General features: G+C 35.3%; 2 protein-coding genes and 1 long non-coding RNA gene across 6 annotated transcripts; 1 reads left to right on the forward strand and 2 right to left on the reverse strand.

The window, feature by feature from the left end:
- Nucleotides 1–6,437: 6,437 nt before the first annotated feature.
- Nucleotides 6,438–24,496, reverse strand: LOC125650619 (forkhead box protein N3-like). 3 transcript variants are annotated; one of them, XM_048879065.2, is made up of 8 exons: nt 24,426–24,496; nt 17,939–18,567; nt 14,460–14,608; nt 12,973–13,037; nt 12,689–12,742; nt 11,682–11,741; nt 9,650–9,698; nt 6,438–9,435 (listed from the first exon to the last, which is right to left on the reverse strand). In XM_048879065.2, the coding sequence occupies exons 2-8, from the start codon at nt 18,533–18,535 to the stop codon at nt 8,946–8,948; spliced, it is 1,464 nt and encodes a 487-aa protein (XP_048735022.1). In that variant the 5' UTR covers nt 18,536–18,567; nt 24,426–24,496; the 3' UTR covers nt 6,438–8,945. The 3 variants fall into 3 exon arrangements, with proteins under 3 accessions (XP_048735022.1, XP_048735021.1, XP_048735020.1); XM_048879064.2 differs by lacking the exon at nt 24,426–24,496 and adding an exon at nt 20,883–21,506; XM_048879063.2 differs by lacking the exon at nt 24,426–24,496 and adding an exon at nt 20,211–20,350.
- Nucleotides 18,582–21,329, forward strand: LOC125650620 (uncharacterized). Its single transcript, XR_007361048.2, has 3 exons — nt 18,582–19,397; nt 19,874–19,923; nt 20,254–21,329. It is a non-coding gene; the product is annotated as an uncharacterized LOC125650620 (long non-coding RNA).
- Nucleotides 24,497–32,788: 8,292 nt separating the features above from the next.
- Nucleotides 32,789–50,394, reverse strand: LOC125652210 (uncharacterized). 2 transcript variants are annotated; one of them, XM_048881236.2, is made up of 4 exons: nt 49,994–50,394; nt 47,535–47,720; nt 37,985–38,152; nt 32,789–33,787 (listed from the first exon to the last, which is right to left on the reverse strand). In XM_048881236.2, the coding sequence occupies exons 1-4, from the start codon at nt 50,313–50,315 to the stop codon at nt 33,297–33,299; spliced, it is 1,167 nt and encodes a 388-aa protein (XP_048737193.2). In that variant the 5' UTR covers nt 50,316–50,394; the 3' UTR covers nt 32,789–33,296. The 2 variants fall into 2 exon arrangements, with proteins under 2 accessions (XP_048737193.2, XP_048737191.2); XM_048881234.2 differs by having other exon boundaries at nt 37,931–38,152.
- Between the last annotated feature and the right edge of the window lie 5,783 nt (nt 50,395–56,177).

A 56,177-nucleotide genomic window follows, 5' to 3' on the forward strand; every position in this document is an offset into this window, starting at 1 on the left:
GGAGTCATCATCAGGTAGTACAGATGAGTAGTTATAAGGAGTCATCATCAGGTTGTGCAGATGAGTAGTTATAAGGAGTCATCATCAGGTTGTGCAGATGAGTAGTTATAAGGAGTCATCATCAGGTAATACAGATGAGTAGTTATAAGGAGTCATCATCAGGTTGTGCAGATGAGTAGTTATAAGGAGTCATCATCAGGTAATACAGATGAGTAGTTATAAGGAGTCATCATCAGGTTGTGCAGATGAGTAGTTATAAGGAGTCATCATCAGGTAATACAGATGAGTAGTTATAAGGAGTCATCATCAGGTAGTGTAGATGAGTAGTTATAAGGAGTCATCATCAGGTTGTGCAGATGAGTAGTTATAAGGAGTCATCATCAGGTTGTGCAGATGAATAGTTATAAGGAGTCATCATCAGGTAATACAGATGAGTAGTTATAAGGAGTCATCATCAGGTTGTGTAGATGAGTAGTTATAAGGAGTCATCATCAGGTAATACAGATGAGTAGTTATAAGGAGTCATCATCAGGTAATACAGATGAGTAGTTATAAGGAGTCATCATCAGGTAATACAGATGAGTAGTTATAAGGAGTCATCATCAGGTTGTGCAGATGAGTAGTTATAAGGAGTCATCATCAGGTTGTGCAGATGAGTAGTTATAAGGAGTCATCATCAGGTTGTGCAGATGAGTAGTTGTAAGGAGTCATCATCAGGTTGTGCAGATGAGTAGTTATAAGGAGTCATCATCAGGTAGTACAGGTGAGTAGTTATAAGGAGTCATCATCAGGTAGTGTAGATGAGTAGTTATAAGGAGTCATCATCAGGTAGTGTAGATGAGTAGTTATAAGGAGTCATCATCAGGTAGTGTAGATGAGTAGTTATAAGGAGTCATCATCAGGCTGTGCAGATGAGTAGTTATAAGGAGTCATCATCAGGTAGTACAGATGAGTAGTTATAAGGAGTCATCATCAGGTTGTGTAGATGAGTAGTTATAAGGAGTCATCATCAGGTTGTGCAGATGAGTAGTTATAAGGAGTCATCATCAGGTAATACAGATGAGTAGTTATAAGGAGTCATCATCAGGTTGTGCAGATGAGTAGTTATAAGGAGTCATCATCAGGTAGTGTAGATGAGTAGTTATAAGGAGTCATCATCAGGTAGTGTAGATGAGTAGTTATAAGGAGTCATCATCAGGTAGTGTAGATGAGTAGTTATAAGGAGTCATCATCAGGTAATACAGATGAGTAGTTATAAGGAGTCATCATCAGGTTGTGCAGATGAGTAGTTATAAGGAGTCATCATCAGGTAGTGTAGATGAGTAGTTATAAGGAGTCATCATAAGGTAATACAGATGAGTAGTTATAAGGAGTCATCATCAGGTAGTGTAGATGAGTAGTTATAAGGAGTCATCATCAGGTAGTGTAGATGAGTAGTTATAAGGAGTCATCATCAGGTAGTGTAGATGAGTAGTTATAAGGAGTCATCATCAGGTAGTGTAGATGAGTAGTTATAATGAGTCATCATCAGGTAGTGTAGATGAGTAGTTATAAGGAGTCATCATCAGGTAATACAGATGAGTAGTTATAAGGAGTCATCATCAGGTTGTGCAGATGAGTAGTTATAAGGAGTCATCATCAGGTAGTGTAGATGAGTAGTTATAAGGAGTCATCATCAGGTAGTGTAGATGAGTAGTTATAAGGAGTCATCATCAGGTTGTGCAGATGAGTAGTTATAAGGAGTCATCATCAGGTAGTGTAGATGAGTAGTTATAAGGAGTCATCATCAGGTAGTGTAGATGAGTAGTTATAAGGAGTCATCATCAGGTAGTGTAGATGAGTAGTTATAAGGAGTCATCATCAGGTAATACAGATGAGTAGTTATAAGGAGTCATCATCAGGTTGTCCAGATGAGTAGTTATAAGGAGTCATCATCAGGTAATACAGATGAGTAGTTATAAGGAGTCATCATCAGGTAATACAGATGAGTAGTTATAAGGAGTCATCATCAGGTTGTGCAGATGAGTAGTTATAAGGAGTCATCATCAGGTAGTGTAGATGAGTAGTTATAAGGAGTCATCATCAGGTTGTGCAGATGAGTAGTTATAAGGAGTCATCATCAGGTTGTGTAGATGAGTAGTTATAAGGAGTCATCATCAGGTTGTGCAGATGAGTAGTTGTAAGGAGTCATCATCAGGTTGTGCAGATGAGTAGTTATAAGGAGTCATCATCAGGTAGTACAGGTGAGTAGTTATAAGGAGTCATCATCAGGTAGTGTAGATGAGTAGTTATAAGGAGTCATCATCAGGTAGTGTAGATGAGTAGTTATAAGGAGTCATCATCAGGTAGTGTAGATGAGTAGTTATAAGGAGTCATCATCAGGTTGTGCAGATGAGTAGTTATAAGGAGTCATCATCAGGTAGTACAGATGAGTAGTTATAAGGAGTCATCATCAGGTTGTGCAGATGAGTAGTTATAAGGAGTCATCATCAGGTTGTGCAGATGAGTAGTTATAAGGAGTCATCATCAGGTAATACAGATGAGTAGTTATAAGGAGTCATCATCAGGTTGTGCAGATGAGTAGTTATAAGGAGTCATCATCAGGTAATACAGATGAGTAGTTATAAGGAGTCATCATCAGGTTGTGCAGATGAGTAGTTATAAGGAGTCATCATCAGGTAATACAGATGAGTAGTTATAAGGAGTCATCATCAGGTAGTGTAGATGAGTAGTTATAAGGAGTCATCATCAGGTTGTGCAGATGAGTAGTTATAAGGAGTCATCATCAGGTTGTGCAGATGAATAGTTATAAGGAGTCATCATCAGGTAATACAGATGAGTAGTTATAAGGAGTCATCATCAGGTTGTGCAGATGAGTAGTTATAAGGAGTCATCATCAGGTAATACAGATGAGTAGTTATAAGGAGTCATCATCAGGTAATACAGATGAGTAGTTATAAGGAGTCATCATCAGGTAGTGCAGATGAGTAGTTATAAGGAGTCATCATCAGGTTGTGCAGATGAGTAGTTATAAGGAGTCATCATCAGGTTGTGCAGATGAGTAGTTGTAAGGAGTCATCATCAGGTTGTGCAGATGAGTAGTTATAAGGAGTCATCATCAGGTAGTACAGGTGAGTAGTTATAAGGAGTCATCATCAGGTAGTGTAGATGAGTAGTTATAAGGAGTCATCATCAGGTAGTGTAGATGAGTAGTTATAAGGAGTCATCATCAGGTAGTGTAGATGAGTAGTTATAAGGAGTCATCATCAGGCTGTGCAGATGAGTAGTTATAAGGAGTCATCATCAGGTAGTACAGATGAGTAGTTATAAGGAGTCATCATCAGGTTGTGCAGATGAGTAGTTATAAGGAGTCATCATCAGGTTGTGCAGATGAGTAGTTATAAGGAGTCATCATCAGGTAATACAGATGAGTAGTTATAAGGAGTCATCATCAGGTTGTGCAGATGAGTAGTTATAAGGAGTCATCATCAGGTAGTGTAGATGAGTAGTTATAAGGAGTCATCATCAGGTAGTGTAGATGAGTAGTTATAAGGAGTCATCATCAGGTAGTGTAGATGAGTAGTTATAAGGAGTCATCATCAGGTAATACAGATGAGTAGTTATAAGGAGTCATCATCAGGTTGTGCAGATGAGTAGTTATAAGGAGTCATCATCAGGTAGTGTAGATGAGTAGTTATAAGGAGTCATCATCAGGTAGTGTAGATGAGTAGTTATAAGGAGTCATCATCAGGTTGTGCAGATGAGTAGTTATAAGGAGTCATCATCAGGTAGTGTAGATGAGTAGTTATAAGGAGTCATCATCAGGTAGTGTAGATGAGTAGTTATAAGGAGACATCATCAGGTAGTGTAGATGAGTAGTTATAAGGAGTCATCATCAGGTAATACAGATGAGTAGTTATAAGGAGTCATCATCAGGTTGTGCAGATGAGTAGTTATAAGGAGTCATCATCAGGTAATACAGATGAGTAGTTATAAGGAGTCATCATCAGGTTGTGCAGATGAGTAGTTATAAGGAGTCATCATCAGGTTGTGCAGATGAATAGTTATAAGGAGTCATCATCAGGTAATACAGATGAGTAGTTATAAGGAGTCATCATCAGGTTGTGCAGGTGAACCATGGTCCTGGGAGGTAGGTTGAGGCCACAATATATATGGAATATACATTTAAAAAATCTTCTCAAGAACTATGATTTAATAGTCATATTAATATGAAAGTATTCCTTTGTACTGCCGATTCATATTTGATCAAATGGCCCCTGAGATCTAAAATATAGATTCAAAAGTTTTGCATGCGAACAAATAAAAGAAATTTTTATGCCCCCAGAATCACGGGGGCATTAAATTTTTGGCCTAGCTGTTGTCTGTCTCGCAAAAAACTAACCTTGGTCATATCTTTTACACCACAAGAGGTAGACCTTTCATATTTGAAATGTGTATTAAACTCCTTGTGGCAAGACCTTTCCATTGACACCCACATATTTGACATGGTGACCTTAATGCTGACCTTTGATTTACTTTTAGAAAATTTGAATATAAACCATATCTTTCAAATCGTAAGAGGTACTGTTTTTATATTAAGCATGTCCATTTGTACCAGACTTGTTGACATTGACCAGACATAGTTTTTGGAAATTTTCAAAAAAACGTTAACCTTGGTCAAATCTTTTACACCAAAAGAGGTAAACCTTTCACATTTGGTGTGTGTATTCCTTGTGGCAAGACCTTTCCATTGGTACCAAAATCTTTGAGCTGATGACCTATTCATTGACATTTAATATACTTTTAGAAAATTCTAATGTAAGCCATATCTTTTCACCTAAAGGCACTGCTTTCATATTTAGCATGTGCATTTCTTGTGAGAAGACCTTTTCATTGGTAACAAATTTGGTGACCTTGAAATTGACTTCTGACCTACTTTGAAAATTATTCACTAAAATGAGATCCACAATGTGATCCTGGGGAATCAAACTGTTTCACAAACACATCTTGTTCAAACATTCTTTTTAAATGTTGTGTGGACTTATGTTTGTTTTTTATTCTGTCAATACTGTTTTGACTATCTATTGATATTTACAAATAAAATAATTATATGATTTCAGATTAAAAAATTAATAGATACTTTGGCTACAGTCCAGTAATTGAGAAATATTTAAAGCTCATACTTAGTACAAAGGATGCCCAATACCATAATCAGAATACACATCCTTTTTACCATAAGGTCACCCAATTCTTAAAGTTTTAAAGAATTTACACACAATACTTCTAAAGTATGCTCTACAGTGTGTGATGCTCAGGTTATAGTCCATGGGCCTCTTGTTTATTTCCTTAATTCAGTCCTTTCCAATTTGAAATATTTGGGTTCTAGCGTAGAAAATTGGATCAATAGTTGTTTGTTGGATTGGGTATTGTGCTTTGATAGAATGCTGGCTATAGTGCTGGCATTTGCAGAATTTATATAATATTGAATTACCAGAACACTTTCCATTCTCGATGGAATAGTCAAAATAAATCACCTAATGGCTAGTCAAAATTGAAAACATCATTAATGCAGTAGTGGAGAAGTCCAAGAAGAGCTTCAATGTCTGTCTGGTTCTTTACTATGTCTGGTGGTATTCCGTAGCCAGTGCAATGTCAAGAAGTACACTAGCAAGTGCCCCCCAAAATTATTTATGGAGATGAGATGGGAGTTATGTCCCCTCCTCAAGAATGACATTTGGTACAAAGCTGCTATGATCAGTGTCACAACCCTTGTCCATGGCCAGTCTGAAAAGCAAATGTCACAAGAGTTGCTATCAAAATACTTGACCATAATTTTTAATGCACCAATGGTAAAAGTTAAGATTTACAAATTGAATGATACTATGTGTGCAATGCAAGCTTGCATGGTTTCTCCAAAATGTGAAATAGTTGCAATGAATTCATGATTACATCAAGAACCTTCCCTGCTAAATGCCCTGCAACAGTGGGGGTGAACAGGATGGGAGGGAGGAGAAAGGAAAATAAGGGGAGGACCAAGGAAAGGAGTGAAAGGTTAATCTAACTCTTCTGTGGTCGTTATAATGATCACATTTGCAAATACAACCTGTTGTTGGGTTGAATGCTGTCCAATCTGTTTTACATCTACATACCGACTTACACTACAGATTACTCCATTTACCTGACTGAGAGAGGGCTGATGGCAGGTGTGACTGCTCTTTAATTTTGTATTCTTTATGAGATTACATTGTAATCACTATTCGCTATCCTCACTTTTCATAAACATTTAACACATAACATGTACAGTATTTACAGATCTATGGCAATTAATTCAAAATGGGTGAAGGGACAAAATTCAAACATGCCCATTTTGAGTGGGTCTCACTTGAGAATTATTTAGTCCATTCTGAATAGCATTTTCCTAAAACAAAAACAATAAGAATTTCTTTAGATTTTATTTAGAAACTGTACATTTGTACAATAATAAACAAAACTCCATTGTCCAGCAAACATCACCTGATTTTCATTGCACAATGTCTTTGAACACCCAATCAGGCTACTGTTATGTTTATTATTGCACTGGGGAATAACAAAATGTTCTCGCCCATACCAATTACATTTGATTAATGAGTAAAATACATAACTGCATCGTAAACATATGGAAACAAAAAAGCATCAACAAAAAAATTCTTGCCGTTCTATATAAGTTTCTTTTGAACACATTTTGTACATTTTTCTCTTTTTTTGTGCACTACATTTTAAAAGCATATCTTATTGCTAGGTCATTTCTAGCTCTTTTCATTGATACCAATCAATCTGCAAGGATTTGAATTTTTGAGATACGCGTACAAATTATCTACTAGATTTAATAGACAGTTTTGCTATTTTAAAGAAAATATCACTTGCAAGCAATTCTGATGTATACATCACAATTGAAAAAATATGAGCTAGATTCAGTGCAAATACATCTCATTACATGACTTCTGAATAAATGTAATTATATGTCTATTGCACTATTGTTCTCAAGTGCTGGTTTGCATAGACAGCAGTTCTGTTTGTAGAGAAAAACTTTGGCTTGACTACTCTCGTCTTTCTACTCCAGCACCTCGACTAATGAACACAAGGAAATCAATGGTGACAGCAGCTATCTTCAGAGACCTTGCTACACTAAGTATCCATCTGCCACAATAACAATATACTTTAAAGCCAGTTACACTCGAGCTAACTTTGTTAAGAAAAAACTTCACAAACAATTTTGTTTTCAATTTCATAGCATTTTTCAGTGGTTTTAAGTTCTGAACTTAAAATTCACATAACTCCTAATGAATAAAAATTGAACAGTATACTGTCCCCTAAAAATTGTTTTTGAAATCAAATACGAAAAAAAAAAAAATATAAAACTGATGACTAGTACACCTTGTGAACACGTCAGGCACTTATCTGCCTGTATTCATATATAAACAATGGAAGATTTGAGCATAATGGATACAAAAACCTTTCAACAGTGATTAATTGATGCATGATGTTACAAGAATATGTATAAGAAGACATGTGAAAATGGTAACAAACAAGGATAAAAATAACCAACCTTATTAAAAGGTACCTAAATATACTCGTGCCAAAGTACAACAACACTTGTCACAAAGGATTAGATCTGTAACATAGTATTCTGAATAGATATAATCATGTACATAAATTTTTGCTGAACTGTGTTCCAATTAAAATAACCACCAAAAAAATTTCAAGAAAATTACTTATTATTAAGAATGGTCTACTTTTCATTTGATAAATATGTTGCTAATAAAAATCTGTTAAAGGACATGTCAAAAATTTCACAATTTCCAGATTTAACATCTGAAGTTACTTTCAGACATCTGGGAAAATTTTAGAATGAAACTTATTTTTCAATACATGTGATATAGTTTTTAGTGCCAGTTCCTTTCTGCAATGATACTGATAAAATCATTCTCATAAAAAAAGAAACAATAGGAAGGCCTAAACATCAAAGTGAAACATTAACAAATGTCTGCCCTCTAACAATTGTAAAGCACTAACAAGGGAGTATTACAGAACAAAATATATACACCTATAACAAGTCAACAACTGTACAAACCTACACAGCCAGACCATGAGAAGAAATGTCCTGCGGTACCAGTTCCCTGTAACTAGTGTCACATTATCTTTTTATACTTTGATTGCCAGGTATGTCTTCACAATAACTAACAATTAAACATGATGATATAAAAGAGTTCATAATCATAATATCATTGTAGGTATATTTTGAGCCCCATTTAAAAGGAACCCATCATTTGTCATGTTTAGTATCCAATGACACATTTTTTTGTCATGGATTTTGTTTTGTTTTTTGTTTTTTAAATCTGCCTTTATCTTGAGTTCACTTCTTCTACTGATATTGATGATTTGATGAGAAATTGTTGTTTAATGAAAACATGTTTTATACTAGAACACCAAGTGGAATTTGATTGCACCTTTCTATAAAAATCAAATGAGCAGCTGGAATCTTTGGTAAACATGAACGTTGCACAAAGTAATGGCACAAATGAATATGGATAATAAAATTCAAAACAAACCTGAATTGCTGTTTTCCCCACTGTTTTAACAACTACAGTTTGAATGTTTTTTGTAAATAAAACATTTTTTAACAATAAAGTGCAAAAATGAAGATTTTTATCAATTAGTCAACATAGTATGTATTACCTTCAAGTATGCAACATCTAAATCAATGATAGTAATGTATGAAGCACCAAATTACTCATAACAAAGACAATGAACAAATGGTCAACCTAACATGTATGTGGGTGATATAGTTACTGTCGTAATACAAACAGTCACACATATGGAAGACTTCTGGAATTGTGTAACAAAAAGTGTCCCTGGTCCTCAATGCAAATCTCAAAATGGCAAGATGTCTACTAGCTGTCTAAGCATCATTTGATGTGTCCACGTTTGGCTGGGGGAGATCTCCTCTTCCTGGGGGTAGATCCTCCAGAAGATGCACCAGAGTCATTTACACTGTTAGAGGAACGAGTGGTACGAATTCCTGCCAAATTTAAGAGTGCGTCTGCTCCCTCTTCAATCTTCTTCTGCTCCTCCTCATCCTCTTTAGAAACAACTTTCCTTGTGGGCAGTTTTACAGTCATTCTACGATGTTTGGCCTCGCTGCGATTCTGCCTGACATCACCATCTACTTCATCCATTTCACTGTCCCACTCATCATAACTCATGTCATCATCAGAGAATTCTTCATCCATGTCATATTCATCCTCATCTCCATATTCAAAACCTTCATCCACTGACGATTCTGGAGATCCAGGATCTTTGTGAGAGGTTGCACTGTATGTGTGGTCTTCACTGGGATTGATGGTGAAAACTACATTCTCTAAATGGCGTCTCTTAAACATTGCAGGTCCTAGTTGCCTACAATTTTATAAAAATTTCTTATCAATGTTGAATTGCATTCGAAACTCCAAATACTATTCCCAAAATGCATGCTTAAGTTTTCATTTAACAATGTAATATCACAAGATATCATTACTGTGATTTCAGTAGAATTTCTTTTGATGGAAAAAGCTTTTTATTTGTGTAAAGTGTAGATAAAGTGGCATAAAGGAGAGCTTCATAGAATATATACCTTTGTCTTCTTTTCATACGTATTCTTTGAAGGACAGAGTTATCATGATCTGAAAGGATACATAAAAGACTTAAAATTATTTACTAGACTCTATATATACATGGATATGTATGGATATGTGCACATCATATATACACTAACATTTCATTTAAGGTCATTGGATACACAAGATTTTGGATGCATCAAATGAAGTAAGATTTAGTCTTGTTTACATAGGATTTTCTAGTATTTGATCAAACAACAATGAAAATCAGTCATTAATACATGATATGCACCAAACATGAGGCCCATGGGCCACATTACTCACCTGAATTCATCTTGTCCCATATCTAAAGATTTTCCCTACATATTCACATGTAAAACTTTGATCTCTTTTGTGGCCCCAGGCAACCTACCCCAGGGGTCATGATTTTTACAAAATTGAATCTGCACTATGTCAGGAAGCTTTCGTGTAAATGTAAACTTTCCTGGCCCAGTGGTACTTTTAAAGATTTCCCCTATATATTTGTATGTAAAACTATGATCCCCTATTGTGGTCCCACCCTACACCCTACCCCTGGGGACTGTGATCTGAACACTACGTCGAAACACTTTCATGTAAATGTAAACTTTTCTGGCTCAGTGGTTCTCGAGAAGATTTTTAAAGATTACCCCTATATATTAGTATGTAAAACTTTGATCCCCTATTGTAGTGGTCATCTTACCTCCTGGGACCATGATTTTAACAAACTTGAATCTGCACTATGTCAGGAAGCTTTCATGTAAATTTGTACTTTTCCTGGCCCAGGGGTTCTTGAGAAGAAGATTTTTAAATACTTTCCCTATATATTCCCATGTAAATCTTTTATCCCATAAGTGGCCCCACCCTACCCCTGGGGCCCATGGTTTAAACAAACTTGAATCTGCACTATGTCATGAAGCTTTCAGTTCTTCTGGCCCAGTGGTTCTTGAGAAGAAAATTTTTAAATGATCCCACCCTATTTTTGTGATTATCTCCCCTTTGAAGGGGGCATGGCCCTTCATTTGAACAAACTTGAAAACCCTTCACCCAAAGATGCTTTATGCCAAGTTTGGTTGAAATTGGCCCAGTGGTTCTGGAGAAGAAGCTGAAAATGGGAAAAGTTTACAGACAGATGACGGACAACAGGTCAACAGAAAAGCTCACTTGAGCTTTCAGCTCAGGTGAGGTAATAAAAAGATGTTCTTGTAGGATTTCAATTCTTGACTCATGTTTTTCATTGAATTTTCAAATAAAGATTTGGGAATAATGCAAAAATAAAGATGATTTCATGGTAAAATTTTGTGGTAAAACAATATTAAATATTCACAAATACTTTTCAAAATTTCTACAACAATTTTTTGGGGTATCTTATGTCCTTAATTATCCTCTTTACTATCTGTTGGAAATACTGATGAAATTCTCTCTATGACATGTAGAATTAAGGACTATATAATGAGTCTTCACATGAGTACTGTCTGTAGGAACCAGGCTGAAATCTCATCAATATTGGCAAGGAAAATGCCATTTGTTGAAATAATTTGCTGTTCCTTATTTTTTACTGTCTACTTCAATTTCATCCCCTGCTTTCTACTCTTAATATTTTCAATAACCGAGCGAGTGGTTTGCTCAATATCTCTCCCATTATGTACATTTGTTAATCCACAAGGCAATCAATAAAGGCGAATCTAAAGAAAGATGAACAAAAAAATTCAATTTGAGGATCCTGGACAGTTAAAGAGAATTTGTTGGATCAATAGCTAAACACCACAATCTCAGCCCCTGTATTGAGCCAATGAAGGGGGACATTTGCCATGGCAGAAGATTGAATTGTAACGCACCAAATCTGGAAAATTATGTCAATTGCTCCTAGCAAAAACAAATCTATAACAGGTCCATAGTAATTTTCTGCAAGCGTCACTATTACTCGTCTTTAGAGATCCTCTACTAGGATCTAGCGTTACTAGAGAAAATGCATCAATAAACCACCTCATGTTAAAGTTCATAGTAAAAGTTGATAGAAGAGATAGTTACCCTTTGTACCAAGTCCTTTCAGAGACACCAGTGTCTGTGCAACATCTTGGATATCGGAATCTGAAGGGAAAAAAATAAAACAGAAATAATCATTTTTCATTACTTCATCATTCATTACAAAAAATTGAAATTTCATCCCCTTTATATTTCATTAAATATGCATCAAACTCTCATTACTGAAGGCTGGCAATGTCATTTAATTATAACCATTCCAGCATACATTCAGAATATCAATCCAATACAGGTAGATAGATTGCCCACAGATAACACATATTTACACAGTCAAATTAATTGATCATTGATGTTATGAAATAATTCATGGGTAAAATAAAATCCACAGGGATAAATCTGTCAATTTTCATTAGTCTTTTTTTTTTTTTGTATACTGTTTAGTTTGGCTTTTTTAAAATCATTATTATTTGGGGGGAGGGTGTGTGCATTAATAGTCAATAATGTGAGGGATTTTTAATGAAAAGAATTTGTTCAACATTTCTAAATTTTTTCCATTTTGACATTCTTAAATTTTCACTTATTATCAATATCATTTTATGTATTCTTTAAAATTTCTAATTTGAAAAAAAAATTATAAACTGGTAGCTCATTTAACTATATTTCATTTGTCAAACCTTTAAAAAATTCATTGTATTACAATTCATGCTTCTGTCAATCTAGGTAATTTGAACTGCCTCTGAAGTCAGCTACTTTTTTCACACAAATGCTTTATTGTACATCTCAAATTACAGAAAACAAGACACTCAAGAGACCCTGATGTAAAACAAATCCTTGTGATAGTAACATCTGTGTAATGAATGTTTGTTGGTTGTCATGACAATATTTCCACAGATATCTCTTTTGTCTAACACAGACAAGTGGGATGGCTACAAAAATTGATTAACATGCAGGAGTAAAGTTACACCCCTGCTGCTGACTTGATGTTTGAATGCCACTTCCCCATGTATGACTGTGTGCATAGGGGTCTCCTGTGTCACTTCTACTGTCACACTCACCTATAGCATTGTTATTTGACTGTGCTAATCTTTTACTCAAAAAGGGGAATAAATCTAGAGAAAGAAAAAGAAAATGCAATGAATTCCTTTTACAAGTATGTCTTTCCTTATGAGGAAATACTATAAAGTCTCACATTCTTTTTGATTAACTAGATGTGTGAAGAATAAATTACATGCTTCAGTGATATATTCAGTTTGTTATGGTAAATTATCATAGTCACTTGCTTATATAAATATCTTATCTTGATCTTTTATTAAGAGAGTAATCTCATAAAGAAACTTACGAGGTGACACTGAGTTTGGCCCCAGCCTGGGAGAAAGGGGTAAAGGCCCTGTTATCTGCTTGCCACTGAAATAATGATGTCAAAGGGTTATAAAACAGATGATACAATTATATCCTGCTATTTTATTTAATCTGCTTGCAAACACAGACCCTCTTAAAACAATCAATGCTGGTGAGTTCAAGTCTTCTGTAGTCATGACAATAATTAACTCTTCAGCATGTTTATTGTTGAATTCACAAGTCCAGTGCAAAATCAGTTTGTTCAACAAAAGCAACTGCACACAAATATTATCAGATTTTTTTTTTACCTCACTGGGCAAAGATAGTTAACAACAATTAGATGAAAAAAGTTTACAAAGACTTGAAGTGAAGACACAAACAATAACACAGCAGGTGATGCTAAGCCATGAACAGTAGGTAAATTCACCTGTACAGGTAAGTAAAGAATCTTTCTCACATGTTTAATAACACAAAATTTCACACTTTGTACTAAAACCTTACCACAACTAGACATGCTGCAAAAATAAAAGTTTGAAATATGCCAAGCTTTAGGATTATATAAATTTACATTGCAGAAAATATAATTTTCATTCTTTTTCACTGTGAAATTTTTTTTAATGTCACTGAAATCAGCAAAAACTCTAGTGGCTGGTTGTAGTTGATGAATGATAATTGATGAAAATGAGTGGATTCTAAAAATAAAATTGAACATTTTCCCCCAACAAAAGTGGCTTACATTTTTCAATTCAACTCATTTATTCACCTCTACCAATATATAAAACATTTATTATCAAGTCACCACAAAATATACAAGTTCATGGAAAAAATAAGTAGGCCAAAGTATTGGACAGAACAGATTGCTATTCTGATATGTTTAAAACAGTGCTTGCTTTTTTCTATTAAGTCCATTAATGACATTACATTATTCAATTTCAAAATATTTGGGTGTGTACACATTAAATGTGATATCTTCATGCTTTATATTTCCTGAACTTTAGATGGTCCACCTATGATAGCTTTTGACCACAGAAAGGTTACACCATTACTGATAATTCAGATAAATAATCCTTATGCAGTGGACAAAGAAGTGATAATATTGATAAATAGAATCCTCACATGTATTGCTTTCTTACACATAGTCAGACGAATTCATATTTGACTAAGTCTCTGATGATGAATTAATTGAAATTCAGTCTACACCAAATACTGTATACATGTAATTAGCTCTTAGGGAAAACTGTAACAGCTTGTAACAGAAAGATTTAAGCTCCAAGAAATATACATGCACACCTGAAACTAGCTAAAGTCAACATCCTATTGGCAATGTATTATAAGAGCATTCAGTTTCCTGATATGTCGGTAATCAATATAACAAAGGCAAAGTGCCCTCTATGGGAGTGGGTGGAGTTGAAGTTCGAAATTTGTATCCGACTATTAGAATACAATCGTAATTATGCTATATTTTTCTTGTTATTTAAACATACTCACTTATGGATGTAGGTGTACTGGGGCTGGGGTTGAGGGTTAGCCAGCATCTGTAGTTGGTGGTATGGATGATAGGGTGTTTTTCTGAGTGCCTGAAGCAGGTTGGGTCGATAGTCAGGGTCAATGCACCATAGGGATCCTTTACCAATGGACTGTAATTACAATGGTGTCCTTTATAAGTACAATCAATCATTCCTCTAGTTAATTATCTCATTAATATGATGCATTGGCTCACAGGCGGATTGCCATATACTGGGCAGGAATCAGGCAATGTGAGGATATAATACCATCTTCAGAAATAATAATTCTGTACTTCATGAAGAGTGAAGTGCAAAATGTACATCAAACTGTGTGCTCCGGCTCGGATTTGAAAAGGACAGGATGCCATCCCTGAAAAGGGCACATTTAGTGCACAATGAAGTTTAGCACATTATGACTATACAAACATTGTATACGTTTTCTGTTTCATATATATATAAGCACTAAAAATCCACAACACTGTTGGTTACTTAAACGTCAAATTTTCGATGCACCCCGCATCTTTATCAAGAGACATATATCACATAAACAAATATCATACACCAGTAAAAAACAAACAAAAAATTCTATTAATAATCTACATTGTTAACAACAATGATACATTGATGTACTGAATTGAGAAAAATAGTTTTGTTGTAAGCGTGTCTACAGATGATATACTTTGAAATAGAAATACTATGATATAAATATACTTTCCCTGGTAATTTCTGCATCGTATAATAATGACCATGTTGACATTATCGAGAATAATTTCCCCATAATTTATCTATTGGGTGGGTTGGAGGATTTTGTATTGGTTTAGGAACACCATGCCTCGTGTATACTTAAATACAGAGGTATGAGATGCACCACTCTGAAGGGCTGGAAATTGTAACATGAGAACATTGTCACATGTTCACTCCTTCAATTGGGCAGATGGCATTTTGTTAAGATATTGGCCAATGTTCAGTCAAGCAAGGTAACTACCAAACTATGCAGTCCATAGTCTACACCATTAATTAGGATAAATATTATTTCAACAAAGACCATGGACATTGCACCATTACACCAATTTTAAAATTGAATTGTGGTTTTTCCTCAATATTCAGCGTAGACATGTCTTTATTTGCATCTATATTCTCGATCCCCCAGAGTGTCCAACTTGTCTAATCTTGGTACTGTCATCAATGCAGTGGGGGCTGATAAGCAGCTGTGATAGTGGAGTGTAAGGTGACCTTTGAAGTGTGCCCAGAATACAACATCCAACATACCCCATCTTTCTGGACCCCCTTATCTCTAAACCCAGTCCCTTAGATCTGCAATACTATCTTGATTATGGTGTTCCAACTCTCAAGATGTACTTATCAAGTGCTAAATACCAACAAAACAGGGGTCTTGTCTAAACTTCACATCATTTCACCTGCTTGTGTTTATTAGTGAAGGAATGTACCTGCCATAATGCCAAGGTCACCTGGGGCTCTTTTACCTGTCCTTGCTTAATTATAACTTTGTATATTAAATTATTCATTAAGGATCTGCTCATTAATTTGAAAACAATAATATGAGAATATGATTATCAATTAAATAAAATCATTTCCAAGTTGAACATGCCAAATCTTAAGCAAAATTTTCCAGCAATTACATGGCATTACCAATGACTTGCATACAAAATTTGGGATTTGTCAATCTATTCTGGTAGACCAAACAGGTTGTTATGTGATAAGATTGTGAGCATGGGTGATTAGAGGATCTGATTTTAATTAGATTTGAGAAATTTAGCATATATATATATATGCAATTCAATTTTAGTACATTGTTTTCTCTCTCCATTTTATGTCAGCTTGATCTTTTCTGCCACAAAAACAATAATTTTATATACTTATGATATATATATATATATATATATATATATATATATATATATATATATATATATACACACATACACACACATTCCATATTCTCAATCTAATCAAAAAATAAAGTACGCGTTTTTATAGATGTTGCAGGACCGAGATTTTTTTTTTTGTAATATAAAAGCTGAGATGTTGACCATAGCTTTCATATTTCTGGAACATTTCATGACCAAGAAGTCATTCTGCATCATCAACGAAAACAAGAACTTTATTGCTATTCTACCTGGATTCTAATACGGCTCAAAAATATACAGCCAATCATTTTCCTATACAGCTAATAATTATGTCACTTCGTAACATCATGACAGTTTCCGAAACTGACTAGGCCTTCATATTTTTTGCTGACAAAAATTATAAGATGTTAGGGTATACTAGATCTAGATAAATATTTATTGTATCAGGTTACCAGAATGTGAATGTTAGTGTTGTGAGTATACAAGTGGACCTAACATCTAATTCAAATAAAATTTCCACATCCTAAACATAAAATAGGCTGTCAATTCTTACTAAGTTTCAAACAGATCACAAGGAGACAAATATATATATATACAACTAAATGGACAAAATCAGTTTGTTAAACACAAATCCCTCCACCCACCCAAAATCATGCCCATGATCTAATTTATTTTTGGTAACAAAGATAATGCCCCTTTACCCAATGACCCCACAAGATATCAAAAACAAGATCTTATAAAACCAACAACCATGATGCAAAGAAGAACAGCTTAGTTCAAACCTTCTCATATCATTGCTGAGAAATTAAATATCTATTTTTAGTGACAAAGGCCATGCCCTTTGATATGTGACCCCAAAGGCAATTTCAAATGAAAGAAAGCAGAGGTGAGCAACCCCGCATACCCCATACTCCAACATTGCTTGACAATGCCTCACAAAATGAATGATAATGCTATGCAATATTGCAAGAACAGGACAGATGGGCTCAAAATTTTAAGTTCAATAGTGGCATAACTCCCACAAAAATTATTGAATAAACATTTTCTGGGAATATATGCACATCTACACAGCATGTTCTTATTAACTACAAAGTTTCATGAAATTCTGTTGAGTGGTCTCAGAGGAGTTGAGCTGACAAGAACAGGACAGATGGGTTTGAAATTACCAAATCAGAATTTCCTGGGAATATGCACACATCTACAGTGTGTCCTTATTATAACAACAAAGTTTAACGAAATTCTGTTGAGCAGTCTCAGAGGAGTTGCGCTGACCAAAAAAAAGGGATTGATATACTGTCGGATGGGTCAAAAACATTATACCCCTCACAACTTTTCATGAACAGTCAGGTCCAAACCCATCAAGTTATTGCAGAAAAACAAGGTATATTTTTTTAAGCAACAGAGACCACATCCCTTGACCCCAGATGCAATTAAAACCAAACTATTATAGTGTAAAAATTAAGCCTATTTTATAGTCCCAAAGTTATACCCATGTTTAAAATTGCTGACAGACAGAAAAACAGACCAAAAACATTATCCCCCCCCCCCCACCCTTTTAAAAAAACTATCTTGGTGCAAAATAAATTCAGCTTACCTGGCCTCTGTCCTTGTCCACCTTCTTGAAACACTTGTTGAGTGAAAGGTTATGCCGCACGGAATTCTTCCACCCTGTGGGGGCATGCTGGAAATAGGGAAAGTGGTTCAGGATCCATGAGTAGATATCCTTTACTGGCAGCTTCTTCTGAGGGGAATCTTCAATAGCCATAAAAATGAGGCAGGAGAAGGAGTATGGTGGCTTGCTGTTGATGTGTTTCTGAGGGTTGTAAGGAACATGAGGGGGGTGTGACTGATTGATGTGGTTTCCACTCAGTAGATCACCATTCTCTTTCTGGTCATCTTCGCTGTCATCATCAGCACAGGTGATGTTCTTAAGCAGGTTGCTATCTTGTAGCCAGGACAATGGCTTGAGATCATCATCACTTTCAATGGGTCCCTTTTCTAGACGAAGTTCAGCAAAACAGCTACTACTAAGAAAGTCTCCCTTCATGTCTTCATCTTCACTGTCCGATTCTGGCTGCATACACTGCAGGGCTTTAGACAGGGCACTGCCAGGAAAACTCTGGCTTAAACTGTTCACTAGCCTCTCTCGCATGGAGGCATCACTCTCATCAAGTCGGGTGCCAGGAACCATGATTCTGACTTTGCTATTGCATCAGTTGTTTGCTGAAATACAAAGAAGGTACAATTATGAAATTTGAAAGACACTTGGTGAATCATCTCTGTGAGAAGACCTGCAACCTAATGCCCAGAAAAAATTAGAGATGATCAACAAATGGAATCACCATGGTGATATCTGTTTGATGGCAGACGTACAAGTACTTCAGAAAATTAGTGTGTTGATGACAGACCAATTTTAAATTACAATGTATTTGTTTTCCTAAAAGTTGAGTTTAACATATATACTCAAAAACAGTTCTAATACTTAAGAAATTCTTTTTATTTTATTTTTATGATATAGATCTAAATTTTAAACTTTTCTTGTTTCATCAGTACAGAGCACTATACAAATATTAAAATTACTTTGTCAAGGTTGTGAGTTCAATGCTATCATTTTTGTCCAGATCATTATTTATTCACAGTGATAGTCTGATGTCTGCTAGCAGTAATTTTATTCAAATGACAAAGCCACTTGTTTATAAGTTACCATGGAAACCCTGTACCAGAAGTCACCATTGCAATGCAATTTTCTAAATTATAATTGACTTCAATGACCATGCCCTTACTTTAATCTGTGAATACACGGTCTCCGTAGTCATGCTGATGTAAAATTGATCCATTGAAAAGCATGGCAAGCACTTTTATTCACCTTGACAAAAAATCCATTTAAGACAATGGAAGCTTTTGATATGATAGCATCTGGGAATCACATGGGTGGTTGCCTTGGAAGGATGTAAACAGTTTGTAACCTCACTTTTCATTGGCTGATTATGACTGATGATGCTGCAGACTAAATTACCTGTATTTTCACCTGATGACATTCATCTAACCAACAGGTAAGTGAATCCAATATGCTAAATCATGACTTTTATTATCAGCTGTTCAAATCAAATTTCAAACTGATTTCTTGTCTACTTTATTAAAACAAAACCTAAACGTTTATTTGATTATAATTCTCTTTTAACTGTTCACATAAATTTTGACATACTGGCATTGTTTTGATTCCTGCTGTGATGTCTGGCATGTCAGCCATTTTTGAAAAGGAATTAACCTAGGATTTACAAAGGGTGGAAGTAAAGAGTGTTAGTACTGTGTTTCCAACAGAACAACACAACTGTTAATCATAATTTTAACATCTTAATTTTTTACCAGGCAAATATTCACATTCTAATTTTTATAACCAAATTCCTGAATGTTTATTATTCAACCTTCTTGATATGTGTAACACTGTGATGATTAAGTATATAGCCATCTTCCTGTGGCCATTGAACTCTGTGCAATAATGACTTGCTGATCATTAAATTACTTTCAGGTAGTTACATTGACAAATCAAACATCAATACAGATCAAAGACAGCTATTGGTATGTATATTTAGATTTAAATGGCCATTTAAAGGTCCCAATACCAATACATTCGCACATGGTTGCAGTCTGGAATGATTTTCTCATGTTTACAAAAGAAAAACTATGCACAGCTTGTGAGCTACAATAAAACTTATCAAGGATACTCTCATATTCAGAAACCTCTACTACAAAATATACATACAACCTCCATATTGTTAATTTGTCACATGTTTACTTCATACTGTCCCACATTTCCCTGTCTGATAAGAGATACTATATGCTTAGTTTCTAATAGATATGCCTACCTGATCTTTGTAATCCTCTTTTAATTACTTCCTCTCATTTCAGATAAAGATATATAAAGTTCTGACAACTTTTTCCAGTTTTCTGACAAAGTTTTACAACAAAAATGGCTGTCTCCAAGTTACCAACTCATCACCTAGAGAACTGTATGCTGGGATAGCTCATCACTAAGATCACTGTTTTCATTGGTTGAATGCTCCCAAACCAGTCAAGTGATACAAACTATTTTTATGCACAAGCGACCTCACATTTAACAGGCATCATTGTCATAGCAACCTATTACAGTTGTCTTGGTAACATACATGCCTCAGAATATTCTAATTAGAAGCCCCCAGCCAGAAGTTTTAGCACTGGTTCTGCACAGATTGTTATGTGATAGGTGTACTTCTTAGCCTGGGGCTTTTGTTTTCTTTACTGATATTCACAAGTAAACTAATTATTCTCTCATTACATCATACCCTTTGGCAGTTGAGAAGAGACACAGCAGGAAAGTGTCTTAGATTTTTACACCTGTCATAAATGTAGAGAAGTTTATTTTATAAAAATTAAGTAAATTGTGGTCATTAGAATTGTGTTCATGAAAATGAAACTCAGAAAGAAAAAAAATCTTTGGGGAAATGTGGGGCAAAAAATTTAAATGTCCTAGAAATCTGACACACCTTAGTTAACCTTACCTATTTTCTGATTTCATCCATTTAACACAAGAAATGTTTAAAATCCACAGTGCAGACTGACTGTCCCTCAGTTAATTGACACCTGCATGGTCGACATACACTTATCAGCAGGGAGAGACAGAGATACCTAAATAACTGGGAGGATTTTGCCTGATAATGTCACACATATATGTATATCATATATACACTGCACATTGATAAAAACAAAATCTCCACTGCTTGTCTGACACAGGAGAAATATACACTTACACTGTTGCATTGCTCTGAGTGAAAACATCCTGGAAACTAATTCTTTATTTCCTCAACAACGTAAATCTCCTTCCTGTTTATACAAATTATGCTTACTTGTACTTGTGTATAGCTAGTAAATTTCCCTTGACAGATTTATGTAAATTTTTGTACAAGAAATTTATTTTAGGCAATATATTAAATAATCACTGCATCAGAGTTGTCTGTCTTATCAGTTTATAAAAAAAAAAAAAAACTGCCACTGCTGCATGTAAAATGTGTGTTACTGCTTGACTGAGTAATGAATGGTATATGTGTGTAATGGCTAGAGACATGGAGCTGTCAGCCCAGAGATCGTACTTGGTAGTGTGCATAAAGAAAAGGCCCACAGGAGTTGGACACTTGTTTGTGCTAACTCTGTCACAGGCAGACTCCTAATCAATAGCACAAAAGGGGGTCATAACCAATCACACACCCGCTGTCATGGAAACCATACACATTTCTTTATTTCTGCTTTGTAACAGATGTAGGATCTGCAATAGTTTCTATGGTAACCTTATCAACAGCTGGGGAGAAATGAAATGCAAAATTTGTTATGAGGATGCATGAATAACAATGAGTATAATCAAATACTGATTTGTATTTACAAAAAAGAACCAAAAAATAGGCATCTTTGTAGCAAAAATGTTTACATTTAGTGCTGTTGGTGAAAATTATAATAAGACGAGAGTCCAAGGATGTAAACAAAATGCATGTTTAACAATGAAACACAGTTGAAACTTTTAATTTTAGTTAAATTAATAATATGATAAACATTCTTTGGAAAATATAAATCTTTGATTTTTAATGGACTGAACACAACAATCTTATAACATATATTTTCAACCTAATTCTGAATACTTCAATTTCATTTCCTTTCTCCATTTATATGGGCATATATCTTTCCCATAATTTCAATAAACTGAAACATTTAAAGAATGTAAAGTTGATTTGAATCAGTGATTTGGACTGGAATTTGTGACACAATCACTACACTGAAAAAAGTTTTATCTAAATATATCAAGAAACACAATACATGAATAGTATAGCACTTTTCTCAGAACACACCTTGATTTAAATAAATACCCATACAGAAAAAAACAAATCTCAATTCAGCAAGCAATGTCACAAAATGTAAAATGTTTCATAAATATGTTAGCATATCAGACCATGATGTGTTTAATTCACATAAACATCATTTCTTGTTTGTTTGCTCAAAATGTAACAATGAGAGGTTACAATTAATGAAAACAATCTCAAGAATGAACTCAAATTTCTCTGTTTTTGATGGCTACTGAAAAACTAATATGGATTTTGAATAATGAAAGTAAAGAAATTTTATCTTGCTTAGAAAAATTATTTTTGAAAACAGTAAAAGAACCAATGTATAAACATACATGTATTTCAATGTGAATGCAGGTTTTTGGAAGATTTTGTTGTTAGATGCAAAAGAATACTTAAAAATATTTCATCATTAACACTAGAGACAATGATTATTTAATAAGCAAGTTTATTGAGTTTCTATAGAAATGTTTAAATTATACTTCTTTTTGTTAACTATGCCTTATGGAGTCTTTGATTGGTCAATAAAATATCTTGTATACATATATTAGTTTTATATTATTTCTATATTTTGAAACATGGTTTTGAATTGGATCCTATAGGCCTAGTGGTTAATCGTAAAGGAACTCGAAATGATCTACATATCCATGCTATAAAATCATAGATAGCTTGAATGTATTAGTTTACAATACCTATGACTTTTTCACTAATGAAAACTCATTATTCAACTTAAAATATTCAAGTGTGTCAGAATGAAATAACATGAAACCAAAGTTATAACAACTTCTTACAACCCTTTTTAAAACTAGTGTAGTATAGGAAATAAAAAAATCTATGGCTGGACCCGGAATCGAACCCAGGACCTCTGTATTACTAGTAAGGTGCTCTAACTACTGATCTATCCAGGCAGATATCCATAGTCCATATACCCCAAACTACTACACTAGAATAGATAATGAAGTTCCCACAAGGGACACATTTTTGCAGAGTTTCCAAAAGCTACCGAATTTGACTGGTTAAAATTCCTTCTGACTGGTAGAAATTAACAGTACATTTCAATGTTCAAATTGCTAAAATGCAGATAATGATATACTATTTTGAAACTCTGATTTTGCCTCTGCTCCAGTTAGCAAACTATATAAATGTATACACTATATTGCATGAAAATGAATTAACACATATAGGACATTCATACCTGATATTACAGTGGCTTCACTGAAACTGACAAGTTGTAAGTAAGCTTAATGCAGACCAATCCATTATAATTAGGAGTTCTTCCTCTTAATTACTTAAACACTGTTACAAATACCTACTAGATGCTTCACATATCAATGAACAGTTTGAATAGAGGTAACAAGATCAAAGTTCCTATTTCAATAATTATATGTTGTTATTAAGATCTAACCACTTTAGCTCAAGCTTTCTCTAATTGTTTTGTTATTAAAGACCCAATGTCAAGCCATGATGCAATATGTTTTTACAGATCAAACTGAGTTGACTTCAATACTTTAGCTACACTTCAATTAAATAAGAGTGTTTTCTTTACAGAATAAACACATCATTAGAAAAAAATTTAAACTGACTGCATGAATTTGTTAAGCGAAAGGTTGGCTGCAGAACTGTAGCTATCTGAAAAAATATTGGACAAATACTTTTTCAGAGAGCTAGTTCTGCAGCTAGCTAAAGGTCTAACATGAAATATAAAATAGCCTAGATATCAAGAAAAATACAATCAGTATGTGTTTGAAATAGTCACATAATAGTTCTTAACTAATAAGTCATGTATTAACTTTTCAATATCACATACAATATGTGCTTGTCCATATCATAAAATTTAAAGGGGACTAACATACAATGGTGGTTTCATGCGTTATACGTGTCGGATAAATTGCGATACCAAATTCACATTTCAAAGAGAAAAAATGAGATTCTTTAAGACACTAAAATTATACAAACATACTTCTAGCACAAAATCCCCAAAGAATGCAACTCTTGTCTCAAAATTGCTATTAAAGTACGGTTCGTTTACGCGGGAAATGGAAATGTAAACACGACGGCGTGGCGTTTGAAGCCATTACATTTAAAACGCAGTATTTCAAAACAGGGGAATTATTTTACATGAAAAACGTTTTATTTACACCAATATACATATACCATATCATTTATTACCATTTATTATATTTGTTAAATTAAATAAATGATAGAAATACTTACTTTGTGTTACAAAGTGGGTCACGCAGTTGAGTCAAACCGGAAGAATATATGGTCACGTGATAACGCCACAAGATGGTTACCACGACACGTGCTTTGAGTTATCGCCCTTAACATGATTGTTGGTGGATCTCAATGTTTCAAATCATCACACCGATTTGGGAACATTGTTTTAATTCTGTTTATTGTGATTATCATTGTGCTACGATAGCCCCTATTGTTAGAGCAAGCATAGCCACATGTACAAAGAATCCGAATCTTACGAAAAAGTTCATTTAAATAAGAGAAATTCTAGGAGTTCATTGTAAAGTTTCCGAGACTAAGGATGCATGCCTAGCAGAGCTCAATCGTTTACCTTTTACAGTCTTGTGTTGAATGCTTAGACCATATTCAAACACAGAATAAATCTTTACGAAGGACCTCCTCATTTACTTGCCTCTTACGACAAGCAAGGGGTACTGAGGACCTATTCTAGCCTGGATTCCCTCGGGAACTTCAATGAAGATGAAAAATACTTTTTGTTACATTGTACTGCATAGGCAGAAATACGAGGTAATTTGCTGAGAGAACTGAAATATTGATCTCATATCAAAAATATACATTTAATTGACTTCCAAACTTCAAATAACTCATCGAAAATTGTCTACATGGTTCATCTTTAATTGGTAAATAACCTTAGGAAATCTCTTATAAGCTAAAATGCTAACTTCGTTGCTCTCTATCCGTACATCAGTTTCATTTCGTTTGATCACCCAGTATTCAATTATTAGAGAGGTCTGAAAAGTGGAGGCCCCAGGTGGTACCTCTACAGCCCCAAACTGAGGGTGGAAAATGATAGCTCTAGGGGTCCCCTTTCTTACCTGAATAATCTTTTAACGGACTCTTCAAAGATTAAGTTGTTATCAACCTCCATTATGACCCTAAATGATGTAAAATCATTAACTTTCGGGTGAGCTTAATTGGGCATATACATATTGGCCTATATGACCCCTTTCAAGGGTTGTACTATGTTTGACACCATTGTTTTCTAGTCGTATATATAATCAGTTTTGTTTTATACCCTTTAGTCAATCATAAGACAGGTCTAAAAAGTGGCCTACCCTTGGGAGGACCCAAGTGGTATCCCTACAGCCCCAAACTGACCATTGCCGGTGAAGAGCTGCAAAGTTTAGGCCTATGCTCGGCGCTTATGACCTTTGAGCAGGGAGGGGTCTTTATCGTGCCACACCTGCTGTGACACGGGACCTCGGTATTTTCGGTCTCATCCGAAGAACCTCTCATTTAGTCGCCTCTTACGACAAGTAAGGGGTACTAACGACTTATTTTAACTCGGATCCCCATGGGATATATTACCCCTTTTAGGGTTCTATAGGTTTGCTTTCATTGCTCTCTGGTCGTATATCAATTTTGTTTTATTCCAACACTCTATAGTCAATTATTAGTCTTAAAAGTGTCCCCAACTTTTGGAAGGCCCCAGGTGGTATCCCTACAACCCCGAACTGAGGGTCGAAAATGATAGCCGTATGAGTCCCCTTCCTTGCCTACATACTCTTTTATCAGACTTTTCAAAGATTAAGTAATTGTTACTAGCCTTCAGTATGACCCTACATGATGTTAAATTAGGAATTTCAGATGAGTTCAATTGTACCTTATGCCCTATGTGACCCTTTTAAAGGGAATGACTCACGATTTTTCCCAAAATTTTGTTTTTCACTTTTAATGACCAGAGTCTACTTCTAATGTGTTCAAATAATTTCACATAAAAATTAAGGTTATACATTATCACAGAAGCTCATTTTAGAGAGTTCATTATTTGTTTTGTAAACAAAGATTGCGGTATGTTATTGTTTACGAAATTTTCAGAAGAAATGGATATCGATCTAAGTTTATCATATCTTTCACATTTCAAGCATTCTTCGGGTAAAATGTGTCATCTAAAAGTTAAAATTTGTGATTATGCAAAATTAAGATGCTTTATACTACAAAATTTATATTTCACTGGTTTGTTTGTTTACATAAAAAGACTCGAGTCTTTGTTTTCATAATACAGATTTAAGGCTAAAATATTGCTTTTATTCTTGCATTCAGTAGGTCAAAATATTGTCTGACAACATTAAATGAGTTATATTTTTAATGTTTCACATCAAAAATAAAAAATATTTTGTTCAAAAATCGTGAACCGGTCCCTTTAAGCGTTCTATATGTTTGATATTGTTGTTTTCTATCCGTCTATCAGCTTTGTCTTCTTGCATCACCTAATATTCAATTATAAGGAAGGTCTGAAAAGGGGCCCCACCCTTGGGAGGCCCCAGGTGGTATCCCTACAGCCCCAAACTAAGGGTGGGAAATAATATTCCTAGGGGTCCCCTTCCTTGCCTACATGCCTTGATACTCTTCTTGTGGACTCTTCAAAGATGAGGTTGTTATTAGCCATCGTCAAGACCCTACATGGTGTATTTTTATAATGCTGTGATTTTCGGTTGTTGACATGTATACAATGTACTTCTGTACATTTATGTAGTGGATAGTTTGAACCATCAATATTTGAACCATTCATATTGTAAAGTCACATGAGGGTGAAGCCACCTTGAATTATTACTGTCTTCAATTTAGTGATAGCGCCCATCAATTTAATTGTTGATATCATTATATTAATTCATTTGATTAGAGCAAGCAATTCATTTATTGCGTGCATGAATTCAGCTGAATAATCAATAACATCAACAATTCAGTTAATGCGCACAATCATTCAGAATTGAAGATGAACAGATGAAGATAATGAACAGTGATCAATCTCATAACTACTGTAAAGAAAACAAAATTTAAGAATAGGACAAACACGGACCCCTGGGCACACCAAATGTCGAATCGGGTGCCTAGGAGGAGCAAGCATCCTCTGTCGACCGGTCTCATCCGCCGTGACCCCTATGTCTTGATCAGGTAAACGGAGTAACCCGTAGTTAAAATCAATGTAAAGAACAGCCTGGTATGAAACACGTCAAACAGCATTTGATCCAACGAGAGGTTGTACTGGTAAATTAGATCGTTAGAGCGATTATAGAATTTACGAAATGCTGACTTTAAACGAGACGGTTGAAACCCCTGTAACATAAACTTATTTGTCAGTAGCCTGCTTTGATTTAAAAACTGATCATACGCAGAACATGTTCTTGCGTATCGAATCAGTTGAGATACATAGACATATCTGCAGGTGATCATGGAATAATGCTACATAAATATGGGAAGTTGACGATGGAGAAGCTGAAGTCATCCTGTTTATCATAAAGTTGAGTTGTTAGTTTGTCGTTTGACATCTATGTCCAATAAAATATCTAACTATAGAGCAGATGTGACAGACTCTGTGGTGTCTCACTGGGATATATCGAATCAACATGTGAATGAAAATGATTATTGTTAATAAATAAAACGTGGTGGTTGTACCTTGTAGACCGAAATGGAACGGAACCAGTTATGGGGTACCAATAGATGAATTTATGAAAGATAATAGGACTATAATTAGTTTATTATAACCCCTCTTTGCACTTAACGGATCGGTGAAGTACTAGTTGTATAGAGTTGTCGCGCTTTGCCAGGAAAATGTTTTGGTTCCGTTCCGTTCCGTGAAATACCAATATCCGTGTGGATATTAGTATTAAGTGGAACGGAACGAAACAAAGTGAAATTAAGACGAAGTTCTATCTATAAGTTACTCTTCTACTCTACGAATACCTAAACATGTACCCCCCTTTAAAAAATAACGAGATACCACCTGCTAACGGAACAGTAAAATAATCCAAGGATAAGAGCTTGAGCATGAACTGGAACATGATTGGAGTACAATGTAACCTATCCAATATTAACACAGATTAGTTTGGATAATATCAACAAGAAAGTGAACTTCTTGTTTCTCTTCCAACCCCGTTCTAAACAACAACAAAAATGTAGAATTTTTAAATAAACGTTTGGGTACCTTTTTTTTTTTTTTTAGAAAGGTTTAAAATTTAACATGATTCAATAATATTCTTGATACTAGTGGTATCAAGAAAATGCAATTAAAAAAATATGTTCAATGTAATATTGAATTAACGCAGGCAGTTTTACACTGACAATTAAGACGATCATTAACTGCAGGACGGAAAACTGTTGTTGACATTCTAACAATTTGGTTCTGGTCCACAACGTACCAATATCCGTGCGGATATTAGTATTTGCGAAACGGAACGATGTGAATAATTTGAATTATACGTCATACTTATTTGAAAGCCAAATAATTTCAAAGTCTTAATTTGCTTTTTAGATACAAGGTACCAGGGTATAGAATTCATATTCATTTAACTGGCGGCCGCCACTTACTTTATACATGGCGGCTGCCAATTTAAAAAACAATTTAATTCATATTGCTGAGGGATTATTTTTGGAAAGGTTTAGAATTTTACGTAAACACTTATCACCGTTTTTCAAAGTGTAGGGACAGTCGGGGGGGGGGGTTGCTTTCTACAATTGTTGACAAATAGAAAAAGAACCTAAACTTCGTACTCCTAAATTGGAGGGAGGGGGCTCTGTTCGTCCTTCAATTTATCAGTTTATTCATTATTACATTTTTACCATTCGTTACTTCCACCAAAAGAGTGGGGTGGGGGCCAATCCGCCAATCAATCTTATTTCACATGTGAAAATAACTTAGTTCGCATGTGAAAATAACAGAAATTGAACGCTGTTAAAAATGTGGAGGGTCGGCCCCGTGCCTATTACGTCGGTATATTAAAAGTACATTGTACACATGAAGATTTGCTCTTGCGTGAATCTGTCGACACTTGATGTCGTAAACATTTATATAACTCTGTAAATTAACAGCACAATCGAAAAACAATAATTTAATGCCCTTAATCGTATATCACATACATATTACTAAGTATTGGGGAGGGATTGCACCCCTTTCATTTTGAGAGAGATAGAGAGAAAGGAGTTGAATAACTGGCGACCGCCATATAAATCGTTTAAATTGAGTGGCGGCCGCCATATAAATTAAGTGGCGGCCGCCATTAATTTATGTGGCGGCCACCAGTTAATTTATATGGTGGCCGCCAGTCAAATTAACTGGCGGCCGCCACATAAATAAACTAGCGGCCGCCAGTTTAATTAACTGGCGACCGCCACATAAATGAACTGGCGGCCGCCAAATAATAAGTGGCGGCCGCCAGAGTTCAACAAATAACCTAAAAATGTCTCTATTGCCCAAACTTCGTACTCCTAAATTGGAGGTGGCTCCGTTCGTCATTCAATTCATCAGTTCATTCATTACCACAGCAATGCTCTTAATTGTATATCATAATTATATAAATGAGTAAGTATTGGAGAGGGAGTTTACAGGGATTGCACCCCTTTCACTTTGAGAGAAAGAGAGAGGAGTTGATTTGTAGCTTTGTAATAAGGTTTTTCATTGCGATCCGTCATATATAGGGACAGTCGGAGGAGAAATTGGATTCTACAATTGTTGACAAGCAAAAAAGGAATCTAAATTGTCTCTTTTGTCCAAACTTCGTACTCCTAAATTGTAGGGAGGAGGCTCCGTTCATCCTTCAATTGATCAGTTCATTCATTATTACATTTTTACCATTCATTACTACCATCAAAAGAGTGGGATGGGGGCCAATCCGCCAATTAATCTCATTTCACATGTGAAGATAATTTAGTTTGCATGTGAAAATAATAGAAATTGAACATTGTCAAAAAATGAAGGGTCAGCCCCGTGATTCTACGTATTTAACAGTACAATCGAAAAACAATAATTTAATGCTCTTAATTGTATACATAGGCCTATATCACATACATATTACTAAGCATTGGGGAGGGATTGCACCCCTTTCATTTTGAGAGAGAGATAGAGAAAGAGACGAATTGAATAACTGGTGACAGCCATATAAATGACTTAAATTGAGTGGCGTCCGGCATATAAATTAAGTGGCGGCCGCCAGATAATAAGTGGCGGCCGCCAGTTAATAAGTGGCGGTCGCCAAATAATAAGTGGCAGCCGCCAGTTAAATTAAGTGGCGGCCGCCACATAAATTAAGTGTCGGCCGCCAGATAATAAGTGGCGGCCGCCAGTTAATTTATATGGTGGCTGCCAGATAATAAGTGGCGGCCGCCAGTTAAATTAAGTGACGGCCGCCAGTTAAATAAATATTAATTCTATACCCTGGCACCTATCGGCTTCTGTATTTTCTGCTATTCCTTAGTATGCATTTAGATTTTATACAGTACATGTGTATCAGCAAACTTACACATAAACACTATATACTAAGTTTGGCCCCACCAGAACCCCTACCCCGGGGATCATGAAATTTACAATTTTGGTAAAAGCCTTCCTGTTTTAATGCATTTAGTTTCTCTTAAACATGCGAGGTTCTAGAGAAGATTTTTGAAAATTGGTCAATTTTGAGCAGTTTTTGCTATGCCTCTTTAAGTCCCAGGGGTGTAGGAATCCTGAAATTTACAATTTATGTCCCCCTTGTTCCAAAGATGCTTCATGCCAAATTTAAAAAAAAAAAAATTGGCCCCACCCTGATACAAAAAACCCTACCCCTGGATCATCAAATTTACAATTTTGGTAAAGGACTACCTGCTCTTTCTAAACAATTAGTATCAGTAGCACTAAAGATTGATTGATTGTATCTTGCTTAACGTCTCGCTCGAGAATTTTTCACTCATATGGAGATGTCACCAAGACAGGTGAAGGGCTTCAAATTTAGGCCTTTGCTCGGCGCTTACGGCCATTAAGCAGTAGGGTTCTTTACCTTCTGTGACACGGGACATCCGATTTTAAGGTCATCTCCAAGGACCCGTGACATTCACATCTGATGCCGAGCGTTTGGCGATGGAACTGTCACTACCCGTTTTAACGACTTTGGTCTGTCGCGGCCGGGATTCGAACCCCGGCCTACCACATGCGGGGCGAACGCTCTAACCTCTCGCCACCGCAGCACTAAAGAAGATGTTATTTAAGTGTTTTACATATAAACACTATATACCAAGTTTGGCCCCGCCCCGGGGTCAGAACCCGTACCCCGGGGATCATAAAATTGACAATTTTGGTAGAGGCTTCCCTGCTCTATGTCACCATGCATTTAATTTTTCTTACTCATGTGCGGTTCTTAAGAAGATTTTTGAAAAATTTTCAATTTTGGGCAGTTTTTGCCCCGCCCCTAAGGCCCCAGGAGTGCTGGAGTCCTGAAATTTACATTTTATGTCCCCCTTGTCCCAAAGATGTTTCATATCAAATTTGGAAAGAATTGGACAAGTAGTTATCAAGAAGAACTTAAAAATGTTCATTGTTAACGCACAACAACCAATTGCAATAGGTCACCTGGGTTTACTCAGGTGACCTAAAAAATCTATATACAAAATGAATTACACAGACTTGGATCTACTCTATGTCAGCAAGCTTTCATGTAAATTTGAACTTTTCTGGCCCAGTGGTTCTTGAAATAAAGATTTTAAAAGATTTCCCCTAAAACTTTCATTCCCTATTGTGGCCCCATCCTACCCCGGGTGACCGTGTTTTGAACAAACTTGAATCTGAACTCTGTCAGGAAGCTTTCATAAAAATTTCAGCTCTTCTGGCCCAGTGATTCTTGAGAAGAAGATTGTTAAAGATTTCCTCTATACATTGACATCTAAAACTTTGATCCCCTATTGTGGCCCAAACCTTACCCCAAGGGACCAAATTTCAACACTCTACATGCATCCATTACGGTAAAAAGTCCAGAAAACATTACCTTGGACAGACAGCCAGATGGACGGATAGAGCCATTTTAATAACTTCTTAATCTTTAAGACCATGACCTTGCCTAATGTACAAAATAGTTGACTGATTCAAATGTTTCATGGTACATTTAGATGTGAAATGGTAAATTTTTCTACCTGCAAAAGGACTTGCAAGCAAGAAATCCATGGACCAGTCAAAAACAATGTAAACACTAGAGCTTAAAAAATATATTTTTTAAAGACATACAAATATATATCATCATCAACATCAACCAGTTTTGATTATACAGGCCATGTATTAATCCTCGTGTCGAGCGTGTGGCCTGTCTGTCTGTTGAGAGCGAAGTCTTCCTATCCACGCCTGGCGATCTAGTGGGTTGGTAGAATCCATGTACAGGGGTACACGATCACGTTTATATATATATATATATCTGTGTGTGTGTGTGTGTGTGCGTGTGTGTGTATGTATGTATGTATCAATGAAACAAAGCCTTTTGGGAAATGATGTCACAGCAGGAGTGATGATCAACTTTCCAAATTTCATATATCAAGTGAAAAAACCACCTTGAACACCTTTGAAAAACAGATCAACAGGAAAACTATTTGTGGTAAGGCATTGCATATTTTTTATTGAATGTCATTTTTACATTAGTTTCAGATACCAGTCTCAGACACAAGGGTTGACCAAGAGTTGGCAGAGTTAGGTGTTTTGAATATGAACTACAATAAAGATTTTCTGTGCAAGCAAATTGTCAAAACATACTAATGTGTAATATGCAGTTTGCTCTAAAAGTTTGTTGAAGATTAAATGATTGCTAATAAAGGTTTTTGGTTATGGTGAATCAAAAGAAGATTTAAAAAGAAAATCCTTCCTACCGGTATTTTCATTACTTTTTTATTATCCCCCCTTGAAAAGGAGATTGGACTTTCATTTGAACAAATTTGAGAGCTCTTAACCCAAGGATAGGATTTGGTCCAATGGTTCTGGAGAAAATAAAATTGTGAAGAAAAATATGACAATACCAATGCTGCCAACAACAGACATAAGACAAAGCTCACTTGATTTCAGTTCAGGAATTAAACATGTTATCTTCATTTGGACATTATTAATTAACATATTTCTTTGGCAAAAGTAAGATAAGTATGAAAGTCTGGCTTTTCAATCACTGGAAAGCCAGAAACACCACATTTCAGTGATTTTGAATATATGTCCCATGTTGCCTCTGTGAGATCTTTAAAATGTGATCTATATTTATGCAGCAATGGAGGAAGCCCAGTACAGAACATCCGATAATGAAGAACCATCCAAAGTATGATCAGCGTTTCTGGATTCAAACACAGTTCAGAGGGGTCAAACAATTCAATTATGTTACTGCAGAGCAGCACGTCATATTCTGCATCATACACTAATATTTGAATCTCCTCTGGAGAAATCAGAATATTTGGAATGAGAAAATTTTTAAGATTAGGATGCTTCTGCTTTTGGAGTAGTGAAAAGACCATTGTTTGTGCTAATGTCTGATCTAGTGCACCACTTGTTGAATATTTCACTTCAGTAGCAGATTTTTCACCAGGCGATATATCAGTTTCCTCCAAATCACCTAAAATGATAAGAATAATAAGATTAACATGCTGCAATTATAATCTTTTGATTGTAAAGTCTACCAAATAATATGGCCACATTTGGTAATATAAGATGCTCCCAGGATCCGGAATTGCTCATCTGGCTGTAACAAATAAAAACAAGAGGCCCATGGGCCACATTGCTCACCTGAGTCACCTTGGCCCATATTTAAAGATTTTCCCCTATATGTTCGTATATAAACTTTGATCTCTATTGTGGCCCCAACCTATCCCCAGGGGCCATAATTTTTACAAACTTGAATCTGCACTATGTCAGGAAGCTTTCATGTAAATGTAAACTTCTATGACCCAATGTTTCTTAAGAAGAAGATTTTTAAAGATTTTCTCTATCTACTTGTATATAAAACTTTGATCCCATATTGTGGGCCCATCCTACCCCCAGTGGTCATGATTTGAACAAACTTGAATCTGTACTATGTAAGGAAGCTTTCATGTAAATTTCAGTTCTTATGGCCCAGTGGTTCTTGAGAAGATTTTCAAAGATTTTCCCTATATATTTGCATGTAAAACTTTGATTCCTACCCCCAGGGGTCATGATTTTAACAAACTTGAACCTGCACTATGCCAGGAAGCTTTCATGTAATTTTGTACTTTCCTAGCCCAGTGGTTCTTGAGAGGAAGATTTTAAAAGATTTTCTCTATATATTTGTATGTAAAATATGTAAAAATGATCTTTATATGTTAAACTTTGATCCCTTATTGTGGCCCCATCCTACCCCCGGGGGTCACAATTTGATCAACCTTGAATCTGCACTATGTCAAGAAGCTTTCATGTGGTTCTTCAGAAGATGATTTTCAAAGATTGTCTCTATATCTTTGAATGTAAAACTTTGATCCCCTATTATGGATTTATGGCCCCCGTCTTACCCTCCAGGGTCATGATTTGAACAAATTCAAATCTGACCTATGTCAGGAAGCTTTCATTTTTAAAGATTTTAAAGATTTTCCCCAATATATTTGTAGGTAAAACTTTGATCCCCTATTGTGGCCCAACCTTACCCCGGGGGCCATGATTTGAACAAACTTGATTCTGCACTATGTCAGGAAGCTTAAAGGTAAATGTCAGTTCTTCTGGCCCAGTGGTTCTTGAGAAGATTTTTAAATGACTCCACCCTATTTTTGTGATTATCTCCCCTTTGAAGTGGGCATGGCCCTTCATTTGAACAAACTTGAAAGCCCTTCACTCAAGGATGCTTCTTGCCAAGTTTGGTTGAAATTGGACAAGTGGTTCTGGAGAAGAAGTAGAAAATGTGAAAAGTCTACAGACGGACAGACAACATGTGATCAGAAAAACTCACTTGAGCTTTCAGCTCAGGTGAGCTAACAAGACTTAAATGCATCTGAAAGAGCCCATACTGATAAAAGATTTTTGAACATGCCCTAGACTTAGAACTATGAGTTGCAGAATTCACAAATTTGGTACATTCCTTTCTGCTTCTCCTAAATATGCATTTAATTTTTATACAGTATCAGCAAATATTAAAGAAGTCTTTCAAATGATAAATACAGTAATCACTATAATAATACAAGATTGCTACACGTAGCCATGTCCCCCACCGCCGCAAAAAAAGTTGAAGCACAAAAGTCCCATAACTCCTGTAAAATTTGTCGAATCAAAATGGCGGCGGAATACGATCAACTACATATGGTGACTAACAATCCTACAAAATTTGAATGAAATCCGGTAAGCGGTTTCGGAGGAGTTGCGTCCACAAAGTGTTTCTATAGTGTAGCATATACAAATTCAACAAAGTTTCATAACTTCTGTAAAAATTGTTGAATCAAAATGACGACGCAATATGATCAACTACATATGGTGACTAACAATCCTACAAAATTTGAATGAAATCCATAGAGCGGTTTCGGAGGAGTTGCGTCCACAAAGTGTTCCTATAGTGTACTATGTACAAATTCAACAAAGTCCAATAACTCCTATAAAATTTGTCGAATCAAAATGGTAGCATAATATGATCAACTACACATGGTGACTAACAATCCCACAAAATATGAACAAAATCCATTGAGCGGTTTCGGAGGAGTTGCGTCCACAAAGTGTTCCTATAGTGTAGCATGAACAAATTCAACAAAGTCCAATAACTCCTGTCAAAATTGTCGAATCAAAATTCCGGCATAATATGATCAACTACACATGGTGACTAACAATCCAACAAAATATGAATAAAATCCATTGAGCGGTTTCGGAGGAGTTGCGTCCACAAAGTGTTCCTATAGTGTAGCATGTACAAATTCAACAAAGTTCCATAACTCCTGTCAAAATTGTCGAATCAAAATGGCAACGAAATATGATCAACTACATTGTGACTAACAATCCTACTTAATATGAACAAAATTTTTTGAGCGGTTTCGGAGGAGTTGCGTCCACAAAGTGAAGTGGGACGGACGGACGCACAGACGCACGGACACTGGTATTTCTATGTCCCCTTCTGCGTTGCAGTGGAGGACAATAATTATAATAATAACCCTGATACCTAAACCCCTATCCTTGGGATCATCAAATTGACTCTTTTGGTAAAAGACTACCTGCTCTTTCTATATATCCATTAAGTTTCAATTTAGTATTAATAGCATTAAAGGAGATGTACGTAAACACTATAAATGCTATGAACCAAGTTTGGTCCTGCCCTGTATCTAAGCCATGAACAACTTCATATGACAAATGAAATACTGTTGAAATTAAAGTGTTTTTTTAATATATAAGGTATATGTTGAGTGACCTTCACCTTTACAAAATGACCTTAAGTAACTTTTGTCTAAAAGTCATTTGCCTGTTACTTATTTGTGTGATATATGATCAATAGCTGATGAAAAACTTTTGAAATAAGAAAAGTTTTTGTTATAAATAAGGTACATATGTTCTGATTGACCTTGACCTTTATAAACTGACTTTGAGATACTTTGGTCCAAAAGATCAATAACTGTTGAAATATTGTTGAAGTGAAGGTTGAACTTGAGTGACCTTTGTCTGAAATCTGTGTCTTTTGATTGACCTTGTTTGTTGTTTAATCGTGTTCTTCTGGAATATCATTATTTTTCGCTGTTTACCATATCCGAATCATCAATGGTACGGACTACCTAATATTGTTTTGAACTTAATCACTCCATATCATTATCTTCCCACCCTTTTATTCCATAATCACATTGTTTTGTAAGTTTTCCCTCTAAATTTATCTGATTTCTGTAATTTTCAATAATAATTCTATTTTCATCCCGACCTGACCATGGTACAAACTCTCTAAACCATAGTCAGTAAACATGCTTTACAACGAAACCACCACCATTTTTATCACTCAGTACAACAGTGTATCACTCTTGTCACCAATGTAGTTTATCGATACTTGTCGTTTTTGCGTGTTATTTGTTTATGTAATATATGTCTCTTGATAAAGACGCGGATCGCATCGAAAATTTTAGCTTTTTATAACCAACAGTGTCGTGGCCTTTTCAGTGCTTGTGTGTATAATATATATATATATATATATATATCTGTGTGTGTGTGTGTGTGTTCTGATTGACCTTGACCTTCCCAAAATGACCTTGGTCTAAAAGTCCCCTGTCCCAAGAAATATTTGTGATAAATTATGATCCATTTCTGATGAAAGGTTTATATTAAAATCTGTTGAAATAAGGAACTTTTATAAATATGTTCTGAATGATCTTGACCTTTATAAAATGACCTTGAAAGACCTTGGTCCACAAGCCCTTGTCTCAAGGAACATTTGTGATCAATTTCTGATGAAAGGTTTTGGTGATATGAGCTTGGAAGGACAGACAGACACAACAGTGACTATATTATCCGCTGAAAGCTTTCGGGGAGCATAAAAATTAAGTGAAATATGCATTTGTAATTCATATTACATATATATATTTTTTTTTATACAAGTAACTCAACCAAGGTGTGCTGCACCATATGCCATTGATTCAACAAAATCCCCCATGTATTAAAAATTTTCTTGGGGAAAACACTTTTGCAGAAGTTTTATCAAGGTCCCTTGAACTTCAAGTTATCAAGAGTCACCTGTATTTCAGTATAGTTTCAGTAAAGACAATGCATGACAGTAAGACTGCATGATTCAGGTCACCTAAGTTAAAAATCTTATAATCTTGACCACATGGTGTAATTGTCTTTTTGCTACCTTCTCTTTTTCTCTTTTTCCGTGGAGTTGAGGTTTCTGCTTCCTCTTCATCTTCATGCACATCTGGTTCACATTTATTGACAGTTTTCACAGCTATATCTGACAATGGTAGTCCATGATGAGATGAGAAAATGATGTCAATGTCTCCATGCCAAACAGCTCCATGACCTGAAGTAAAAATAAACAGGAGGCCCATGATGGTTTGCAATCTTTATTCCCATGAATTTTTTTTTACCCCATATGGTGGCCCCTATCTAGCCCCATAGGGTCACAACATAACCATAATACAATGTCACAAGATCAAAAATGTAAGGTCTTGCCATAAGGAATCTATACACAAAATATGAAAGCCTTTTATTTAAAAACAGTAGAGAGGATATTCACCCCCTTCCAGTTATAATGTCAACCCTGTTTATTGCCTGAAAATCCTAAAGAACAGATTTTCCCCTATGTTAACACCCCCATTATAATGCCAACTCACATATTGCCACATGACACTGATTTTCACAAACAAATGGTTGAATTTTATAGGGTTTTACCTCAATAATAACACCCACTGGTAATCTCACCTGTACTTTAAGAGTGGCGCAGTGAAGTGTGACAGGCTGGATAAAAGGTATTCAAGTGGTCAAATATCTCGGCTGAGATTCGGCTAAGCTGGATATTTGGACTGACACCTTCCAGTGAAGGTATCAGTCCAAATATTCAGCCCAGCCAAATCTCAAACGAGATTAGTGGTCAGGTTAATTACAAATAATGCTGAATAAAACTGAAGATTATCTAAATGTTTTATACAGAATGTAGCCCAAATAAATTACGCAACTGAATTTCCCTTGACTGCTCAGTGAATTGTCAGTAATGGTATACACATTGGTTCAATGCATATGAAATGAATACCATCATAATTTATTTACTTATTTTAAAGTTTCTACAGGTTACTGGTCATCACATCATATGTCTCTATGTCACATTTATACATCATCACGTACATCTGATCAATATTAGAAACATTAGACTTTTACTGACAGTGCAGTATTTACTATTCACAGAGTCTGTGACTTTGTTGAATAATTACCAGGCCTAGAGGTTATAAAACTTTTATCGTGCTCATACTCAAACCCAGCCATATTTATTTTGAGTACAACTCTAACCAAGCTCTGAAACATACTCGAAAAATCTTGAGCATGTACTCCATTTGAGTATGAGAATAAATTTTATAAAAGTTTCATAACCTTCACTTTTGAGTATGAGTACGATTTAGGGCATTGAGTTTGAGTATGAAATGAGCTCAAAAAAGTTATACATGTATAACCTCCAGGCCAGGGCAAATTTGCTGAGCCAGTGGTTACTGAAGGGTCCTTTTGTGTATTTGGTGCTGCCATTATCATAGCTGCAGAACTGTACCTCAGATCAGATCTCTCCCAATATTTTTTCAGAGAGCTACAGTTACCATTATCATTTACACTGAGACCATATGTGCATCCTATGGGATCATTTTCTCAATTCATCGGCATTTAATCTAAAATCTAACAACCTGATGTAAGAACTTTAAATTTATCTTGGTATTTTTTTCTGCGACATGGTGACCCATCACGTGTTTTTGGGAGTAAAAAGTAGTTTTTATGTCTAAATTACAATGAGATTTGCATTAATGGAAACTCTGGAAAATGACTTGGAGCATGAACACATATTTTAAAACAAGAGGCCCATGAGCCTGAGTCATCTTGGCCCCGCTGTTAGTCAGAGGAAGATTTTTCCACCTCTTTATTCCAATGTAGTTTTGACTCCATATTGTGGCCCCTACCTAGTCTCAAGGGGTTATAATTCTACCAGCTTGAATCCACACAACATTGGCATGCTTTAATGATGACTTTGTTATTATATAGAAGTACTCAGTATTTTTAAAACAATTCTAGTCGGTTGGGGTAGTATCATTGCTATATATATATATATATGTCTAAAGTCAAATTCAAAAATGCAGAGAGTGAGACATACGGACAAGAGTTACAAGACTTTATGTTCTGGCCACACTGCAATTTGTAGTTTAACACCTTTTATTTGTAATCGAACTGATGTTTAAATCTGAAATAACTCTCATTTTAAACATTTTTTTTATAACTGAAAAGCTCCCATTTACCATCACAGACTGCAGATACTTTATAATCATGTAATTAATCTTTCAGCTTCATGGTGTTGACCATAATTATATAAGAAAGCAGGGATTTATCAGCCTGTTTTAGGAGTTGACATTTTTGGGGAATTGGGAAAATTTAATCAACAATTTAATGAATTGGAAAAAATAAAAATATATATATATGTGACTCTCGATAACTCGAAGTTCAAAGGACCTTGATAAAACTTCGAATTATCAAGAGTTCAAGAGATCAAAGGTTGAGTCAAATCCGGAAATGAAAGCTAAGATCATAATTGGCTAAGATTCAATAGCAACCGGAGTGCATATGATCTACAAAATCCTAGCGATTATTTTTACACGTCCTTCATATTTTTAGGTCCTACCTACCTATCCTCTTCGTGCCCGGTGGCACATAAGGCTGATACCAGACCCCTCCATTTGTTTCTGTCCATAGCCATCTTTTCTACTTCCTTCCAGGTTTTTCCCATCTTCTTTATATCACTTTCTATAGTCCTTCTCCATGTCTCTCAAGGTCTTCCTCTGCTTCTCTTTCCTTCTGCTGGAGTCCATTTAAGTGCTGTTTTTGTAATGGATCCGTTTCCTTTTCTGATGACATGACCAAGCCATCTAAACTGTCTTTGTTTAATCATTGTGATTAGATCTTTCTGCCCTGTTCTTTTATACAGATCTTTGTTTGATATTTTCCTGGGCCAGTAAATCTTGCATATTTTCCTTAGACATTTTGTGTGGAATCCGGACAGCCTTTGATTATCTTTTTGCGTTAGTCTCCAACATTCTGCACCATATAGCAAGACTGATAGGACATTGCTCTGGTATAGTCTGATTTTGGTCTTTTCGCTAATGTTGCTAGTCCTCCATATTTTATTAAGTTGGTGAAAGGAAGCTTTTGCCTTTTGTAATCTGCTGGTGATGTCTTCTTCTGTTGTATTGTTTTTGCTAATTGTGCTTCCAAGGTACGTAAACTCATTTACTTCTTCCAAGTTCTCATTTTCTAATTTTATTTGTGGTGGTGCAGGAACAAACTGCATGGTCTTTGTTTTCTTCTTGTTTATTTTAAGGCCGATCTTGTTAGCATTCATATTCAGTTCGTTTGTTTTCTTTTGAAGATGGTCAACAGTAGATGATATTAATGCGATGTCGTCAGCAAAATCTATGTCTTCTAGTATAGATGTCAGTGTCCATCTTATTCCTCTGCATTTGTTCCCAACAGTTCTTCTCATAACCCAATCGATTGCAATTAAGAAAAGCATAGGTGACATAATGCATCCCTGGCGTACTCCACTTGTTATATTAAACCAGTTTGTCAGTGTGTTGTTATGTATGACACTGCATGAGAAGTTGTTGTAAAAACTTTTGATGATGTTAATGAATTTTTCTGGTAATCCATACGTTTTGAGTATCTTCCAAAGGCTCTCTCTGTGTATGCTGTCAAAAGCCTTTTCAAAGTCAATGAAATTTATGTGTATTTTGCTGTTCCACTCAATACACTGTTCTATGATATTTCTTAATGTAAATATATGGTCGATACAGTCTACACCTGGTCGAAATCCAGCCTGTTCTTTCCTGATGATATCAATTATGGCATCGCTGAGTCTCCTACAGATGATTTTGCAGAATATTTTGCTTGGCACAGACAACAGGGTAACACCACGCCAGTTTGTACATTCTGTTTTATCCCCTTTCTTTGGAAGCTTTACAATAAGACCCTTTAACCAGTCCGCAGGTAGTACTTCGTTGGCCCATATCTTATTAAAAAGTTCGTAAAGTTTATCAGCTATTGGTTTCGGATCTGCTTTTAGCATTTCTGCACTGATGTTGTCGATACCTGATGACTTGTTGTTCTTCAGACTTTTTATTGCTTTTAATATTTCATCTTTGGTTGGTGGTTCAAGATTTGCTTGGAATGTTTTGAATGTTTCTAATGTGTCACCAATAGCTTCGTCTATGTCTGGGAAGGCTGAGGGCATTGGTCTATTAAGAACTTCACTAAAGTGTTCTGCCCATCTCTCTAGTTGTTTTTCATCTAAGGTTATCTTACTTCCATTTTTATCTTTTGTGATGAGCTTACGCTGTTATATTTCCCAGATAATTCTCTTGTGATTTTGAAAATTTCTCCTTGTTGACCTTTTTTTGCTACCTCTTCTGCCTTGCTTGCTTTTGCTTCAAAGTATTCCCTTTTATCTTTCCTTAACTTTCTTTTGGTCTCTTTATTGCATTCAGAGTATTCTTTACTGTATTTAGCTGTTACTCGTTCTGATCTTGCATTATGCTTTTTCTGTTTAAGAAGTCTTCTCTTGTCAATATTTTTAGGTAGTTCAACACAGAACTTTATCTTGCATAGATCAAAAGATTTTTCAAAGTTCATGTATTCATTTGATCTTTTCTCATTTTAAGATAGAGATACATGTGCAGTTACAAGTCAGATTTCTGGTACATATAAATGAAGTTTTGCAGTCACTAACTACACAGAGTACAATCTGACACCACAATTTTCAGTCACATTACACAAAGCACACATTTTAAAAAATAACGATGTTTCCTTGCCATGTCTCTAAATCGTGTTTTAAAAATTATCATCTCGTTGTCCAAACAAGCCATAAAGAAGGTTATTGAGTCGAATTATATAACAAAAATAATGCAGAGAGGGAGGGTTAAATCGACTGATGAAACGATTTACTATCCACCCCACAAGGAGGCACAGACAATATGTCACTTAAATAAACACCTGATTAACACAGCCAAACTAGTCCCAGGCATTCTAGGAAAGGTGTAAGCAGAAATAATTACACGCTTGAGTGCAGGTGTGTAAATTCACTACCACCACTTTAAATGATCAAGAGTGAAATTAAAGCAATGAAACATGTTCTATAGGAACCAAATTTCACTTCAAGAGATCAAGAACTTCAAGAGATCAAAGTTTGAGCCATGGAGAGTGACCTGTGTATCGGGTTAAACAGGTGTGACAACATAAGTGATAATAACATGATATTACAGGTAATGGGGGTGATAGATCAGAATTCTTCTGTGAAATAAATCTTTAAATATACATCTTACAATAAAAACAAGCACTCTGAGAGTATTGCATAAGCAATACATGTCCCCTACCAGTGTCCCATTTACTGACGGATGTAATTCGAAAGAATGTACATTCAATGTTGTTTGACCTTGAACTGTGACCTAAAATATTGGTAACAAGACACCATGTTTACCAGTATCGAATTAGTTTGATGTTCCGTTGTTCGTACAGTTGACACAAGTTTTTTTTATCAAAGATGTCTTATTCAGAATTTATATTTTTAAATTCAATTCATAATCATGTAGCCTATATCCTAAATGTTATATATCTTAAAAATTTGGGTTTGAAAACTATAGTATGTGGAGAAAATAATTGTGCATATGTAACACAAAACATCACACCAATTTAACATTCATACATACATTTTGATATGCCGGTTCCAAGATACGAGTTATTTCCCTTTGGAGAACTCATTGTCTATAGTAAGGCATGAAACAACTTGTATACATGCAAGAGTAGCATAAATATTTATCCCCGTATCAGTGAATGTGCTCTGCAAGTTTCTCATACGTAATTTCATCACCTGAATTCGACTGATACACAAACTAAGTATTAAATTGATAAGTATTCAGGGAGTAATTAATCAATGCATGGAATTCTTATTACATCACATTATTTTGTTGCTAGTACATATCATATCCAGGATATTACCTGCACATATGATATTGTTTTTATGATTCCACTTTGGCAAAACATTTCTTTCTATGGTATTTTGTATTATCCTACATTTACATATTCAAAAAGAAGCCGCTTTTAATATATTCTACCATCTTTCTCACTGACTGTCGGTCCACTCTTTCCCATTTATGCATTCAAAGTTCCACTAAATGCACCTCTTACACAGAAGAGCTCTCATCTCGAAACTGGTGCATTACTTAAAGGGACTGATTCACGATTTTTCCCCAAAATTTGTTTTTCACTTTTAATAATCAAAATCTACTGTTTAATGTGTTTTAAAGGTTTCACAAAAACATTAAGGTTTTATATTATGACAAAAGCTCATTATAGAAAGTTTATTATTTGCTTTGTAAACAAAGATTGGGGTGTGTTATTGTTTACGAAGTTTTCAAAATAAATGGATATCGATCCAAGTTTGTTATATATATCACATTTCAAGTATTCTTTAGGTAAAATGTGTCATTTAAAAGTTAAAATTTGTCAACAAAATGAAAATGGTTTATATTACAAAATTTAACGTTTCACTGGTTTGTTTGTTTACATAAAAAGACTCGAGTCTTTCTTTACATAACACAGAATCAGAGCTAAAATATTGCTCTTATCCTTGCATTCACACGGTCCAAATTTTGGTTGTTAACATTAAATGAGCTATCAATTTTAATGTTCAACATTAAAAATGAAAAAAAAAAATTTTCAACAAACGTGAACTAGTCCCTTTAAAAGGACTTCTGCACCTACCGGGGTAATACTACTTACTATCAACTGTTCTAACGCTGATTTCAAATAACCGTAATTTCAGTCGGATTGCAGGAATGTTGTAAATCTAGTAATGCCACCTGCTGACTGATCAGACTTCCCTCACCGACTACAAAATAATTGCGTGATCAATTAACAGATTTGATATATATATTTTCATTGAATCAGATATGTTCCTTTTGCGATTAATGAGCTTGAAATGTTAAATTAATTAAGTGATAATTTACATAGTTAGCAACCAAGTTTCGTTTACTGTCTCTACTCAGATGTCATACTTTTTTACCTATCTATCGCGACATGATCCAGATCCCAATGAATGTAAAAACATAACAATGTAAAAATTCATTTCTTTCATAGCTGTTAATGAGACCTGATCTGTAGTTTGCCACTCTGAAACTATACTGCATGTTTCAAATGAATCCTTGCAAGTATAAGCCCAAAAAATCGCTAAAATGCATCAAAGATACGTATGGCCGAGTTGTATTTTGGAAAATTATGCACGCTTGCATTCACGAAGTAAAAACATGCACGTATTTAATATAATTTATAAGTATGAAGCTTTGAATGGCCGCAATAGGTATTTAGTGTGATAATGACCTTTGGCCTTTGGATTTCAAAAGCAACATGAATCTTGAATGTCATCAGGATTTGAAATCTGATAAACATGCACCAGCAAGTACTTGTATAAAAGTTAGAGGCAAGCTCAAATCTACAGTATATAGTGAAAAAAAGACCTTAACCTTTGACCTTAAAATAAATAGGAACCTTCCTCTTTTGAATGTGATCATGTTATGTAAGTTTCACAAAGATGCCCCTAGTAGTATGAAAATTAGAGATCGGACAAGCTAATTGTGGACGCTGCCCGCTCGACTGGACGCCCATCCTTCGTCAATTTAAAAGCCGAGATTTGCTACGCAACTTGGCTAAATAAGTCTGGAAAACCAATGGGTCAGACAGAATGACAGAGGGACAGAAGGAGAAAAAACCTGTAGTCCCCTTCAGTTTTACAAACCTGTCAGAGACTAATAATAATGATAATAGGAAACTACATTTTAATTATCCCATTGAATTTCCCCATTTCTGGTAGTTTCCGTTGTATCACCGTTTCAAGCCATGGTCCAGAGTCTGCATATAGCTCACCCCAGATGGGAGAGGATTGTACATAATGGCAATGGTATGCAATGATGCCATTGTATTGAATATAGATGTTAATGGCATACTGTCAACTCATGTTTATGACAAACAGGATAACTTCAGCTTCTCCATCATCAACTTCCCATATTTATGTAGCAATATTCCATTATCACCTGCATATGGTGTTTAAATCTCTCAACTGATTCAATACACAAGAGCAGTTTTGTGTATAACGAAAGGTGAAGATAACGAACAGTGATCAATCTCACAACTCCCACAAGGAATATAGAATAAAGAGTTTGGCCAACACAGACTCCTGGACATACCAGAGGTGAGATCAGGTGCCTAGGAGGAGTAAGCACCCCCTGTCGACCGGTCAAATCTGCCGTGAGTCCTATGTCTTGATCAGGTAAACAGAGTAATTTGTACTAAAAATCAGTGTGCCATGAAGGCCTAACAATCGGTATGAAACACGTCATCAGCATTTGACCCAATGATAGGTTAAATTGGCAAACTAGATCGTTATAACGACCATAGAATTTGCAAATACAAACAGTCGCTATCCAAATGTTGTCTGACATGTTTCATACAATTGTTAGACAGTTCCTTACATACCGACTTTGACTAAAATTGCTCTACTTACCTGATCAAGAACAAGAGGCCCATGGGCCACATCAGTCACCTCGGTCACCATGGCCCATATCTAAAGATTTTCCCTATATATTAGCATGTAAAACTTTGATCCCCTATTGTGGCCCCGTCATACCTCTGGGGGCCATGATTTTAACAAACTTGAATCTGCACTATGTCAGGAAGATTTCATGTAAAGCTCAGCTTTTCTGGCTCAGTGGTTCTTGAGAAGAAGATTTTTAAAGATTTTCCCTATATATTTGTATGTAAAACTTTTATCCCCTATTGTGGCCCCATCCAACCCCCAGGGGCCATGATTTTAACAAACTTGAATCTGCACTATGTCAGGAACGTTTCATGTAAATTTCAGCTTTTCTGGCTTAGTGGTTCTTGAGAAAAAGATTTTTAAATGACCCCACCCTATTTTTGCATTTTTTTTTATTATCTCCCCTATGAAGGGGCATGGCCCTTCATTTGAAAAAACTTGAAAGCTCTTCACCCAAGGATGCTTTTTGCCAAGTTTGGTTGAAATTGGCCCAGTAGTTTTGGAGAAAAAGAAGAAAATGTGAAAAGTTTACGCCGACAGACGACAGACAAATTTTGATCATAAAAACTTACTTGAGCCTTCGGCTAAGGTGAGCTAAAAAGTGCACACAACAGATCTGATTGGTCAACAGGGATTGCTTGCTCCTCCCCACCACCTGATTCCACCTCTGGTTTGCCCAGGGGTTCGTGTTAGCCCTACTCTTAATTTTGAATTCTTTATTAGACTTATGAGATGGATCAGTATTCGTTATTTTCACCTTATCACAATCCTAAGTAAAACTTTGATCTCCTATTACACTATCATATCAGTAAGCTTTCACATAAGTTTCATCTTTTCTGACCCACCATATTTTCACCAATTCTTATTCACCTCCTCTTGAAAGAGGGTAATGCTCTTCATTTAAATAAATTTAAATACCCTTTCCCCAAAGATGCTTTGTGGCAAGTTTGGTTGAAACTGGTCCAGTGGTTTTCAAGAAGTTGAAAATGTAAAACTATACAAATGGATCAACAGATAGCTCTGTAATAAAACTCAATTGAGTTTTCATCTTAGGTGAAATGAAACATGTACATACCAATGCCGGTACTTCCAAACTTTGGCTCTACTCCACATCCACATTTACATTTTCCTTTTTCTTTTACGATGTATGTACATCCTGGTGCAAGTCTTCCCAAGAGATGTTCAGCCAAAGCTATTGCTATGTCTGTCTCTGAAACTGGGTTCTTTGCAAACACTTTTTTGAGATTCTCTCCATAATGATCTGAAATTTGAACATGGAAAAAATTGTAAATATTTTGGTAAATCTGAATATTACTTAATTTTTTTGTCATGACATAAAATTGTTTAACGTAGTTCCACCATCCTGTGACGTCATAAGATTTTGCATAGCCAATGATTTATTAAGATTTATGCAAGACAGGAACATAAATTTTGTTGGGAGTCTTTTTCAATAGTTAATATAAAAAATCTTGTTAACCATAAAATTTTCAAAAGTCTAAGTTATATATCGATAATCAATTATATGTTTGAAAATATTGAATCCAAGGGCAATAACTCTGTTTTCATTGAATCCTTTAAAGTCCACAATGCGATAGATTTCCTTTTTTTCACAAACATTTTGTATATTTTTTTTAAGAAACAGTTTCATGAAATTGTTATGAATACTATTATATCGTTTTAACAAATATTTGTAAAATTTTGATAATGTTGTTTAAGGAAAATTGCAATTTTCTGACATTGATATATATGTGCTAAATGATAAAAATTCTATTAATACCGCAACATACTAATTTTATCATTTTTATTGTTACTAAGATGTATTATTTGAAGAATCAACAATCAAATATAAGATTGAACCTATAATTCTTATGCCTTTTTTCAATTGTTGCACGCATCAAATGAATTGATGATATCTTCAATTAATAAAGATATCTTCAATTATCTTAATTTCGTATTATTCTTTTTTCCATTCTTAACGTTTCCAATGCTAAACTAAGGTATTTCTAATAGTCAGCAAAAATTTGAACATCAGTTCTTGAATTACAAGTTTTAAAAGACACAGTACTCACAATTCTTTGTTATGTTAACAAGGCTCATGCCACGTTTTGTTTACGTCTAGATTGCTTAATAGAAAATATCATGTTTAAAACAAAATAAGATGTAACAAACACTAAAAACTGTTTAATTGTGTTCAGAATTAGCTTGTAATTTGAAAAATCTGCTTTAAACAAAACTTTTACAAGTATATTTAACCTAAGTAAACAAAAACATGAAACGAGTCTTGGTTTCCATATTAAGAATTGTGAGCTCTATATCTCTCTTGTAACTCGACAACTGTCAGACATTCAAAGTTTTGCTGACTATTAGAAATACCTTAGTTTAGCATTGCAAACATAAAAAATGGAAAAACAGAAATTGAACATTTTCAGCTCAAATCATGTCCATGCCCCTTTACTACCCGTATATAATTTGTCAAATCATATTATTTTTCATAGTTTATCATACTGACAAAAATTTGGTGGTCTAGATTTCACATCGAACAACATACTGATTAATACAGCACATATACCTTTATTACATTTTAACAAATGACCGTCCAGATCCGGGACACAAATTTCTGGGTTAACAATGCAAAATAATGTGAAAGGTCTCAATATACCTGACAAATTGATATCATGAAGCTTATGTGACAAGGGTTAAATGTAAATATGTTAAAAGAGTATTTTATAGAATTTAAATATATGTAGTTTCATTGTTGTTGATAACTGTATTAATATAGGGAGGTGACCATTCTACATTGATCAAGTGCCTTTTTATGGGATTCGAAACTGTGACTGTGAGATGTACGAGAGTTTCACTTCTAGGTGGGCAATTCTACTTTCACTTTAAATGGTAAGTTGAAAAGAGCATGCTGCATTTTTTATGAAAAATATCTTGAAAAGGAATCTAGAACCCTATTTCAAATTTGGCCTTCTTGGAAATGTTAGGATTTTTGCTTAAAGTTGAAATCTGTCATTATACTGTAAAAAAAAAAATGTTGGGGAATACAAGGGGTTGAAAATGGGTCAACACAATTTGCATCATTGTTGTTGATTTTTTACTTCCAGGATGGTAGGTGCTCGAGTGTATTTCAACCCATCTCCAGGCTAGCAGCAGATGTCATCATGGACCTTTAAAATCTTTTATATGTGTACTTTCAAGAAGCATATATACATTATTTTTGAAAATTGATTACCATTGTAATAAAATCTGAAAAAAAAAAAAAAAATGGGCCTCTGGACCAAGATGCACGAAGGTTAGTCAACTTTAACCGACAGTTGATTTGACATTGACTTGAACATTCATATAGCGTTAACTGTCAGTTAAAGTTAATTAACTTTCGTTCAACTGGCCCCAGATTAATTTTCCTTCATATCCTGGTAGTGTGAGACCTAAAAATAAATCCGTTTTCCAGAAAAATCATCTGGGCAGGCGAAGCGTCCGAATTAATGGCTTCCGGGATTATCGGGGCTCCACTGTATGTTTCCCACTCACCTAGATTTTTGAAGAAATCGTCGAGGAGCTGAACTGCAGTCTTTTCGTAAGACTTCATTGTTTCAAACTTTCTATGATAAGAATTTTCGAAAGCACTATTAAGCAATTTAACCCCATCCTTAAACAATGTATCGAAGCGGACACTCAATATTTTCTTAGGTTTATCATGTGATTCATCTTTAATAACCTTGAACATCAACTGGGCGTCCGAAAAATCAATACTATAATTTGCATTGCAATGTTCAATCTTAAGCATCGCAAATCTTAGAATGTCCTTTTCGACATTTTTCAACCCATCAAATATCGCTTCGGACACCGCCATTTTGTTCAACTATCGGTGTCCTCGGCTGTCTCTCTTGTAATTCGTAGAATTCACACAAGAAATTCCGAGTAATTTATTCATTAGTTGCTTCAATAGTTATTCGAGTTTCAAATTAATTAATACAAGTCTTATATGGTAGAATAATCACAGTATTAATCAAAAACCTCTACTCAGAATTATCGTTCCTTACACTTACATTTTTTTTTATTTCAACCAACAAAAAAACCAAAAAAATATTTTGAAATTCTTGAAATGTTCACATCAAGATGTTCTTCACTGAGGAACCTTGTTGGTTTTTAGCCGAGTTGCGTAGCAAATCTCGGCTTTTAAACTGGCGAAGGACGGGTGTCCAGGCGGGCGGGCGGCGTCCACAATTAGCTTGTCCGGTCTCTAACTTTCATACTTTTTAGTACATCTTTGTGAGACTTATATATATAACATGATCACATCCAAAAGAGGAAGGTTCCTATTCATTTTGAGGTCAAAAGGTCAAAGGTCAAGGTCTCTTTTTTCACTATATACTGTAGATTTGAGCCAAACTCCATACAGTGTCAATTCTCCGGGACTACTTTCCGAATAATGGAGTTGTAGCGTAACGAAATATACTGAGCTGACCCGGGGCTTGGATTTGAGCTTGCCTCTAACTTTTATGTACATGTACTTGTTGGTGCATGTTTATCAGACTTCAAATCCTGATATTCAAGATTCATGTTGCTTTTGAAATCCAAAGACCAAAGGTCAAGGACATTATCACACTAAATACCTATTGCGGCCATTCAAAGCTTTATACTTAAAAACTATATTAAATACGTGCATGTTTTTACTTCGTGAATGCAAGCGTGCATAATTTTCCAAAATACAACTTGGCCATACGTATCTTTGATGCGTTTTGAATAGCGATTTTTATTTTTTGTGATATTTAAAAACAGAAATAAATCCAAGCTGCCGTTAGCTTGGCCAGCCAGTATATTTACATTTACAGAGGAAATAAATTTAGGCATGAATATTCAAAATATTGGTGGATTGGCATTACAGGCTCGTAGGGCGCTCCCTGTTTTTCAAAGTAAGGGAGAGGAGAGCCTTATGAGAAGTTGACCTCACAGGTCAGTTGTCTATATATAATTCTTGACAAGCAAAAAAAAAAATATATAAAAATTTAAAACCTACATATTTAATAAACCTAAACTTCAAAATCCTGAAGGGGGTGCAAGCACACACACACACAAACTAAACGACGATTTTTATTCAAACTTCGCAATCTTAAATCGTAAAGGGTCGGAAGGAGTAGCAAGTCTTCGTCCTCCTTTACACGGGTTCAATTCAAATGCGGGTCAGCATGAACACGGGTTCAAGTCAAATGCTGTCTGACTAGTTACAGTACATACATTCTTTACATACTACTTTTGACTACGGATTACTCCGATTACCTTATCAAGATATGGGCTTACCGCGGGGTGCGACTGTCAGCGCTCGTTACCTTCACTTGTTCAAGCTTACATCCTAATTAACTCTCGATACTACTTTGGAAAAAGGGGGTATAACCCAATATATTTTACTAATTAGATGGATTTTGAATGTAAAAATAAAACGGGAAATGCACACTGTAAAATAAGAGACCAATGGGCCACATTGCTCACCTGAGTCATCTTTGCCCTGCCGTTGTTCAATGTCATAAGGTCAAACACCAAAGTGTAACAAGGTCTATATACAAAATATGAAAGCCCTGCCTTAAATAGTTCAGGAGATATTAAATAGGTCAAGGTTTTTTCAAAAGTAGGCCAAACTCCAAGGTCAAAAGATTAAATACCATTGTGTCACAAGGTCTTGCCAAAGAATCTATACACAAAATATGAAAACTCTGCCTAAATAGTTCCGGTTATATAACTTAGAATAGGTTATGTTTTCTATAAATTTAAAAAAAAAAAAAAAAAAGGTCAAACTCACAAGGTTCAAAGTCACAAGGTCAAAGATATGATATGAAACAAACGGTTTTGCCATAAGGAATTTATACAAGATATGAAAGATCAATCTTAAATAGTTCAAGATTGATTGATTGAATATTGTTTAACGTCCTGCTCGAGAATATTTTACTTATATGGAGACGTCACCACTGCCGGTGAAGGGCTGCTTTAGGCCCATGCTCGGCGCTTATGGCCATTGAGCAGGGAGGGTTCTTTATCGTGTCACATCTGCTGCGACACAGGACCTCGGTTTTTGCGGTCTCATCCGAAGAACTGCCCTATTTAGTCGCCTCTTACGACAAGCAGGGGGGTACTAACCTGGATCCCACGGGATAAAATAGTTCAGGACATATAGGTCAAAATTTTATTAAACGTAAGTCAAACTTAAAGATCAAGGTCATAAGATCACACACCTTTCACACCATGGAAGCACATGAAATGTCTTTCTGTAAAGAATGTATATACAAAATACAAAAGCCGTAGCTTAATTAGTTCAAGAGATAGTTTTAAAGATTTTTCCAAAATATACCAGCAAATAAAACTGTGATCCCCTATTGTGGCCCCATCCTAACCCCCGGGGACCATGATTTGAACAGAATCTACTCTAAATCCGGGAATTTTCAAGCAAAAATGTCAACTCTTCTAACCTAGTGGTTCTTGCAGACGATTTTTAAAGATTTCTTCTATATATTTGCATGTAAAACTTTGATTCCTTATTGTGACTCCATCGTACCTCCGGGGGCCATAATTTTAGTAAACTTGAATATGCACTTTGTCAGAAAGCTTTCATCTACAATTAGATTTTATGGCCAACTGGTTAATGACCCCATTCAATTTTGTATTTTCGTGATTACCTCCCCTTTGAAGGGGCCTGCCCCTTTTATTGAACAAATTTGGAATCCCTTTACCAAAGGATGCGTTGTGCCAAGTTTGGTTGATATTGGTTCAGCAGTTCTGGAGAGGAAGATGAAAATGTAAAAAAGTTTACTGACAGAGAGACGGAGAAACAGACGCTGGACAAAAAGTGATCAGAAAAACTCTCTTGAGCTTTCAGCTTTGGTGAAATAAAAAGGGAGACGCTCTATCATTCTACTTGCTTGTATTAGTAGTATAAATATATTTATAATCCATTTGCATCTGGACTGGCTGATCTGTTGCTTAGCTATCGATTTAAAGATCGAAAAATTTGTCAAACCATTATGGTATATTAAAACAATAAAATCTAATTTATTCATGACAATGGAAAATAAGTATTTTTGTTGATTAGAAGAAAATATATCGTCATCTATTCATTTGTTCGCAGCTAGAAATAAAAATTTTCTTGTCACCTTTACGATGAATAAAATTGTTACGTAATACATGCAGTCATCATAGAATAATCGTGTGTAAGCCAGAGATTTTATTAACTTCAATTTTGCGGATTTTGATAATTTATAATCGTTATATTTAAATTTTGGAAAGAACATGCCCCTAACATTTCCATGGTTATAACGGGATAATTAACTCGTTATAATGAGATACTACCTCGTTATAACTATATAATTAACTCGTTATAACGAGATAATTAACTCGATCTTTTTTTTTTCTTTTTTTTTTACTCTTTGAAAAATGAGCCTAGCTGGCTTTCGTACATCACATGACCCATTAAAATATTTTCTCACTATACTTCGAAACGCGGAAAAAAATAAGTATCGATCCACTCTATTACACATCGGATAAAAAACTCCACACAAACAAAATGCTTACAAGTATTTATCCGACAGCCCGCCGTGGTTATTGGAAAATTCAAAGATCGGGAACTCGTACGGTCTGTTTGAACAGGTTTTAAAATAATAAAAAAAAAACCAGTTATATATACATAAACATATATAATCTACAGTAATTAGATGCCTGCATGGTGTTTAGCGACCTCTAGCTTATTTTCAACGTAGTGAGTCTACAACATAACTATCTCTGCTAGAACTGTCGATTTTCCAACAACCATGCGGCCAAAATTCAAGTATTGGAATTATTAGATTGATCACTGACCATTATCTTCACCTTGTTTCGTCTGAACGAGAGTGTTTTGACCACATCTTCTTGCTTAGGAAATTAATTGAACAAACCAAAGAAAGACAAAAAAAATTGTCATTAACTTTATAGACTTTTAAAAAGCTTTCGATATTGTCAACAGAGAATGTGTTTTTGCCATCATAAAAGCATATGGACTGTCACCAAAAAATGTATGGGTCATATAAGCATTCTATGCTAAATGTTACTTGATTATTTAATCCTCTTCGCGCTGGTCAGCACACTGGGCCGTCACCGAGACTTTCGTACCGCTCTGTCTTGTGTCCATCTCTGGACCTGACCCCATGTCCAGTTGTTCTCCTTCATTTCTTTCTCTAGCGATCTCCTCCTGTTCTCTTTTGGTCTTTCTTGTCCCGGGTGGTGTCCATCTCAATGCAAACTTTGGGATGGAGGTCAGGTGCCATCTACATACGTATCCTATCCACAACCATTTTCTCTTTCTTATTTCTTGTGATATGGGAGTGGTGTTAGTCCTTCGGTATGGCTCTTCATTCGATATGGTATTTGGCCAGAAGATGGGTAGTATTCGGCGAAGACAACGAGTGCATGTGGAAGACATCTAGCTTGTTTGAGATGGCTTTTGTTACTTCCATAAAGTAGCTAATTATGAGTGCTGTATGATACACAAAGGACAATTTTAAGAGTTAGATTGTGTGTGACTGGTCAACTGGGAATATCAAACAAACAACCGGGAATGCTTACGAATTATGAATGGAACTGGGAATTACTTATGAATCATGGGCACCTGATTCCACATCTGGTATCTATCTGGAGGCCCGTGTTTACCCTACTCTTAAATCTATATATCTTCACGTTTTCATTAAAATGACAGTGAATTACTACTATACAGTTCCAATTACAATCGACAAAAATAATGTTGAAGAAGACTTCTTAAACATTTCATAGAAATAATGAATAAATAATTACATTCTTATTGATGATATTATAACTACTTTTTCAAAGATTTATACTTACATGAACAATATAGAGTAATATCTTATTGAATTCGATGTTCCCTTGCTAGATGAGAAAGATAAAAAAAAAATATGTCTGACTTGTTTCCAAAAATAACTGAATGTGCCCAAGCAGTAAGACAAACCAATAAGTCATCAGGCTACGGCAGAATTTCAGGAAAAAACTATGAACATTTCTGGAACAATGGAAAAATTTTCTTTTAAAATGCCTTCAAAATGACTTGTATCACTGGGTCTGAGTTTTGAGAATCGTGTCATTATTACATGCAAAAAAACATTAAATATAAAAAGATTGGTTGGTTGTATATATTGTTTAACTCGATAACTTTTCACTTCGTATGGAGACGTCACCATTGCCGATGAAGAGATGCAAAATTCAGGTCTATGCTCGGAGCTCACGGTCTTTGAGAAGGGAGAGAACTTTATCGTGCCACACCTACTGTGACACGGGGCTTCGGTTTTTTGCGGTATCATCGGAAGGACCTCCCCATTTAGTCACCTCTTATACTACAAGCAAGGAGAACTGAGGACCTATTCTAACCCGGATCCCTACGGGGGCTAAATAAAAAAGGGGGAATTTTTAAGTGAATAAACCATGCAAATATAAGAAATGATCGACCTATCAATCTTAAAAACTGCCTTGATTTACTTGCTTTCGTTTTAGTAAAGACTAATTACAGAATTTTCTATATACCCTTAATTATTGGTAAAGATCAAACAGCATATATCAAGCGAAGATAAGTATAGAAAAAAGTGCAAGAATAATACTAGATATGTTTTGATATTGTATATCCAATAACAAATAGGAATGTTATTATTCATGGACGTTCAAAAAGCCCTTGAATCAGTAGAATGAA

This window comes from Ostrea edulis, chromosome 5 (genome assembly GCF_947568905.1).
Source record: "Ostrea edulis chromosome 5, xbOstEdul1.1, whole genome shotgun sequence".
In the NCBI taxonomy this organism is placed as follows: domain Eukaryota; kingdom Metazoa; phylum Mollusca; class Bivalvia; order Ostreida; family Ostreidae; genus Ostrea; species Ostrea edulis.

Excerpts from the sequence above, each read along its gene's own strand:
- LOC125652210 (XM_048881234.2), bottom strand. The coding sequence starts at position 50,315 with ATGGCGGTGTCCGAAGCGATATTTGATGGGTTGAAAAATGTCGAAAAG. Across the intron at positions 47,721-49,993 it reads CGATTTCTTCAAAAATCTAG|ATCATTATGGAGAGAATCTC; the intron begins GTGAGTGGGAAA and ends TTCAAATTTCAG. Across the intron at positions 38,153-47,534 it reads GTTTGGAAGTACCGGCATTG|GTCATGGAGCTGTTTGGCAT; the intron begins GTATGTACATGT and ends TTTTTACTTCAG.
- LOC125650619 (XM_048879065.2), bottom strand. The coding sequence starts at position 18,535 with ATGGTTCCTGGCACCCGACTTGATGAGAGTGATGCCTCCATGCGAGAG. Across the intron at positions 11,742-12,688 it reads GTCAAATAACAATGCTATAG|ATTCCGATATCCAAGATGTT; the intron begins GTGAGTGTGACA and ends TTTTCCCTTCAG. Across the intron at positions 9,699-11,681 it reads GAAAGGACTTGGTACAAAGG|ATCATGATAACTCTGTCCTT; the intron begins GTAACTATCTCT and ends GTATCCTTTCAG.